Below are 70825 nucleotides of genomic sequence, written 5' to 3'. Positions count from 1 at the left end.
TGACTTTTCTGAAAATTTGACAGCAAATCATCATTTTAAGATTGCTTTCAAGAGTCTCGTTGTTTCTAATACTTTGTACATTTAGGAATAGAACAAATAATATAAAGACACCATACATCTCCTTGTGCTCCTTCTCACCCACTGCAAAGTAAACTTGTATTTCTGGACATGGGAATTTTCACTGCCTAAAGAAATGGGAAAACATAATTATCTCTGGTCAAAAGCTTGGGGAAGATTGGTTGTTCGGCGATTAAGCAAAAATCTTGCCAGCAGATGCTTAACTTCAAGATCTTGCTGTGAATGCTCTGGACATCAAGATAGACAAATAAGTGAATGACCAATAAGCAACTCCAAAAATTGCACAGATACACAGAAAATGACTTTTTTTCTAAGTGATAAGAGTCCATTAAATTTTCTTGTTCCCAGAATTCACTCTTGCTCCAGTCTCTCTTCCCCACCTCCTTGGTTCATTTTTTCTGCTTTCCCTCCAAAATCTGATGACAGGAGACTTTACAAGTACAGTACTTTTTTTTTTCCATCTTGGCCTTATAAAGAGGAAGAGAGTTCAGGTGGATAAAGCGGAAGTCTAAGAGCCAAGAATCCCACAAATATTATGTTAATGGTGAGCCCAACTCATAAGAGAATTATATTGGTGAGTTATGCAGATTTTTTCTCTTTAATGGCCCAGTAAAAGGTGGACTGGAACTCTTTAATAATCCAGTATTTAATCTTGTATACTCTGTTCTCCTTGTAGACAGTTTCTTCCATTGCTGGCCTGCTAATCTGCAGTCTCCTGTAAGAACACCAGGCTCTCGGCTCTCCAGATGTTTGCTCTAGCAATAAATTGACAAGCAAATAACATCTGGAGGGGTAGCTACAGCAAAACATGAGAAGCAAAACATAAGAAGCTGTCTTAAAACGAGGCAGCCAATGGCTCCATCGAATCCAGTATTATTGACTCTGAGGAGCCACAACTTTCCATGGTTTCAGAGAGTTTTTTAAAAACAAAACCTGGAAGTTCCTAGTTTTCCCTGGTGGTCCCCCATTCAAGTATCCGCTTAGGTTCTACAACCAGATAAGGTAAGGCATGTTCAGGACAATGCTGTTCATCTGTTGCAAGAAAGGCATCAGAGACTCCAGTGGCACCTTAAACACATTGTGGCACAAGCTTTTGTAGTCTAGACTCCAATTGTGTTTACCAAGGACAGGGTTGGGGGCTCCTCATTACCAGCTCTCACTGCGCTCCCATTCTCCACTTGCAGGGCCTCCCTTCCCCCACAGCCTCCCTTGGGAGATGGGTGATCGTGTCAAAACATTACAAGCTTCTGTGAGCCTCCAAACAATGTGCCCTCTGCCCCCGCCTTCCTCAGAGGCACTCTGGCTTCTCTCCAGCATGGCTCTGCAAACAGAAGGGGCTTTGTGTTGAAGGCCACTCTCAGCACCCCACCCTCACCGTTGCAATGCCAAGCACATGATCTTCGGAGGAGGGGGGGTTGTCCCGCAGTAGCTGGGTCACCCAGCATCAACTACTCCCTGCTGCCATTCTGTTCCCTTCCAATCGGTTGAAGTGGATAGCACGCTAGTCTCAGGGTGTGAGGGAGAAGAAAGGGGGGAGTCTCTCGAATTTCTCACCAGGAGGGAAGAACAGGAGCCAGAATAATCTTGCCCTTTGTTCAGAAATCTGAGAGGAAGAATGGAGTTTAATGGTCAAGGCAGAGAAGTCAGTTTGGGATTTATAACTGAATGCTACCCTGTTTCTATTCACGCTGTGGTATCAGGGTGCAGAGGTGAAGCCATATTGCTCCTAGTGTGGGTTCAGGGGCATGCAGCTTCTCATGTTGTTGGCTTGGGGAAAACCTGGCATTTGGGAGCACTTTGCTTACATCACATAATCCCACTGTGTCCCTTGGGAGAAGGACCAGCATGTGTGGTCCTGGGCAAACTGCATGGGCTCAGGGTGCACCCAGAAGAACGGAAGGGTAGAACGACTTCCGAGTACTCTCTACCATCCTAGAAAACCCTGAAAATAGTCGCCATGAGTCAGACTGGACTGGATGACAGACAATTGTTTTTTAGAGTACCTTGCTGAGAAGCCAGAGGCTGGGAGTTTGAATCTACATTTTGCCTCCCAGGAGAAAGGTCAGCTGAGGCCACCTGAAGTGTGCATGGCTGAGGGCATTATGTGCTCTGGGACCTGTGCAAACTACGCGCTCCAGACTGCCACTCGAAGAAGGGACCGGTAAACCATTTCTGAGCACTTTATATCTACAAACCCTGGAAGAGTTATAGCAAGTCAGAATTAGAGTTTTAGAATAGGTTGCTGCGTCAGTCTGTGCTAGCATATCAGGCAAAATCAAAATCAAAAATAAAGAAGACAAAAGTGTTGTGGCACCTTAAATACTAACTACTATACGTTAATGCGAGCTTAAGTGGACGAGTGGTGTGAGGAAGTGGGCTTGTCCATGAAAGCTCATATCAAAATATAGCAGTTAGTCTTCAAGGTGCCACACTTTTGTCTTGTTTTTATTATGGTTGTTGTTGTACATACAGCAGAATAAACTTATTATTTATTTATTTATTTATTTAATTTGTTTATTTGTTTATTTATTTATTTATATCCCGCCCATCTGGTATATTCTAACACTTGGGGCGGCTTGCTCATGATTCTGGCTAGAAATTGTAGGTTACCTGGCAAAAGAAATACTTATAGAAATCTTTTTTGGAGATTTTGAAGAAAGGCTTCACCTGCAATTTTACCATGCCCATCTACCGTATTTTTCGCTCCATAAGACGCACCTTTCCATAAGACGCACCGATTTTTTAGGAGAAGAAAACAGGAAAATATAATCTGTTTTCTTCGCTCCATAAGATGCACAGACTTTCCACCCCCCTGTTTTGTGGGAAAAAAGTGAGTCTTATGGTGCAAAAAATACAGTATATTGTGGAATTGTATGTTAAAGGGGCCTTGCAAATTCTCCAAGACATATGAAGGGAAAACATAGATAACTATGGCTCATTTAAAAATCAAGTCTGACTCATAATGTAGATCATGCAATTTGCTTCTCCGTAGCTATGGCTTTGTGAATTCTCTCCCACTTCCGTTAAAACGGTACAGTATACGGATTTCTAGGTGCTCCTGAAATGGAGATATATTAACATGTTTGTGTGTGTGTATGTGTGTGTGTGTGAGAGAGTGTGTATGAGAGATTTTCAGCATGAAAACAGCAGGGGCACTGTTGAACGTCCTGTTCCTTTAGAATTAGTTCCAATCCAAGCAGGTAGACACCTTTCTCAAATGTGTAAAGAAAGGGGAGGTCGGATCCCACATCTTCACCATCTCATCTTTTTGGTCCCTAAGGCAGAACTATTCAACACATTTAGCTTGTAAGAGTGGTCCGGTGGGCCAGATAGGCGGGGTATAAATTAAATAAATAAATAAATAAATAAATAAATAAATAAATAAATAAATAAATAAATAAATAAATAAATAAATACTACATAGCTATGTCCCTGTGATACCCTATGTTCCAAACCACATTTCACTTCCATTTCCAAATACTGTAATTAATGCATGCCATGCCCTTGCTAGAGGATGACATGCATTACGTCATCCCTGTACAATCTATTTTAGAATATATTGCCTTGGAAGATCTTTGGAAGGAAAGGATTATGGAATTGTCTCTTGAAGAAGTAGAAAGTCCTGTTCCTGAGTCAGAGGTGGAGGCAGTGCCTCTTACCAACCACAGAGAGCAGGACAGGATGAGAGTATGAGGTGGCTGGAGGGCACTGATAAAATGCCTGTCTGCAATGGAGTATTTAACAAGAGTAAGGACCTCCTTAGGCCAAACATCTCCATCAAGGGCTTGGAAATGGGGTTTGCTGGACCTAAAGCAGGACAGTCGGCCAGAAATGCATCCAGTGGAAAGGTTGGATTAAATGTATTTTTTTCTTCTGAATAACTTTCCAGCTCAGCCAGTAGACATACTTTTTCAGCCTCAAATATTTTGGTTTCAAGATTAGTTAGTTATGAGACTGACTGACTGGCCATTATATGCTTACACAAGCCACTGAAGGGACTTATTTTTGAGGAAACCCATTCAGGATTCCACTGAAAGTTGACATGATCACTCAGGACCTTAGGTTGCAGCCTTATATATCTGGGAGTCAACTCCATTGAACTGCCTGGGATTTATTTCTAAACAGAGGTATTTAGGATTGCATTGTTGCAAGTATTTTGTAGAATGGGCAAATATAGTGTTCAGATCTTATCACTTAATTTTATTATGTGAATGAAACGTAGCAAAATGTGACATGGGTGTAACTAACTAATCCCAAATAACTTTGCGAATATTTTCTTTATGTGTAGTTTGTCCGAGAGACATCAGAACAACAAAACCCACTAATATTGTACCAGTAAAGCTCAGGGGTTGATCATGTGTTAAGAATTTAATTAGAAAAACATTCTGTCTCATGGCCCAGGGTGGTTCTTAGTTCTTGGGCAACTGGCTTATTTCTTTCCTCAGGATCCCTGACCACCAGGAAAATTATGGGATTTTTGACTCTTGGAAACATTAAAATCACCCAGGTATTCTTAAATACAGCCCTTGCAGTGAAGTGTTAGCCCCTTATTCCTTACTCCACCTAATGACTAATCCAGCTGTGTCCAAGGTTCTGTTGCAAAACTCTTTAGCACACAGCAGGAGACAGATTGCCTGGGGGACTGACCAAACAAGAAACACACCTGGCTGAAACAAATGGAGTTCCTTCACATCCAGGCAGAATTGCATTAGGGACGAGTTGTCTCTGAAAGAACAGAAATATTGCTCCTTGATCCAAAGAGGCAGCCCAAATTCCAAGCTGCTTCTACAGCTCTCTGGATCAGCATTCTGAGTGAGTTTGTCCCTCCTCAAGTTACAGGACATACCACTGGCTATGAAGGACCACTTCATTCCCCAGATGTCATGATGTCAGCCAGGACATGCCCACATGAATTTCCTTTGCAACAATGCCCCATTACCAGCTGTCTGCTCTCCTGAGATTGAATTAGAGGACTTTAAACATTAAAGGGGAAATGGTCTCTGCTAGTGAATAGGTGAACATGGCCTAAAGGCTTTTTTATCTTTGCAAAATGAGATGTTTTTCTAAGCAACCATTTCTCTCTTTCTTGAAGACTTGAGTGATGATAAAAGACAGCCCAAATGAAAAGATTCTTAACATTTACTGATACTAGCAAACACAGAAGTCCTTAATGCTTTCAGTAAATTCTGGGAATCAGGTTGCTTCCAGATGAAATTTTTATCATGCAATCATCCTGCCTGAGTTTGGAATGTTAAAAGGGGTCTAGATTACATTATCTTCCTTTTGCAAGCTTTAAATATTTTCCCATTAAGGAATGGTCACTAAATTTGGGACAATTAAAATTAATGTGACTACAATAGTGTAACAGCAACAAAATCCCTTAGAACCTGTTGTCTCTAGTCTTCCTGGAAGTTAAACTGAGGAGCACAGGAAGAAGCTCAGCAAAATCCATTTGGTTCTGCATACATGTGAAACTGAATATGCAGCCTTGAGTAAAACAGAGGAGGCTATTCAGAATTTATTGGATTCAGGAACCATAGTCCTGGCTTGTATTGACTTTTCCCCACACTTCCATTTGTTTGTAGTTCACCATCGGCCTGTAAATACATGTATTTGAATAGCTATCGTATCTCCAGAACTAAAAAAGCAAATTGACTTGCCACGGCTGCTCTGAATACTTTCTGCTTCTATGGAAAATGAAGAGGCATGAAACAGAAGGTGGTGCCCGAGATATGATAGATGCCAGCTTGAATTTTTTCCCTGGATGTGAGCCAACCTGTTCTGGAGTGATCCCATTCATGCATGCTGTTGCTTTAGAATAATGAAAGACATGACTCTGAGGGGGAAAAAAATCAGCTGCAGTGCAAAGTGCTTGAGGCAAGCCAACATAAAAACAAACTCTTCAATTATAATTTGCCTTATAACGTGTAAACATTAATTAGAAATTAGAAATTTAGGATCTGAGATTAGATTTTGCATTGGAAGTTTGAATATCATAAAGCTGATTAGTTGACCATTACAAAAATGTAGTACTTGGACACAGATGGCAACTGGGTTGCAATTCTATGGGCATCTGCAGCATTGGGAAAAAAGCCATTCTGGGTAACATAAATCATATACAGTACTGTAGTTGTTACATGCTGTAAAGCTGCCTCTGACTTAAGGTTACCCAATGAATGAGCAATGTCCAAAATGTCCTGTCCTCAACTGCCCTTTCCATCTCCTGTAAATTCAAGCCTGTGGGTTCTTTCAGGGAGTCAATCCACCTCATACTGTATTTGGTCTTCTTCTTTTCCTCCTGCCATAATTACTCCTAAGATAAATCATATTAAATTGTGCTTTCTACACTGATATTAGTCTTACCAAACTATCCTACATCCCTGCTTTACTTACAGACTGCATATAACACTGCTACATCTGTTTATTTACTCCTTATCTTATATTAACCCATTTCTGAAGAGAGGGAAACACACCGTTTGGAAACACACAGAATGGAACAATGGTTACTAACACTGTCACTGATACAGTACTCTGTTCTGAGCTTTCTTGTAGTGGTGCTGTCCCCTTCCTCCAATTTTTATGATGGGTGAGCAGAATGAAACACCAGTGACAGTATGGCAGGGTAATTAGCATTCCAGCATATTATCGGAACTGGGTGGGTTAGCCAATATCTTGGAAGACAGGAACAAAATCTAAAAAGATCTTGATGGGCTTGAACACTGGGATGAAAACAGCAGAATGAAATGTAACAGGGGTAAGTGCAAAGTTCTACATCTGGGGAGAAAACCAAATGCAGAATTACAAGATGAGGGATACTTGCTCTGTAATACTACAAGTGAGAAAGATCTTGCAGTTGTGGGGGATAAAAAGCTGGATATGAGCCAGTGGTGTGATGTGGCTGCAAAAGAGGCCAATGCTATTTCAGGATGCATTAATAGCCGCATAGTCTCCAAATCCCATGAGATACTAGTTGCCCTCTATTCACTACTGGTCAGGCCTTATCTACAGTACTGTGTCTAGTTCTGGACACTGCACTTTAAGAAGGATGTCAAAAAATGGAGCAAGTTCAGAGGAGGGCAACAAGGATGATCAGGGGATTGGAAACCAAGCCCTATGAGGAAAGACTGAAAGAACTGGGCATGTTTAGTCTTGAGAAAAGAAGACTGAGAGTATATATGACAGTGCTTTTCAAATATTTGAAAAGTATTTTCAAATATTTGAAAAGTAGTCATACAGAAGAGGGGAAGAATATAAAATGTATAATGATGGGGTCAAGTTACTGGAAGCCAGATTTAGGCTGAATGCCTGGAAAAATTTCCTACTGTTAAGTAGTACGACAATAGAATGAAATACTTTTTGAGGTGGCGAGTGCTCCAACAGTGGAGGCATTAAACAGAAAATTGGACAACCATCTGCTAGATCTGTTTTGACTTGGATTCCTGCACTGAGAGGGGTTGGACTTGAGTCCCTTCCAACTCAATTATTCTATGATTGTTTGTCCTGTTTTTTCCCCTTTAATCTTGGTTGTCCAACTTCTCCAGCCATTGCAAAATCCGAGCCAGTAAATCAGGGACAGGTATAGATGTTTATACTGAGATTATATTTCAAATTGTGAAAAGGAAAAGGAGGGAAAGGAAAAACAGCATACAATAAAATAGAATGAAGCAGCTGACTCAGGCAGGAAATTGTTTGATGACAGGGTGGCGTCTCTTTATTTTGCTGTATTTTTAATGCAAAAAAGACAAGTACTTGTGGAATTTTCTACCTTGGTGCCAAAATTATTTGACTGGCTTTGGATACTATGTACTTTGACCGGGGGGGGGGGGGGCACAATTTGCTGCTTTGTTTCAGGTAGCAGTCCTAGTTGTAGGGACTTTATTTAGCTATTTCACACTTTTAAAGATCAGTTAATGGCTCTCTTGGTTTAGAAACTGTAGTAGGAATCTTGTGGTATCCTGGACACAAGGTGATTGATTGTGGCTTTTGAAATTACTGTTCTAAGCTTTTGTGAATTAAAGCTCACTGAAGTGGATGCACAATACCTTTTTAACAGCGCTATAATATTGCTGAAACCTCTGAATTAATCATTTGATCCAGCATCTAGGTGTTGTAACTTTTAATTTTGAAATGCTTCCCCTTGATTCAGAACAGAATGCAAACTTATCTTCAGGGAATCTTTTCCACAGGGATTCACTTCTCACCAAAAATGCATTTCTAGAAAGCTCTATCAGTTGGAGCAGCTTTAAACCCCAACCCCAAAACGACCAAATAATCTCCAAGGTCAAAATTCATGTCTACCTTATTACCTGGAGGTTTTCCTGAGTTCTAAAGTGCCTCTGACCATCTGCAGAGTATACTCTCCTCACCACAGTACAAGCACAACCCTTTCCTTGACTAGAGTGGTAGAATATACCAGATGAGCAGGATATAAATCAAATCAAATCAAATCAATCAATCAATCAATCAATCAATAATCTAGGATTAAAGGACATGACTCTGAAAGAGTTGAACCTCAGACACTTGTCATGGCACAGATGCTGCCTCGTAGATGGAGCACGGGGATCTATTCATTTGGAGATAAAAAGAGATTGAGTTCATGGGTAAGCATCAGGCTACAGCATTCGCAGGGCTAAACAAGACTGACTAATATCAGCAAGGTGGATCAATCAGTTTTGCCTCTACATCACTCCCCCCCCTCCAAAAAAGAGCCCATTCCAGAGAAGCCTGGGTGGCTCCCTCGTCGGTTCCAATATGTAGGCATCCTTTGGTATCGAGAGACTATGGTAACGTGCTCTGAAAAGGGGTCTTCAAACAGCATCTAGTGTGGCTGAGAAGGCCAATTTGAGAGTGACAATCCCTTCCTCACTGAAGACAAATACAATCTGTCCCCTGTCCAGCTCCCTGATTTTGCTGCTTTCGGGACTGCCTCTTTTCCTCGGCCTGCTGGACAAGGGTCTCTTCAAATTGGGAGAGGCCGTGATGCAACACCTGCCTCCAGGCTGAACACTTAAGATGTCAAGGTTTCCAATCTGTTGAGGTCCATTCCTAAGGCCTTCGGATCCCGCTTGCAGATGTCTTTGTATTGCAGTTGTGGTCTCTCACTGGGGCGATTTCCCTGCACTAATTCTCCATACAGCAGATCTTTCTGAATCCAACCGTCAGCCATTCACACGACGTGCCCAAGCCAACGCAGACGTCACTGTTTTAGTAATGCTAAAAATTCCAGCTCGTTCCAGGACTACTCTTATTAGTAACTTTGTCCTGCCAGGTGATACTAAAAAATGCGTCCGCCGTTCCCGAAACACCCGCTCAAATTCGGGCGCAGACGGGAAAAGCCCGGGAGCGCAAGAATACTGATCGACCTTAAAAGATATTATAGGAGATGGGAGAGGAAAGAACAGGAACAGGGAGACGGAGGAGCAACGACGTTCCCGCAACACCTCCCTCCCCCTCCCTTCCTCTTGACCCGGACACGGAAGACGGGCGAGAGAGAGCGAGACAGAAAGAGAGAGAGAGAGGCGTTACCCAGAGAGGCGGGAGGAAGGCGGAAGTGGAGACTCACGGAGAGAGAGAGAGAGAGAGAGAGAGAGTGAGGGGCAGCGGGAGGGAGGAGCGGCGGCAGGAGCAGCAGCAGCGCCCCCTCTCGTTGCCAGGGCAACAGCACCAGGTGAGTTCCCCCCTCTCGCCTTCCTTTCCGTCTCCTTCCTCCCTTGGCTTGGAGGACCGCTTCTCTCTCTCCTTCTCCTTCTCTCCCCCCCCCACTCCGCAAACCCCCTCTCGCCCCCCCCTCTCGCCAGGCATGGAGCGCTTCCCCCCCTTCCGCTCCCCAGCTCTGAGAGAGGGGACTGCCGGGCTCTGTCTCCCTCTCAGCCCGCCGAAGAGCCGAAAGGCTGGCCGTAGGGGCGACGGGCTGCCGGCCAGCCAAGAGCATGTGGGAGCTCGTGTGGCGGTTTGGAAGGTCTAACCCGGTTTTCCGTTCCTGTTTTATTTTTATTTTATTTTTTCCAGGAAGAGGGGCTGGCCATGGCTGTAACTTAATCATCCCGAAGAGCTGAGCCATCCTGGGGCCCAGGTGCCATGGAGGACCTCAGGTCTGGGGCAGGAGGGGGGTGCGACCCCAAGCCACCCCACCCAGACTTAGGCGGCGGGACTGTTGTGGGCGTTGGCAGCCCGTATAAGGTGGAGGAACACACCATCTTAGGTGGTGGGGAGGTCGGGAGCCATACCTTCCCCGATGGCCACTTCTCCTCAGAGCCTTGGGGTCGCGAATCTTCCCCTGGCCCAGAGGAGCTTGATTTGGAAGCAACAGAAGTTTGTGGGCCAGCTCCTCAAAAGGCTACCGTTAAAGGCGGCGGAGAAAGCACAAGGGAGAGCGACATTGTTTGGAATGGGAGGTGTGGAGAAGATAACGACAGCCTGCACTTTACTGGCGACAGCGCTCCTGGCCCTGAAGCCGGGTCTTGTCATTGTGACGGAGACCTCTGTGACCTTTCTGCAACTTATTCAGAGCAGGGGACTGGCTTGTGTGGCTTCGCTTGCCAGCACTGGCCTTCAGGCTCCAAGGAAAGGGACGCCTCGAAGCAACTGCGAAGTCAGGAAGATGATGTTGAAGATGACACGGTGTCAAAGTCCAAGGAGGAGCTTCCTGATTGCACTCGACCTTCTGGTGGAAGGAAGGTTGCCCGGCAGCAGAGACACCGCTCTGCTGCCAAAGACAAGGGGGAAGGGCGTTTTGCACTCTCAGGGGGGAAGCACAGGCAGTCCAGGAAAAGGAGCGATGGTGGACGTCACCATGTCCAGACTGAACTGTTAAGACACCTGGAAGGATTTGCCTCGTTCTGCTTCTCCTGCTTCAAACTTTTTATCAGCCTAATTGTACAGGTCACTCACAGGTGCGGTGAGGGTGTGGAAGCTGGTGGGAAGTTACTGTACTCTTGCTGTTCGTTCAGCCCACGTGACCTGGACTCCGTTCGAACCAGTGTGCAGGCTTGGATCCAGCATGCGAGGATGAGCTGCAAGAAACTGATACGACAGCTAGGCTTGTGGGTGACCCTGAGTTACCGCCTGGTTAAGATGTTATGTGTTGTACTCTTCCTCGTGCTGATGCTTCTCTTGGGTAGCCTGAGACTCTGTTGGCGGGTGTGCAAGTTGGCTGCTCTCTCTGCCCTAGGCAGATTGGCCCAAACAAGCTACGGAGCCTGGCTTCTCTCAGCCATTGACCTGCCCCAAATTTGGGCCTTCTTCAAAGAAAGTAGGACTTGCAAGTGGGTGGCGGGCCTCCTGTTTAAGTGGCATGCCCTCCTTTGGACACCTAAAGGATTAAGGACCAACCAAGCAGGGGACACTGCTTACACTGGATCTTCTGGTGGATCTGGGCCATACCAACCTGATGAAGAGGTGGCACGCTTGCTGGCTATGGCAGATACACCGGAGGAAGCACTCAATCCTTTCCAGGTGTTGGGCTTAGAGGCAACAGCATCAGATGCCGAGTTGAAGAGAGCCTATCGGCACTTGGCAGTATTGGTGAGCACGCCGTTTGAACTGGGGGTGGCTGATGGGTGTCATGGTGGGGAGAGCCTGTATTTGAGAGAAGTGCCTTCACATTTGAAATGAACTCCCTATGTAGCTTTGTGTTATTGCTCCTGATCCGGAAGAGCAGGTTGCTCTCCTGTCCTCTGTATCTATTAACAGTTTAATATGGTTTGCATGAAGGGAGGAGTCTGGATTACATTGTCCAGTCAGTTGCTTAAGTGCTGCTTAATTTGTAGACTTGGCGATCCCCTTGATGCCTCTTCCAGCTTTCATGCACTGCCATTCGACCTAGTGAAACAGCAATTATGAATGTTACAGGGAGTATACCTTTCTATAGGTAGTTTTATTAGGGCACTTTGCTAGCTAGCAGTGTTACTGACATGTGGTTGGATTGTTCAGGTCACTGTGACAGGTGCTTGCTGTGCTAGTTTTTCTTCTTGCAGGGTTAAGGAGCAGCTTGCTGGGGAGCCAGATTGAACCTGCTTTATCTTAGTGCCTTAAGGTACTAAGATCCCCAGTTAATTTCCAAAGCTGCAAAATTCTGGTCTCAGCCTTCAAGACATACTATATGACCACACTTTTTGCTGTCATCCACCCATCCAGTAGAAAGGAAAAAGAAAAGCAAACGTATCACTATAACACGATATTAATGTGAAGGGCTTCTAGATGCTGTTAGACTGGATCAGCTTTAACTAGCGTAGCAATTGGTGAAGAAGGTTGGGAATTGGACTCTGCACTTTGGGCCCACCCTGGTCTGTTTATTCAGATCCTGCCTGGAGTAGGAGGCATTAACCTATCTCTCTGGTTGGAACAGCCCTGAGTGCTTTGTGTCTTCAGTTGCTTGTGAGAGAAGGCAGTCATATCTTGTGGCTTCCCTAGGAGAAACCATTTGGGAGAAATGTATTCTTCCTGTGTATACATATGAGCCGGAAGGCCTGGTTCAGATCACAGCTATTCAAGGGATCTGCTGTATTGTTGTAGGCAACCCACTCACGGAGCTTGGAAGTAGTGAGTTACAAGTATTATCATTAGAGTTGACTATCTACTTTTAAAAGAAGGTCCAATGGCATTGCAGTTTAGAAGGAATGTAAGGAGCAGGAATAAAGTTACTTTGTGCAATGAAAAAAAGTTTTCTGGTTACTTTCCACAGTTTCTTTAAAGGACATTTTAAAATATTTTTAGAGGCATTTTGACAGAACTTTTTTCAGGCTTTGTCATTCTCTTATCCAGCTTACTTTCCCTCCTATATCAAGTAACTGAAAATGAAGAAGTGATGAATAGCACAGCAAGTAATGCAATATACCACGTTTTCAGGACTCTAATGCGCAATCACTTTTTAAACACTTATAAATAATGGAAATTAATTACTTCCTTAAAAGTAATTTGCCAAGCTCTAGATGCTTCTGCTGTACTTGAGCCCTATGATCTGTATCTGATCTGTACACAGCATTGCAAGGTAGCTGTTGGGATTACTGAGATAATGTATGTGATGTGCTTTTCCTAAATACCCAGAATGCTAAATGTTACTAACATGATCAGCCGGGCATTTCTGACTTCTTGTTGGTTTGGGGAATTGGGTGGGATGTTGCACAGGTTCATCCAGACAAGAATAAGCACCCACGGGCGGAGGAGGCTTTCAAGGTGCTGCGGGCAGCCTGGGATATTGTCAGCAATCCGGAGAGGAGGAAGGAATATGAAATGTGAGTGATTTAAAATCTCTTTGGTCAGCTGGCATTTCTGAGTGAGTTTTATGCAGACTGGGAGGCTCTGTAGAAGCCAGTTGTCATAGTGGGCCCTCTCTCTTGATAGAAGGGAAGGGGGGGGTACCTGGCAAGGGAGACCATGAACATTGGTTTCCTCTTGTGGCAGAACTTAGTCATTATTCCATATACAGTACATTGGAAGGCCAGGGTAGATATAGCCTTTTTAAATACTGTATATAAATCTCCTACAAAAAGGTAGGTTTCTCAACATCCAACAACATCCTATTTAGTGCCACTGTGGGACTGATCAGGTATAAATGCTTTAGTTCAGTTTGGTTGCATTGTACGGGATTATATGCAGTTGCAGGTAGACACAGATGATTAAGGTCTCCAAAATGTTTGTTTAAAATGAGCTTGTACAGCTTAACTGTGACTGTAATCTAGCAGTAACTTTGTTACTCAGACTGTAGCTCCCTTTGCCTCTAGCAAGTACTGTATAAGCAGTGATGTGGAATGATAGGGCCACATCTTTGGGGGCCACGTGTTCCCCATCCTTGGTTTAATTGTCCTTTGTTTCACCTTTCCTTCTGTTTGCATGGCAACTGGAGTGAAAGGGCCATTTTAACTGTTTTTCTTCTTTAAAGAATCATAATTATGCCCCTTCCTGAAAGTTAATCAGAAATATTTCCAGACTTGGAGCAAAGAGTAGAGAAATTCAGATACTTCCCTACTTAGTAGTTTGAGAAGAATATTATGGAAGTTATAATGGAGAGATAACTGTTGCTAGTCGGAAGGCCTTATGCAGAGAGAGCTCCAGAAGTTATACGTAACTGAGGCTTACAGAGTGAGACTGCATATTAATTTTCAGAGAGGTAACAGTGTTAGATGGTTTTAGCAACAACAAAAATAAAAACAAAGAATTATGGCACTTTTAACATTAACTTTAGTGTGAGCTTTTGTGGCTTATGGGCCACTTTTTCAGACACACTATGTGTTCCTCAGAAATGGTATATTTTAGAGTGTAGATTGTAATTAATAAAAGCTGATGGAGAAATTATATTTTGCAGTCTTAAAGGTGCCACAACACTTTTTTTTAATTGTGATTCTCAGCTGTTACAAATGAGTTTTGAAAATTAACAACCATACCTTAAAACTTGTCTTTAGGGAGATCCATTGAAATTTTGAGGAATGAGTGGGCTTAAGATTTAGGATTGCAAGATTTGGTTGACCAGTCAGTGAGATTATTTGGTTAAGACATTTATAACCTGAAAACATGTTTGCATATTACAGCAATTTCAGTCTGGCATTGACGAGGTATTCTTCTATTGCCACTGGCTTATGGCTTCCCTTATTTCTGTTTCAGAAAGCGCATGGCGGAAACTGAATTAACCAAATCAATGAATGAATTCCTTTCCAAACTTCAGGATGACCTGAAAGAAGCCATGAACACAATGATGTGTAACAAATGCCAGGGAAAGCACAAGTAAGTCGGCAGTTGTCATTCTCTCTTCCCTGGCCCCATGGTATGGGGCACTAGGGGAGCTAATAGTGTGGCCATGCCTGATGTCCAGGAACTACAGAATCCCAGTATTTGTTGGACTTTGTTTCAATAAAACTGTGCAGCAGAGAGGCTACACACCAGCGTGATCTCGTAAGGATAATTTCAGAGCCACTGTTCCTCATGAGGTGTCTTGGAAATTGGTGGGTGAGATATTTGTTTCTGGGTAAGGCTAAACTGATTGATTGAAGTCTGGCCTTTAAGCTGGGATGGTCAACCCTAAAGAGTCTCGTGGCCATTTCTCACCACCTCCGGACCCTCTGCTGACAAAACCGGAAATCAGGCTGCAAAAATAAATGGCTTGGGGGCTAAAAGATGCTGGTCAGGGACCTTATGTTAGAGGTGAGCTACATCCCCAGAAATCTCCAATTTATTTTGCAAAAAGACACAAAAACTGTATGTATGGGGTTGCAAAATAGCTGGGACTGTTTATACATCTCCTAGCTGGGTATTGGGTATGCCATGTAGTTGTAGCTGTGTCACACAAGAAAAAAACCTAGTTATGATTCAGAGTTAGCAACCTGAAAATTATGGCATCCCTCTTTATTTAGAAAGATGTTTCTAAACATCCATAGAAAAGTTTGCAAGCCTGGGTGCTGGATTACCTGCCAAAACATTAAATTATTTGGACTTAAGCCAAAATTACTACAAATTTATCAAAGACTGAGTTGATTGAACGTTGCATATGAGTTTTTTAAAAAAATATACAATCCATTTTTGAGGGTGCAGAATTTACCTTTTGAAATCAAAGAAGTGTACATAGTGAGTAGGGGGTTCCAGATTTTAGAAGACAGGATGTACGCTGCCATGCTTTCTAGTCCTTGATAAGTTCTTTACTGCAGGAGGTTTGAGATGGATCGTGATCCACTGAATGCTCGCTACTGTGCAGAATGTAGCAAGCTTCATGCAGCTGAGGAAGGTGACTTCTGGGCTGAATCCAGTATGCTAGGACTGAAGATCACATACTTTGCCTTGATGGATGGAAAGGTTTATGACATCACAGGTAATGACACAGCACTGCTAGAAATGGAAGCAGCAAGTCAAGTATTAACTGGCATTTTAGACTTCTTTTTTTTCTAATAAATCTGGTTTCTCATGATTTAGGAAGTTGCTGCTAATGTCTTAATAGGTATCTCCTGTTAACTTTAGTTTGGGTGGTCTGCTGTATAGATTTTTAGACTTTAGGGCAGATTTGGGCCCTCACATTTTGCCCATGATGAGTTACACTAAGCACGAGAATTCTGGGCAGTATGTATAGATATGTCACTGCTTTCTAACAAGCCTGTACATGAATCAGGAAATTCCCACCCAGTAAGAGGTTCACAGTGGTAAGTTACAGAAATCGAACTAGTGAACTTCTGCTTTTGGAACAAAATTTGTAGCTTTAGCTTTTAGTTCAAACTTAGGGTAGGCTCTGTTTGAAATCTTCAGGGATGGCTTAAAGTTTAGGTCTAGTCATCAGAGCAATTTAGTTGTTAGTTCAGTTTTTAAAAGTCAGAGCATAAGTCTGGAAACTTCATTTTGAACCAAGTTCATAGCTAGTCAGAGGCTTGCATTCTCAGGGGGCTCTAATTTTCCTCTCTTGTCCACATTGCCTTGTCCCCATTCCACATTTATTTTGCTGGAGCTTAGAAACTGAGCTACCAAGATGTTGTTTGCTTGTTTTCTAAATAAAATAATGCCAATTTAATGGGCTGGAATAGTTGCTGAGGGAAGCTAGGCACTGCTGGAAGAAATAGGACAAACATGAGATGGGGCTTTACAAGTTTAAAATTTAAAAACAACAGCAATTCTGGATTTTAAAGATATTCATCTGGATCTGGAGGACATCTCTCCGAGAGTTCTTAAGAACCTGCATGTGAAATTGACAAACTTCTAACAAAAATATACAATAAATCTGTTTCTGTATTGAGGTGCTGGAAGGTGTATCACCAATTTATTTGAAGATTTCCTTTAGAGAGTTATGTAGGGAAACCTGGAAATCATTGGCTGATAACTAAATTAATAAAAAGCATGACCCAAGAGATGTTAAAGAGGAATTATTAAACACATCGGCTGAAATGTTGTTACACAACTGCACACAGGTAAATCCTAATGACATAATCAACTGCAGATACTGTATTAATCTTTATTTTAAAGTTCCCTGTCTCCTCCACCATCAGAGTCCAAAGCTCCCTCAGGATCCCTTTTGACCTGGAGGAGCCTGTGAGCACCTCAGGATGTGTGGGAGCTTTTAATGACTGAAAATCACTGCTGCCACTCCTGATCCTAGAGGTGGGATTGGTGATGTTGATTCTTGGGCATGAAAGGTTTCCCTAGGTGAAAAGCGATCCCTAGAAAGCTCCAGAACCTGAGGAGAGGTTAAGAAACCTTAAAATAAACATTAAGGTCCATAGTTGATGACATCATTGGCATTTATGTGCATGCAGCTGTACAACAAGATTTAAGCCCATAGAAGGAAACTTTTGCTGAAGCCATGCCCCCATGTCCTCTACAAATGGTAAGTTTTGTAGCATCAATGTTTTTCTGTTTCAAGAATGTCAATAAGAACGTGAATAGGGTGATCTAGAAGGCACTCTTTATGTGAATTTCAGAAGGTAACTGACCATATCCTTCAACAAAGATTCCAGGCCTAGTAGTTATATGACAAGGTGAGTTGTTCTCTTGGACCATTGCTTCTTGACTAATCAATAAATAATGGTGACTTAGGAGTGAGCAGCAATTTGGCTGTGTGAATCATACATTCTATTGTAGAAGTCACAGTTGCTGATTCTAAGGTCATATCTGTCTTTCTTGCGAGGTACTTGGCCACCTCATGACAAGAGCGAAATTCTTCTTTCTGTTCTTTTTGTAACCTGCAGAATGGGCTGGCTGCCAGCGAGTGGGGATCTCCCCTGACACACATCGTGTTCCATATCACATATCTTTTGGATCAAGAGGCTCTGGCGGGCGCCAAAGGTCAGTGCTAGGTGACGTTCTTAGTTCTCCTTGGAAAATGTTTGGTCCCAATGTGTCAACAGTGATGGGCTCTGTCAAAGACTAGAAGTGTTTAAGGGCTCTGTTTACTCAAATTCAGATGCCCATCATCTAATGAGATTATTAATCAGTTTCACAGAGGGCTGTGATATGTTCCCACAAATCTTCTGCTTCCATTGAGGGGGAGTACTAGGCATGTCAGGTACTGAGGTTCCTTCTAAGGCACACACCTGCAGGACTCCACCTACCTCCAGGCAGCTTTCCTCCTCCTCCTCCATGCAGTGATCGTTTTCAGCCTCTTTGGTTCTGGTTGCGATGGACCCCCGTGGGTGTGGGTGTGGGGGAGTCACACATACAAGTGCGAAATCAGAAGAGAGCGTGGCGGAGCCCTGCCTAGCAGGGCTGAAAATTAGAGAGTACTTTGGCAGGTACTGAGGATCCAGGTTGTCCTTTGCTGTACATTTGTGACAGAGAATCAGCAACCCTAACACTCAACATCTGTACCTCACACCAACAACCAGTGTTGCCACCCATTTGGTTCTCGTCGCGGCTGGAACCCCACATGTGTGGGGGAGGGGCCCCATCCAGCACTGATGGAAAATTAGAGGGAACAATGACGAGGAGTCAGGCTTTCTCAGTAACAGCCCCAACTTTGTGGAGTAAATTACCAGTTGAGATGTGCTAGGTTCTGGTCCTCCTAATATTCAAGACAAGGCAGCCTTTAGATTGCCACATTCGAGTCAGTTATAGTGCCATTTTCTTTATGTTATTATGTTTTTATAGGAATAAAGTGGGTGAGGGTTGTGGGGTTGTGCTTGTTTGTACACCACCCAGGGTAGTGTGAATTCACTAACTGGGTGATATATAAGTTAAATAAATAGCATTTATGCTAAAATAGTCTGTGTATACCTGCATTCACACAGTGAGTAGACAACTCCCTGTTCTAAGTATTTAGCAGACCACGTGTGTTCAGTTTCCTTTATTTTTGAAGCTGTAAGATTAGTACTCCTTTTCTTTTATGACAAATTCAGAATAGGAAGGATTCATTGAAACTGTATTATATTGGTCAGTTATAGTCATAAAGGATTCCAAATAATTTGCCTCTGATTCTTACATATAAGGATTGCTGGTACTGATTTTACTTCCCTTTTGAGTATATTCCCCTTATGTTGACTGATTGGTACTTTTATGGTGGTACAGTAATCAGATTGCAGGACAATCCTGTATCTGGTGGAATCAAAAGGGCCGTAACTTCTATGGATTTGTGTCTAGAGGCTGGATTTATGACCCTAAAGGTCTGGTAGCCCATGTGAAACTTAGCCCTGTTCCCTAGTGAGCAGTGTTCTACTTCAGTTGAAAGTTCCAAAGGCTACCATTCTACCTTAAAGCTAAACCAAGCCATCTGTTGGCTTCAGTTGGTCCATCTGATGATTTCATTTATTTCCCCTTTTGTCTCCTTCTTCAACACAAAAAGAGCTGCTTCCGATGGCAGCCCTGCATCTGCAGCAGAACTACAGGACTTCTTCAACCGCCTCTTCCAAGGGAACAATGGACAGATGCCCAACGGGAACTTCTTCAGCACGCCTCAGGCACCAACCCCAGGGAGTGCGCCATCTTCTTTTGCCCCTCCATCATCAAAGGTGGACAGTACCACCCAGAAGGGAGACTCCAAGCAGAAACGGCGCAAGAAGGTACGCCGTCCCTTTCAGCGCTGAGATCAAGATGGAGTGGGACTGAAATCTTCCAGGCCAGCCTGGATGCCAGGCTTTTCATCAGGTAGTAAAAGGGCTTCTTCAAAAGGGAAAAAAAAGTATTCTTGTGAGTGTCAGAAACCCAGATGATTCAGGCTCCTCTGGACTAATCCATAATCCAGTAACTACGGGCTGGAAAATGACACACTCTTCTACATTGTAACTCTTATCATGGATCCTGTGATACCAAAGAACTATAGTAGGTGGCTTCCTGGAAGAATTGTAATGAAGATGGGGACTTCTAGGTGTGACGGGGCAGTTTTGGAGGCTGTATTGAGCCATGGCATCTCCTTTATCCATCAGATGGGCCTACTATGGCCTGCATTTCCACTTCCATAGGAGTATGGCTAGCACCAACTGTCTTTGCTAATTTCTTCCATAAGAATGCTTAGACTGGAAACATTTCTGTTTTGCTCCATTTGGCCTTTTGTCCAAAGGCCTTTAAGGCTCACACAGAGAAAAAGCTATGCTTGTTGAAAACTTGCAGGGAAGGACGTCCTGCCTCAGTGTTGTGCAAGTTGACCAACAGTCTTCTTGCCTCTTATTTGGGTGTTTCACACAATTTTACAAGCAAAGGAGAGGAGATCCTTCGCCCCAACAGCAACCTCCTTGCTAGAAAAAAAAAATCAGTTAATTTCCTGTAATGGAAAGGAACCCATCTAGACTTCAGACATAGTAATTTTAGAAGAATATATTACAGGGGCTGCAAAGATACTCAGGATTATTTAACACAGATTTTTCACTTCTACTTGGGACCCAAAGGCTCCCTAGTTCTTTTGCAAGACTACTGAGATGCAGTGTTCGAAAATGAAAGACAACTAGCTGTTCCTGTCTCTGAATGCAAAATGACTGAGAAATCCAAGCTCCTGTCTCTAGGGTGCTTGGTTTGTTCGTCTCTGACCCTGGCAAAGAGCACATCTTCTTTGTCTGTGCTGTCCCAGGACCGCAATCGGATCAGTTAAAAAACTGGTGAACTAAGATCCCAAGATTTGTCATGGATGGTTGAATTCTGTAACTGTCCAACCTGTTTTATTGAAGGTTACTTTTTTAAAAGTTCATATTTGTAGGTGCATACGTATATTTAATACCATGTGTATTCTTCTTTCTATAAATATGTATTAAATGCCTTGGAGAGTCTGGCTTATGTTTTCACTCTTACTTGTTTCATGTGTAGCACAACTGCACATGATAGCAATTTCTTGCCTCTTTTCCCCAAATGTAAAGAAGAGGATTAATTTTAGCTATTGATTTAACTTCCAAAGGGAACCAAAATTTTAGCGGAGGCGCTTCATAGTGCGGTATTGATCATCTCTAGATCTAGTTAACTGCCATCTGAAGAGACATGTCCCTAATCATTACACTTGCTCTCCTGGCAATGTGCCAGTGTCTTCGCAGTTTCTCTAGTGACAAGCCTTTAGTGCATTTGAAGTTGTTAGGAGGGTTGTGGCTGCCAATACAGTTTTGTAGGCTTCTCTATTAAAGAAAAATAAATAGCTGAAGTAGCCTCAGAACGGTATTTTGCCAAAAGGTATTTTGTGACCTTTCGCCCTTGTGTGGCAGGGCAAAGGGCAGCAGAGTTCTTTCTTCTGCCACAGGGACATTGGAGGCCTCCAGGGGTTCACCCTTCTCTCCTGCCCGCATTAGGGCATCGATGTTGGGTTTCTAGCATCTCCAGGGAGAAAGGGGAATTTTGTTGCTCCATGACTGGTGGAAGTTCTTCATCGTGGAGCTTTTCATAGGACAGCAGCCCATTGCACTGCTCAACAGAAGGGAAGGGTCTCGGCCCAGTGCATCGCACAACACTGCACTAGTGTTCTCCTCTATTTTTCCTTCAGAGCTGCACCACACCCTACAATTCCCATACATCTGTCCCTTCTGTGCCAGTTTCACTCCATTCTGAAGTGCAGCCTGAGCTTCTTCAGCCTGGGTTTTATCTGTCTGGGTTCTTATCATTTGAACAGAGGACTTGTGTCATGTGTTGGTTAAAAGTTTAATTGCTGCCTGGCGGTTGCTTCTGCTTCATTATTGACTTCTTATGTCTGTAATCTGGTCCAATCGGTTTAGACTTTTAAAGGAGAAATTTGAGCTGTAACAAAATGCTGCATTTCCGTCGTGATTTTCTCTTGTTCTGTAAGCAGGTGGTTGCACTATTGTTGCCACTGACATTCTCCAGAAGGTGGTGCTCTAAAACCTATTATAGAAAAATAAAACTACATGCAGCCACCCGCTAGGGCTGCCTCAAAACCATTTCCTCATATCAAAGTGTTCCCTTACAAGAAAGCCACTTATTTTACAAATGGTTTAGCGGGATGGAGAAATCCTCTCTGCTATGTAGAGCATCAAGACACTTGTCAAGGCACACTTCTAAGTAAAACATGCAAATACAACTTAATAGTAATATAGCAGTTGCGTCAAAATAGCAGCATCAAGTGAAAAATTCTTGCATGCGAAAAGTTTTTGTCAGAATATATATCTATAAAGTTATTTACAAGCATATACTTTGCCTCCACTAATGCAGAGGTAACACCTGGGTTGCAACATAAGCCTATAGAAAATTCCAATGAGGTATTTTCAGCAGCGGGGAGCGTTAGAACAAGATACTTTAAAAAAAAAAAGGTAAGAGGGCCACACTGACCTATAGTCTTCATGGACGGGGGAAGGGAAAAAGTATTCTGCAGAATGGTCGTTATTTAGAAATGGCCAATATCCAACAGCTTGAGGTAAGTATGAAATTAATTGTTTTACTTTTTTCAAACCTCCAAACCCAATAAGTGGCAACCAGTGTATTAGTTTATCCAAATTGATGGTTTGATGTTTTTAGTTCAGCTTGGTACTCAAGTTTTGTTGAACAATCGTGAGATGGCTTTTCATTTTAATAAATGCAAGTATTTTAAAATGAAGGGAAGCCTTTCTCCCAGTCCCATCACCCTCACAAGTGTGTGTCACTGCTCCTAAACTGTGGAATTCCATCCTTTGTGAGGCCAAGCTGGCCCCATCTTTGCTGTTCTTCCACAAGCAAGCAAAGACCTTTCTCTTCAGGCAGGCTTTTTCTCAGTAACTGGCTTTCTAGGAGGGAATTCCTAAGAACAGGACTGCTGGTTTTTGTTTTTAATTGAATAATGTTCATTTTAATGTTGTAAGCCAGCTCTTGAGGAGAAAGGCAGGGTACAAATATTTAAATAAATAAATAAGTTGCCTCCTTGAGAAGAAATCCCATTGGGTTAAGATCATTTAAAACAGTATGTTTTCCAGAGAAGCAGGACTTTCAGGAAGCCTGCTGAGTCCTTGGAGCTAAGTTTTAAGTACAACAGAAACTAAATAAATCTGAAGTTAAAGTGTCAGATAAAAGTGATAGACTCTAGCAATAGTCCCTTTGGTCACTAGAGTCAGATGAGACTGTGGAATTCTGAACAGCTTGTTTGAATTTGGGGATGGGCTGGTTGAAGTCCGATAAACTGAAACCGAATTATTGCAAGACAGATGTGCTGTGGACAGGTGGTTCCTAGATTTGTTCAAGAAGAGATTTTTTAATTCCTCTGGGTCTTGTTTCCCCTGTGGATTGGTCAAAGAATGGGTCAAAGCTGTTTGGTAATAGTCTAGGGGCTAGGTGAGGCAAGGGTAGAGAATCAAGTACAGTGAGAGTTCAGCCAGGTAGGAAGGTCAAAGTCCAGGTATAACCCAATGAAAATATTGCAATACAATATAGACAAAGACTAGAGGAGAGGCAAAGTCTGAAGCAGCCCAGGATCACTTATGGGCTCCCAAGGTGAAGGGCTGCCAAGGAGCAAGCAAGAAACATAGATGAAAATGGCCAAGGTCTCACACACAAGGTTTCCAGCAGACATGGTATCCAAAGCTGGTTGAAGGCATTGCTCCAGTCACTCCTCCGTCTGAAAATGAAGGAGGATCCCAAAGCCTACTTAAGTAGGATTTGCCAGAGCATGCCCCCCATCAACTCCAGCTGCAGTGTGTTAGAACTTTCTAGAAGTCATCCATATGAGGAAACCTCTGCTTATGAGGAGCGGGGCACTTATTTGAGGCATAAGGGCCCTGCCCCAACTTTTCAGGTGCAGATGCTCTTGTGAATTTGGGGTAACTGACTCTGATGCAGAACTCTTTTTCCAGAGGGGTGGTACACTGTTAGCTGACTCCACTGAGGGCCAGTGCTTCTCTTGGACTTCATCCTCCAACAGTTCTTGGGGACACTATTTCTCCAGAGTTTTGTGTCCTTTTTTAAAAACAGACATTTCAAGAGGGGACAGAACACCCCAAAGAAGTGGGTGCATGACTTAGGGTTGCTTTTGGATCCACCATTATCACTTGGTAGCTTAGAGTACCTTCCATCAGTTGCAGCTAGCTCATTAGCTACAGCCCTTCCTAGATAAGGATGGATATTATGACCCATGCTCTGGTACCCTTCAGGTTGGATTAGAGTAACATGTCACATGTCACTGCCCTTGTAAATGGTTTAGAAATTCTTAACTAGTACAGAATTTGGTTTCTAAAATGCAGATTGTTTCACCTAGGTGCACTCATATTACATCCATACTGGCCAAAATACTATTACATAAGTTATGCCTGCAAGAGGAGGAAGATAGAACCAGCAGACAATGGTTTTGGTAATTAAATAATTTCTCCTTCTGCTCCAGGGCTCCCATGACTTGAATGCAACAAAACTGATTACATGTGAGTTGTACAAGTAGCAAGATAGAATTACGAACTCTTTGATTATTGAAAAACCTCGTCCTATCAGTGACATCATCACCCTTATGCAAGCATGACTTACACAACAGGATTTTGGCCGATATATAATAAAACAGCCAGATTTATGCATGTGCCGACAAAATCTTCAGAATTTGCAAGGTCCATGTAGAATGCACAAAAGTACATGTTGAATTCCTGGAGGACTGTGAGCAGCCATGGCTCACTGTGGGTTTCCAAGCAACTTTGACCAACCAGAAAGTGAAGTCCTCTGTGGTCCCCTTCCTCTGAAACAGGTCAATATACCCCCTTTCCACCCTTTGTCCTCTCTTGTTCCCAAGAACATTTAAATCTGTAGTTCTGTATGACCAGTCCTCTTGCCACTGAAACTTGTCAAGATGCCTTGGTGCACTAAGTACCATGCACTTGCCGTGCCATGTACTGCCTTGACCTTTCCCTTGTGCCTTCCCTGCTCTTTATTGGTCCCTCTTCTCTTAGTATTTCACTGTTGCCAGTAGGAAACATAAGGAAACAGTTGACCTGTCCATTGTTTGGGAATGGTAATTGTAACTAATAACATATTTTTCTTTGTGTAAGTATTTATAGTACAATAATTAAGCTCATGACTTTTAATCTGAATCTTTGCAGGTCAGCTAGCGTTCCTGCTTTGGCTCTGTATAGCAGACAATCTAATAGGTACACCATGTCTCTGCAAAAAGTCCTAATATGTCCATGTCAGCCAGATATATGTGCTTGGGTGTAAATTCTTGTACATATATGAACAAAGGCACACAATATCAACAGTCAACAGATAGCATGTGTTTAATTTTTTTAAGGATTTGGTATTGTTTAGCCCTGTCTCTCCTCACCACTTTTATAAACAAGTGTGATTAATTGCAATGCTCATAGTTCATTTCTAAGTAAGTAGCCAACTGATGACTCCTCTTCTGACTCCCTGAACATCGTGCCTGGAGAATAGCTGTGCTTCCCAAATATTCCCTCCCTGCCCTGCTGCCATGGTGCTTTCTATTCCTTTTCCTTGATCAAAGTCACTGACTCTGTGGTATGGGAAGGTCAGTGAGACACCCTAATCTGTACTGTTGTGAGATCCAGAAGCAGTCTATACAGAGAGCATTTAGTCCCACCATTCCAATCTGAATCTGCTCTTTCTTCTGTCTCCATCGCTGACCACTCACCAGTACTTATAGACTGATCTGGAAATAGCTGAGACAACATTTCTGTAATCTCTTGCCAGTCTAGCTTTCTTTAAACCCAGGGGGAAACTGTGAGTTGCAGTGTAGCTTGAGGTCTAATCAAGTTCAGCATACAGAACATTGGCATTTCAGTCTTCCTACAGAACTATTGTTGTTGTGTGCCATCAAGTCAGAAGCAACATATAGTGACTCTTAATTATCATCATCTTCTTCAAACTGCAAAGCTGGAAGGGACCCTATGGATTATTGAGTCCAGACCCTGACATAGTGGGGAATTGAACTCCCAACTTCTGGTTCCACTGCCAGATAGCTATCCAGTAGTTCTAGGGCTTTCAAGGTAAGTGAGATATTTAAGGAGTAGCTTTACATACCCAGTGAGTTTCCATGGCAGAGCAGGGATTAGAACTCAGGCCTCCCGAGTCCTAGTCTATCACTTTATCTACTACATCACACTAGGTATCCTAAAGATATCACTCATCAGCAAATGAGTTAGTGCGGCAAAAACTATTTTCTTTTTCTATTTGTCTGCCGGAAGACTTCATCCTTCAGTGCTGAGTTGCTAAGTCTGACTGAAGGCCTTTTCAGTGTCCAGGAATCCCTAACTATTCCTGCCATAGAATCATAGAAGTATAGAGTTGAAGGTGTCATAAGAATCATCTAGCTCCATTCCTCAACAGTACAGGAATCCACAACTAAAGCATCCCTGACAGATGGTCATCCAACCATTGTTTAAGAACTTTCAGTGATGGAGAGCCCACCACCTTCCTCGGTAGTCCATTCTGCTGTCAATCAGCTCTTACTGTCAAGCAACTCTTCCTAATGTTTAATTGGAATCTCCCTCCTTGTAATTTAAACCCTTGAGTTCTGGTCCTACTCTTTGGAACAGCAGAAAACAAGTTTGAACTGTCTTCCATGTGACAACCCTTCAATAATTGAAAACATATCTCACATCACCTCTCAATCTCTCTTCTCCAGGCTAAACATGTCTACCATCCTTCACCGTTTCTGACCTGGTTTGATCTCCAGATTCTTTACCACCTAGGTTGCTCTCCTATTGACATTCAAGCTTTCCAAAACTCTTCCTAAATAGTGCCTCTGGGAGGTTTGACCAAAAAAAGAACAAACTGGAACCATTATTTCTTGTTCTATCCTTCTTTTGACAGATCTTATATACTGTCACACATCAGAACACCTCTTTTTGCAAGATCTAGCATGCTTGCTCTCCATTCAGGCTACTCCAGTGTTACTACTAGTAAATGTCTAATTTTAAGTTCCTGTACTTGGTAGGTTCAACAGAAACCTACCAATACCATTTTGGGGATATATATTTATTGTGATTATCTGACCTGAATATCCTCCATTTGTTTCATCACATATTATTTTCTCTGCTCCCCATTCATCTCACAGTCCAAAAGGCGGGGGAGGGGGAGGGGAATTAAAAGAGAGGCAGACAGAGAAATATAGTGAAAATAGCTGTGGTGGCTATGGCAGTGATTGTAGTACGTCTAGCAAAGATACCCTGGTACAGTAACACCTGCCCCCATGGCTACAAATCAATGCAAATAATGCAAATAAAATATCAGGAAGGGATAGGGAGTAACATTGCCTGTTTATCTTTCTGACAGCAGGACCAAAGTTTTAAAGTCAACTGCTGTCTATGCAAACCTAAGATACTTTAATGCTTCTCACCCTCACTCCCTCCCCCCCAATGCAAAAGCTTCACATACTGTTGTTGGAATATTTAGACAACAGGTCCTGGCTTTATCTGCCCCTTCCTGTCCAGCCTAGTATTGCCAGAAGTAAGATGTTTCAGCGCAGGACTGCCCTTAGAGAATGAGCCTCTTTCTAAAACGGTGAGAAAAATCTCTTTTAAGTCAGGGTCTACAGTATTTAGCAGATCACCTTGCTGTGTATAGGAGCCAACCATGCTGATGGAAAGCCCACAAGCAGGACATAAAGGGCAGTCGTTTGCTCTTGCTGGTCCACTCCAGCAGCCTTTGTTTTGGACTAGATTGTTGTTGAACCCGGAAGCGTGGCCATCAAGTCCTATTGAGGGAAAACCACCTTCAGGTGAGGGCCAACGTGCAGCCGCTTTTACCTCCTGGCTTGCCACCCAGTATGCAACCAAGTGCACTACAGTATCTCCCCAAAATATTACAGGGAGAGGATCATTTAATTTTAAAGTAGCTAAATTGGACCTGCAAACAAACAGCACAGAAAATGGATCAGAAGAGAGGAAAGAAGGAGGAGAGTAGGTGAAGGATCAGTAAAATGAACAAGGGGAGGAAAGCGAAGGATATATATATATTTTAATCACCAAACAAGATACCAAAGATTAGGCTGGAGAAGCAAATGTGTAATTTACATAACTTATTGATGGCCCTTTCCCATTTGCAAAGTTACATACCTCCACACAGCCACCTCCTTAAAGTGCAACATTTATTACAAGTGGCGCTGTAAGCTTTTTGAGTCAGCCTTCCACTCATTGTCCAGTAATAAGCGGCAGCATTCTATGCTATTCACGCAGTCCTATGTTGCTGAATGGGGGCAAGGAGGGGCATATCCTTATTGAGTGGGCTCTCAGAATGATCGCTTCCATGTTCTTTCGGAAACACTCACTGGTATCACCCAACCCTTAACTGCTGGCATCAATCTGGGAGGCATTTCAGAGTAAGTGATCCCCACCCTGCAGCAAGTCCTCTTGGTTCTGATTATGGGTCAGATTGCTTCTTAGAAAGACTAGCTGGGGGGGGGGGGGGAAGGCATGATCCATTTAGAAGGACTCTGCTTTTCAACAGCGTCAGCTATGCTTCAAATGGATGATCATGATGACTTATGCCTGCTAGCCATTATTACTTCTGTTGCATCCCTAAGAGTTAGGTTGCTACTTTCCACAGGTACTCAAGGACTGCTTGTCTTCGGATGTGCCCCAGGTGCTCCTTCCCAGTGTGGTCTCCACACCCTTGGGACTCTTCTTGGAACACCCGCCTCATTGTGTGGATGTTTTCATTTATGTCTTTTGTTGGAAGTCAGAATCTAAGCTCTATACCTTATGCCTTTTACAAGATACATTTTTTCTTCCCTTCTTTATCCTTCTTGTCTGAACTGAGACCAAGCAGCCGGCACAGATGTTTATGTAACAACTGCCACAAGAAAAGAAAGAAATATGTTTTTTGACCAAAGAATAAAACACAAAGAACTGGAATTACAAGCAGTGGAATTAGGATAATCTTTCATACAGCCTTTTATCTAGCCTCAACCTAATCCTGACTTCTCAACCTACATGCAAGTGTGTTAAATCTTAACTTTACTCATTTTTCTATCCCTCTCACTCCGTCACACTTCTCTTTACACTCTCTCACTCTCTCCTCTCTCACTACTCATCCGGTGATCTATAATCTCATCATTTGCCAATCTGTCTTTACACTTATTTATCTAACCCTATCCAGCTTTCTAAACACTCACCCACTCTTATATACACTCTTTCCCCTCCCTCTTGAACTGGGGAAAGCTGCCAATGAAATAGGGTCCATAGAGTCATTTCCCTCCTCCTCAGCTGTCATATTGGTCTTACCAGCATTTGACCTATTGCTTAACACATTCATTCCATCATGGAAAGAGTATATTAACCTATATACAGATCATTCACAAACAAAATGTACTGGTAGATACTGAAATCATCACATCCTTCAAAGTCTATAAAGTTACTTCCAGATGGTCCAGCCAGAATCTTGTCCTCTTGGGAGACACTCTTTGGCATTCAACCATTTGGCAAGGTGTGTTTTTTTTTTGTTCTCCATAGGTTTAGCCTATCCTCTTAATATTTAGAGCTTCAGATTTGAGCAGAAAACTTTTCCTTGATTTTTACCATTGTTGATATCATAAGCTAAATAAAAGCCCTGGAATATGAGAATGTTGGTTGATTCTTCGTGTAAATGTTAAAAAGTAATGGTGCCAGGACACTAAACAGTGGGAAGCCATTCACATCATTCACTGCACTAAAAAAAAGCAAAAGTGTGTGTGTGATTGGGTTCATTGAAGATCTGAAGCAGTTCCTCCTTTTTGGCGGGAAATGACGACTGAGTCTCTTTTTGAACGCTAACAGATTTATTTAGTTTAACATTAGGTGAGTCTACAACAACCTCTGTTGGTTCAAAACAACTAAGATCTGGTAACTGTCCAAATTGTGAGGACGATAACTCTGGAAATTGACAAGAGTCATTGAGGGGCTGGCCCAAAACATTCCCGATCAGTGGGCTTCTTCAGTAGAGCACTCCGGACCGCACATATTGTCCCACAACAAGGGTGTCTGGCCTAATCTAACTCCAGCGGTGGACAGTTGAAGGAAGAGTCCGGCCAAATCACCTTCCTCGAGTGACTTTGTTCCCCGTCGAAAGACCATGACTGTCCATTCTAGAGCTTCTGCTGATGTCCCCATTTCTTTAGACTTGTCCAGTCAGATAGCAACCCTTCTACATTCAAATTAGGAAAGTCCTCCAACAACCCGCACATTCTATCATATTCATATTCTCTTTTCTCCCTCTCTTTTTCCTCCCCTTCCTTCTTTCTCTCTCTCCTTAGTACACTGAACTGTCTCCTCCCACTTTGTTCCCCTATACTGTATCCTCCTCCCATACAGGCAAAATTAATCCTTCTGCTCCTTTTCCCTCTCTCTCTTCCACTAGACAGATTTGAATCTTCTCCTCTTTCCCCTTTGCTTCCCTTATTTCCCCTTCCTTCACATTCAACTCCTCACTTTCTATTGTCTTCCCTACTTCTATATCTCTCTCCCGCTCAGATGTCTCTAGCTGAGGGGACAGCTCACTCTGCTCTTTCTCCTTTGGGTTTACCACTCCTTCACAGTGTGGCTGATATACCACCCTGTAGTGCTTAAAATACTCTCTGGGTGGTTTACAATTTATCCAGTCTTTACATTGCCTCCCCACAGCAAGCTGGGTACTCAATTTACCAACCTTGGAACAATGGAAGGCTAAGTGAACCTTGAGCCAGCTACCTGGGATTGAACCCAGGTCGTGAGCAGAGTTTGGCTGCAGTATTGCAGTATTGCAATACCACTGCACCACTTCTACAGCAACTGTAATGGAACCATAGCACAAGGAGGATGGGTGAAGTACTGGATGACTGGAGGAAAGCTAACACCCCTATCTCCAAAAAGGACAAAGAGGTAAACCAGGGAACTACAGACAGGCCAGCCTGACATTAACTCCAGGGAAAATTCTGGAGCAGATTATAAAGCAGTCAATTTGTAAGCGCCTTGAAAGCAGTGCAGTAATAAGTGGAAGACAATGTGGATTTGCCAAGAGCAAATCCTGCCAGATTAATTTTATCTCATTTTTTGATCATGTAACCTCGCTAATAGACAGTGGGAATGTTGTAGATGTAATATATCTTGACTTCAGCAAAGCACTTTGACAAAGTGCTCCAAGATATTCTGAATAACAAGCTAACTAGGTGTGGAGTGGATAGAACATGTTGAGGACATGACATTTTGGAATCCACCCTTTCATAAGGTCACTGTAAATTGGAAGGAACTTGACAGCAGAACTACAAAAACAATAGAGATTCCCTAGCACAATGTGCACTGACAAAAGTGAACAAAATGTTGTGCAAACTCTTCCCAGTCAGAATCTGGGATCAGAAAGAGAAGACCTTTTCCCATGTCCCCATCAGATGCACCTGTGGAAGTGGTGGGACAAAGAGAAGGTCTCTCCTCATTACCTTAACACTCAGGCCTACAAAGGGTAGCATCCCAATATGCTTAAAAGAGGCAATAGTAAGACCATTGTTGAACAAGCCCTCAGCTCTCACAATACTGAATAATTACCAACCTGTCTCTAAAGGCCTCTAGTGGCCTTTTAGGCCAGATGGGTGGGGTATAAATAAATAAATAAATAAATAAATAAATAAATAAATAAATAAATAAATAAATAAATAAATAAATAAATAAATAAATAAATAAATAAAAAATTTCCATTTTTGGGCAAGGTGTTGGAACAGGCCACGGCTTCTCAGCTCCAGGAGTTCCTTGATTAGACAGAATATCTAGGTCCATTTCATTCTGGCTTCAAGTCCGGTTATGAGACAGAGACTGCTCTAGTCACCTTAGTGGATTACCTGTGCTGGGAATTAGACAAGGAGAGTATGTTCTTATGGGTTCTGCAGGACCTCTCAACAGCTTTCAGTACCATTAACCACAGTATCCTCCTGGCCCGCCTCTCTGGGATGGGACTTGGAGGCACTGTTTTATGATGGCTCTAGTCCTTCCTGGAGGGGGAAAACTCAGGAGAAGGTTCTTGGCTACTCTCGTTCAACATCCGGGCTGCTGGACTTGGTTGGACTCTTGTTTTGTCTCCTGTGTTATTTAACATCTACATGAAACCTCTGGGAATGTTTTCTGGAGTTTGGGGGTTTGGTGTCACCAGTATCCAGATGACACCCAACTCTAACTCTCCTTGCCATCTAGATCTGATGAAGCTGTTTCAGCTCTAGATCAGGGTCTAGTGTCCACAATGGTCTGGATGAAGGTGAACAAACTGAAACTTAATCCAGAAAAGATGTGCTCCTGGTCAGTCAAAAGGCAGAGTAATGAATATGGATTCAGCCTCTGCTGGACAAATAAGTAATAAATGTAACTAATAAATTCCTTCTGAAAACACAGGTGCACAGCTTGGGGGGTGTGCCTGGATTTGTCTCTGAGTTTGGAAGCCCAGGTTTCAGCTGTCACCAGGAGTGTGTGTGCACAATTAAACCTAGTACACCAGCTGTGCCCTTTCCTGAAGAGGCCTGATCTGGTCACGGTGACAAATGCCTTAATTACATACTGGCTAGATTACTGTAAGGCAGTCTACATGGGGTTGCCTCTGGAAACTATCAGAAAAAAATCAGCAACCCCTGTTGCAACTCATCCATCAACACAGAGTGAACAGGGGTCATAGTTGCATTCAAAGGGCCTATATCAGATACGTCATCCAAATCAGAGCAGATCTGAGCAATTTTGCCTGCAAAATGTTGTGCAAACTCTTCCCAGTCAGCTACAGTATGGTCTGCATTCTCTTTCTTTGGGCCATGATGGAATTGGTCCTTAACCACCCAAAAGAGTTCCATGGGCGACTCTGGACAGACACAGCGGTGGCAGAGAATAATGACTTATTCGCCACCGCCACTGCCACAGAGTGGGCCTTCCAATGGGCCCTAACTTTCTTTGGGTGGATTCATCCCGAGTTCTCCACCATCATTGCTCAAGTCGATGTCCCGCTTGTTTCATTACCACCAGCTTCCCATAAAATTAGGCAGCTAAGTTTGGTTGTACTTTGTGGGAAGAGATGCTTAGGAGAAATCACATCAATGGCTTTCACCATTTCCTAATTAGGCACAGTCTCTTTCCTGATTTTGATAGAAAAAGCACAAGTACATCTGTTGGCCAGAAAATCATGTTAGTGCAACACAATTTTTAGACCGATGCAAAGGGCAGTGAATTGATAGTTCTTTACTGTGCTATTCTTATGCATATTTTTACACAATTAAGTCTATTGTGCTCACCGGGGCTTTCTTCCAGGTAAGCATGCCTAGGATTAGAGCTGAATGTATAATTAATCTATTTCGCTGCCTGCCAAGGAGAGGGAGAACTGCTTGTGGGGTACTGGAACCAAAATAACTTGGTCTGACCACTGTAGACTTTGACATTGGGGAGGGGAGGCCATCACAAGAGCACAGGCTGATCCTCTCCCTGAGCCTGCAAAATGACGTGGGCTGGCCTTGGTAGCAGGACATTGAAACAGGCAAGTTCACTTTTGGAGCTGTTGTCTCACAGAGATGACACTTCACATCTCCTTCTCCTGGAAGGGTTGTACACGATGGCACTCAGCTGTCCTGCCCAGTGTGCATCACCTGGAGAGGAACGGGCTCATATCTTGTCGTTGATGAGTTCAGGGTCCAGGCATCCCAAGGAGGACAACTGGATGGTTTGTGCAAGGTTGGGGATCACCTGGATTTGTGGTGCTGATGGCAGAGGTAGGATGATACTTCTAAACATCCCTGAGACATTATTGCCAGTAACTGTTCACTGTGTAATAGTATGTTTATAAGCACCCCATTGTATATACCTGAGCAGAGCTCTTTGGGCTGAAAATATCTGGAAAACAGCATAGGCACTTATCAATTTAACCGCTTAGCATATACTAGCTTCCCCCCCCCCCCGAGACACAGTGAACTGTTGGTGAAGCTGTTTTGAGGTATTTTATTGAGGTGATGCTGGAAGATGGGCCCCTCAGGTCAAAAGGCGTCCAACATGCTACTGAGGAAGAGTGGAGGACAAGGACAAGTAGCTCCAGAGCTAATGAAGTGGTTGGGCCAAAGCCGAAAGGACGCTCAGCTGCGGACGTGCCTGGAAGTGAAAGGAAAGTCCGATGCTGCAAAGAAAAATACTGCATAGGAACCTGGAATGTAAGATCTATGAACCTTGGCAAGCTGGATGTAGTCAAACAGGAGATGGCAAGAATAAACATTGACATCCTGGGCATCAGTGAACTAAAATGGACAGGAATGAGAAAATTCAATTCAAGTGATGATCATATCTACTGTTGTGGGCAAGAATCCCGTAGAAGGAATGGAGTGGCCCTCATAGTCAACAAAAGAGTGGGAAAAGCTGCACTGGGATACAATCTCAAAAATGATAGAATGATGTCAATACGAATCCAAGGCAGACCATTCAACATCACAGTAATCCATGTTTATGCACCACCCACTGATGCTGAAGAGCCTGAAGTTGACCAATTCTATGAAGAATTACAACACCTTCTCGAACTGACACCAAGGAAAGATGTTCTTCTTATTATAGGGGATTGGAATTCTAAAGTAGAGAGTCAAGAGATAAAAGGAACAACGGGAAAGTTTGGCCTTGGAGTTCAAAATGAAGCAGGGCAAAGGCTAATAGAGTTTTGTCAAGAGAACAAGCTGGTCATCAAACACTCTTTCCCAACAACACAAGAGGTGACTCTACACATGGACATCACCAGATGGGCAACACCGAAATCAGGTTGATTATATTCTCTGCAGCCAAAGATGGAGAGGCTCTATACAGTCAGCGAAAACAAGACCTGGAGCTGATTGTGGCTCTGATCATCAGCTTCTTATAGCAAAACTGAAGAAAGTAGGAAAACCACTGGGCAAGTCAGGTATAATCTAAACCCAATCCCTTATGAATACACAGTGGAAGTGAAGAACAAATTTAATGAACTTGATTTGGTGGACAGAGTGCCTGAAGAAATATGGATGGAGGCCCGTAACACTGTACAGGAGGCAGCAAAGAAAACCATCCCAAAGAAAAGGAAATGCAAGAAAGCAAAGTGGCTGTCCAATGAGGCCTTACAAGGAGCAGAGAAGAGAAGGGAAACAAAATGCAAGGGAGATAGGGAAAGCTACAGAAAATTGAATGCAGACTTCCAAAGAATAGCAAGGAGATACAAGAGGGCCTTCTTAAATGAACAGTGCAAAGAAATAGAGGGGAAAAAATAAAAAGGGGAAAACCAGAGATCTGTTCAAGAAAACTGGAGATATTAAAGGAACATTTGTGCAAAGATGGACATGATAAAAATGGCAGGGACCTCACAGAAGCAGAAGACATGAAGAAGAGGTGGCAAGAATACACAGAAGAATACCAGAAAGATCTGGATGTCCTGGATAGTGTGGTTGCTGACCTTGAGCCAGACATCCTGGAGAGTGAAGTCAATTGGGCCTTAGAAAGCATGGCTAACAACAAGGCCAGTGGAGGTGATGGCATTCCAGTTGAATTATTTAAAATCTTAAAATACGACGCTGTGAAGGTGCCAGCAAGTTTGGAAAACTCAGCAGTGGGCAGAGGATTGGAAAAGATCAGTCTACATCCCAGTCTGAAAGAAGGGCAGTGCCAAAGAATGCTCCAACTGCTGTACAATTGCACTCATTTCACACGCTAGTAAGGTTGTGCTCAAAATCCTCCAAGGTAGGCTTCAGTAGTATGTGGACCGAGAACTCCCAGAAGTGCAAGCTGGATTTTGAAGGGGCAGAGGAACTAGAGACCAAATTGCTAACATGCGCTGGATCATGGAGAAAGCCAGAGAGTTCCAGAAAAAGATTTATTTCTGCTTCATTGATTATGTCAAAGCCTTTGACTGTGTGGACCACAAGAAACTATGGCAAGTCCTTAAAGAAATGGGAGTGCCTGACCACCTTATCTACTTCCTGAGAAATCTATACGTGGGACAGGAAGCAACAGTTAGACCTGGATATGGAACAACTGATTGGTTCAAAATTGGGAAAGGAGTACAGCAAGGCTGTATATTGCCTCCCTGATTATTTAACTTATATGCAGAATATATCTTCTGAAAGGCAGGACTGTATGAATCCCAAACCGGAATTAAGATTGCCGGAAGAAATATCAACAACCTCCAATATGCAGATGATACCACTTTGATGGCAGAAAGTGAAGAGGAATTAAAGAACGTCTTAATTAAAGAACCTCTCGCTTTGCAATGAACAGATAAGCGGGGTATAAATGGAATAAATAAATAAATAAAAATTAATGAGGGTGAAAGAGGAGCACGCCAAAAATGGTCTGAAGCTCAACATCAAAAAACTAAGATCATGGCCACTGGTCCCATCACCTCCTGGCAAATAGAAAGGAAGATATGGAGGCAGTGACAGATTTTACTTTCTTGGGCTCCATGATCATTGCAGATGGTGACAGCAGAAAAAAAATCAAAAGACGCCTGCTTCTTGGGAGGAAAGCGACGAGAAACCTAGACAGCATCTTAAAAAGCAGAGACATTTTTATTTATTTATTTATTTATTTATTTATTTATTTATTTATTTATTTATTTATTTATTTATTTATTCATTCATTCATTCATTCATTCATTCATTCATTCATTCATTCATTCATTCATTTATATCCCACCTATCTGGTCTACTCGACCACTCTAGGCGGCTTCCAGTATAGGAAAAAACAATAAAACACAAGAACATTACATAATCATTTGATACAGTTACACCACCTTGCCAACAAAGGTCCGCATAATCAAAGCTATGAATTTTTCCAGTAGCGATGTATGGAAGTGAGAGCTGGACCATAAAGAAGGTCTCTCTGCCAAAGAATTGATGCTTCTGAATTGTGGTGCTGGAGTAGATTCTTGAGAGTCTCCTGGACTGCAAAGAGAACAAACCTATCCAATTTGAAGGAAATCAACCCTGAGTGCTCACTGGAAGGACAGATCCTGAAGTTGAGGCTCCAATACTTTGGCCATCTCTTGAGAAAAGAAATCTCCCTGGAAAAGACCCTGATGTTGGGAAAATGTGAAGGCAGGAGGAGAAGGGGACGGCAGAGGACGAGATGGTTGGACAGTGTCACGGAAGCGACCAACATGAATTTGGCCAAACTCTGGGAGGCAGCGGAAGACAGGAAGGCCTGACATTCTCTGGTCCATGGGGTCACGAAGAGTCGGACATGACTTTATGACTAAACAACAACATTGAGGTGACATTTTCATAAATCACAAAGGAGCAGCTAGTAATGTTTAGTCCCATGTGAGAGACAAGGTCAGGTTTTCCTATAAAGCAGCTTCCTAGGGCTGATGATGGAAAAGACTTTCCTTTTTCAGTATGGTTGTTAGTAGCTAGGTTCCTGGTTGGGCAACATGTTGGGATTCCTAGTGAGGAGAAAAGCAAGGGCTCCAACTGGGTATGAACCAGGAGGTCAGATCAGGGTCTGGTGAGGGTCAAAGAGCATTCAAATGGGGAGCTAGCTGAATTAGACTCTCTCAGATCCTTGGCCCATCATACTGTTGGCCTATCTCAATATTGCCCATACCAGCTTGAAGACATGAAGACATGTTGCACTCTTATCTTACAACTGCAGAGCTGAAGGGACCCTATGGATCACCATCCAATCCCTGTCAGTGAGGCACAGTGGGAGGAATCAAACTCCCAACTTTTGGCTCTGCAGCCAGAGACCTAAACCACTGAGCTATCCTTACATCCAAATATGATCCTGTCTGAGGAGGATGGATTTTTTAAGGTTAACCATTGGGCATTGGGGCAGGCGGGGGGGGGGGGGCTGCCAGGAGGAGAAAGGCTGTTCTACCTAGGCCTTGAGTCTGACCCAAAACAGCCCTCCAGACAAGATATTTTTCCTGCCCTATGTGGAGATACCACACACTGAACCTGGAACTTTCTGCATGCAAAGGATCCACTTTTTGTTATTAAGCTATTATCTGTCTGGGCCAGGCAGGGCAGATGGTGTTAAATATAGAAAATAAATGTGGATTTGTCAGTAAATAAATAAAGTAAGTAAATTTGTCAGTAAATGGATTGAATCAGTAGATATCAGCCTATTTCATGGATCACAGTAAAGGTTATATAGCAAAAGTTATGTACCTCTAGGACCTCTGAATTGCACTTTGGACTCATAATTGGAATAGTTCAAGATAATGACATTTGCAAGGTTGCACTCCTGCTACATTTTTGGTGCAGGTTTACAGTCATGGGGGACCTTCTAATCTGTGCTGATTATTATGTAAAACCATGTGCTTAATCCAGATGGATAGGTTAATTAAAATGGAATTTAAGGATACAGTCTTTTGTGTGGCACTACTTTGTGCCGCTACAGGGTCTTCATCTTAATGCAGATGTGCCTTTCCACAAGACAAGGGATACTTTCTGACGATAGAAATGACAAAACGACCACGTCCTGTTTGTGTTTCTATTATTCCTCTTTTTGCACCTTTGCAAAACGGGATTAAATTGCATGGATTCTGAACGGTCCGTTTTGGATGGGGAGGGGAGGGGGTTAACTCTATACTGTATCCTAAAAACTGCCCCTGGGTGCTCAGACAAATACACTGCTGTGATCCAGAGGTGACAGCGCCAAATCTCCCGGGCTGTGCCCGACGGCTTTCCAGGAACACCGACCCTTTTTGGGGAGGGCGCCTACAGGGGGGCCTGTCAAAGAGCCGCGAGGCCACCGATCCTGCACCGTCCTGTGCAGAACCCCTCGGCCCAAAGGCCGCCTGTTGTCCGGGCCTGGCGGCACCGGGGCAGAGTCCTGACCCCGCTACTTTGCTCCCTCCGATGGCTCCGCAGCTGCTCTATGCGCTGCCTGCCCGGCACAACCGAGGGCGCTTCCCCAGGAGCCAAGGAGAAAGGAGGGTAAGTTCCCGCTTGGCAAAAAATCCCTCGCCTCCTCTGAATTCACTCCAGATCGTCGGATCGTACAAAGGGAGAGGGCTCGTTAAACCAGAACGGAACAAAAGCATCCTTTGGCAAGGCAAGGGAAGGGAGGGGAAGGGTATTCCCGGGTCCCTGGGAGTCGAACATTTGCAGAGATCGTTTCGCATGGAACCGTTGTTGCTGTTGTTGTTTGGGGGGGGCGGCGGGGAAGGGAAGGGATAAGTTGTTTTTTTAAAAGTCGAAATAAGACCAGTCGTTTATTTCGGGGAGGGTGGAGCAACAAAGGTCCCAAGGAACAAACCAGGTTCCCAACGGGACTGCTCCTCTTCTCTTCCCTTCCCACTTTTCTTTTCCTCCTCCTCCTCCTCCTTCCTTCGCCCTCTGCTCGGGGGGGGGGGTCCAGGAGGGCCCGTAAGACGGATCGGCGGCTTTCGCTCGCGGGCCGCCCTCGGCCTCTTGCCTGCCGGCCCCTGGCGCGCCCTCCTGGCCCCGCCGCCCGGCTGGCTCCTCCCTGGGGGTCTCCCCGCCCGCCCCGCATCTCCGCCACGCTCCCCTGGCTCGAGGGGCTTCGACTGCGCCCAGCCGAGCGGGGCCGGGAGGGGGACACGCTCGCCCGGGAGATTCGCTGACCCGAGGGCGCGCAGGGGGCTCGGCCCTCCGCGGCCAGGGAGGCGAGGAACCCCGGAGGCTGCCCCGAAGCCCCCGCACCCCCTTCCCGCGTGCCTTCACCGGCGACCCGATGGCTGCTCCTCTCCCCCCCCCCGGTCCCCCGGCCAATTCTGTGCCGCCGCCGCCGCCGCCGCCGTTCCGGGGCTGGCCTTTGGCAAACCACAACCCCGCACGTGGCCGGCTCGCTGGCTGGCCGAGAGCCGTCCTTCCGGACCCGCTGCTCGCTCGCTCGCTCGCCCCGCACCCCTCCGGCCCCGGAGCCCCCCTCCGGCCAGCGAGGCGGCCGGTCACTCGGGAGGGGGAAAGCGGCGGCGGCGGCGGCGGCGGCACTCGCCCTCGGGCGGGCCAAGCAAGCCAGGAGGCGCGGCGCACGAACGCCACAGGGCAGCCGGCCGAGGATGATGGAGAGGGTGACAGCTGCAACGCCGGGGCCGGGGAGAGAGAAAGGCAGGCAGGCAGGCAGGCAGGAGGAAAACTGCTTGCTTGGCAGGCGGGGGGTGGGTGGGGGTGGGTTGGGGGGAGGGAAGGCGCCTCCTTTTATTGCGACCCCCCCCGCGCTCCTTTCCCTTTCCCTTTTTTTTTGCAGCGGGGCGCGCGCCTCTCGAAGGCGGCGGAGGAGGGGGGGAAAGAGCCCTTCCAGGACTGTCAGAGCGACCCATAGCCGGCGCGAACGCGAGAGCGAGAGCCAAGAGAGAGCTAGAAACGGTCAGATCGATCGGGGATTGAGACCGCGCGGGGCACTTAGAAACTGTCAAGTAGCCCGGCGGCGAGAGGGAGAAGGCGACGCGCGCTCGGGGGGGACCTCGGCACGGCGGAAAAGGGGCTCCGAGGCGGGCTCCAGTCGGTGGCCAGCGTGCCTCCCCAAGCGCAAGGTGGATCGGAACCGGGGTGGGGGCGGGAAGAGCAGAGCAGAGCAGGGCAGAGTCGCCGGAACGCCGCTCCTCTCTCTCTCTCTCTCTCTCTCTCTCCCTCCCTCCCTCCAGTGTTACTTAAAGGGCAATCTCTTCCCTAACCCATCGCAGCCTTGATCAGCCCTTGATTCGCCTTCCTGCCGAATCCCGGAGGGATGCGAGTCCTCGAGGCTCCCGGTTTTATTGGCCACAAACGCCCCCTCCCCCCCCCCGGGCGAGTCAAAGAGCCCCCAATCTGTCACGAGAAGGTAACAAGAGGGCGGGGGGCGGGGGTGGGGGAAAGAGGACTTTGTGTCTTTAAGGGGCTGTCAGCTTCCTCCTCTCCCCGCCCCCGCCCCCACCCCCCGACGCCTCGGGGAGCCCCCCTCCCCTCCCTCCCCTCCTTTCAAAGCGAGCTGCCAGCGTTTAAAAGGTTTGACACCGAGAGGAGCGAGGCTGGAATGTTGCGCGGGGACACCCGAGGAGCGCCGCGAACTCCTCGCGCTGCCTCGCTCGCGTTCCCCCTTTGGTGACAGCCCTTTTGCCAGGAGATCTTTTGTTGCCTCCGCAGCCAATCAAGGCTTTTTACGACACAGTTCAGTTGGGATATAAAAGGAGAGTCCTTCTTTCTTCGCCCCCCCTCCTTCCCCCAACCAGCAAGTCACCCACCGTCGCCAGCCCCTAAGAACTTAACAGTCCTCCGCCAGCCGCAGGAGCCCCGGCATCGGCACCGGCCCCCGGCACCCTCCCGGCCGGCTTCCCGCAGCCGCACGCCATCCACCCCCAAGGCCAAGCCGGCGAGATCCGTGTTCGCTGGAGAAAAAGGCGAGAGAGGGGGCTTGGCCGATCGGGGGCTTGCCTGGTTGGGGGGGAAAGCGACGCTCGCCAGACATGCTGGTGCCCAAGTCCTCTCTGTTCTGGTGCTTCCTGGTCCTGTCCTTGGAGTTCTGCACGGGGGAGCCCGGCGAGCGAGGGGCGGATAAAGCCCCCACGGAGGGAGTCCCCCTGATGACGGACCCCGAGGACCAGGGCTGCCCGGTGTGCATGTGGCGGAAGCACAGCAAAGAGATGCGGCTGGAGAGCATCAAATCCCAGATCCTGAGCAAGCTGCGGCTCAAAGAGGCGCCCAACATCACCCGGGAGGTGGTCAACCAGTTGTTGCCCAAAGCCCCGCCGCTGCAGCAGATCTTGGACTTGCACGACTTCCAGGGGGACTCCTTCCAGCACGACGACTATCTGGAGGAAGACGAGTACCATGCCACCACCGAGACTGTCATCAGCATGGCACAAGAAAGTAAGTCCGGGGCTTCTTTGTTGACGAGGCCGGAGTGGGGAGCGGGAGGCCGGAAGGTGGGTGGGTGGGTGGGTGAGTGGGCGAGCGGGTGGGAAGGAGGGAGGGCGGGAGGGAAGGAAGGAAGGAAGGATCGAAGGATCTCAACTTGAGGTGAACGGCAATCCCAGCGGCGGCGGCGGCGACAACTTTCGGTGCGCGAGAGGGATGGAGGTGGAAGAGGGCGGGTGGGAAGCAAGGCTCCCCGCTCGGTCCTCTGCTTGTCCTGGCTGTGGCTCGGGGTTGATCTCGGCTAGGAAGCGATCGATCGCAGGGAGACAGCCAGCTAGCCGGGGGACTTCGGAGGAGAAGGAACCACCGGCTGGCACGGGCTTGGCTTGGCTTGGCTTGGCTTGGGTGGCCGACCAGGTGGGAGGAAGGCACCGCCAGCCTCGCCTTGGCAGCGGTGGTTTGACCTCTTTCTGGGTCAAACTCCCAGTTGGCCGCCCCCGTCTAGCAGGGAGCAAAGGCCGGGCAGGGGAGACCGGTGGTTTGGGGCGGGGGCCGGGTGTCGATGCGCCTTACCGGCACCATCGTTCCTCCAACCAGACAATCCGCTTTTCCTTCTCCGGGCAAAATAAGAAAAGGCAAATGCCCTCTTTCTCCCCCCCTCCCCCCCGACTGTAGTGCAAAAAGTCCCTGCTTGGGTTTTAAGTTGGACAAAGTTCTTTGCCAGGCGCATCGGAGCGAAAGTGCTGCTTTGTGCCAACCAGGGGCTCCTCCGAGCGCTTTGCGCGGGGATCCCGGGCCAAACTCTCCCCGGGGGGCTGCCAGGTTGGCGGCCAGGTTCTCTGCGCAGCTTCTGGGGTTTGCAAACAGCAAGGCTTCGGGAAGGAGGCGGTGCGTGTGTGGTGCGTGCGTGCGTGTGTGTGTGTGTAGAGGGGTGCTGCGTGAAAAGAATGAATCCCTGGCGAAAACCAGGTCGGGCTGAGCAAGGGCAGGGGGGCGCAGCTGGCCCGAGGTGTCACGGCGTGGAAAGGTCGCTCTGCCAGGCCGGCTCAATTGCGAAGCGAAAGGGTGAATGGCGGTGCTCAGCGCCCGCGAGTATGGCTGCTTTTTCTCCCCCTGCCAAGAGACGGAAGGCGTAATCCCTTTTGTCAGCTTCCCTTTCGCCAGCTGCAAACAGCTCGAGAAAGTTTGCCCAGCCGGATCCTCGGGACTCTCCAGCTGCCTCCCCCATCAAGGGCGCACGCCTGAGGTTGGCTCTTCTCCGGCCAGGGCCAAGAGCCTCGTTTGGCGGGGGGGGGATCCTTTGGACTTCTCCCAAGTGTTTCAGACTCACGTGGATGGCATTTTTTTTCTGCTGTGCACAAACCCGTCGAGAAAGAAATGTTTTCTAGTGTTTGGAGAAAACAAACCAGAGGTGCTTCAGGGTGGTGACTGTCCAGGCCTCTGTGCTGTGCAATCGTTCTGGCCAGCTTCCCCTTTGTCAAGTTTCTCTGTCTCTAAGTGGGGTTGCCTGGGAAAACCCAAGAGCAATAGCCACCTCGACAGGCAGTTCTCCAGTTGGAGCTGGAGTCTGAACATGTTTCAGGAGGTCTGGTGACTGGAACCAACACTAGCATTGCTGGGTATCTGTTCTATTGGATGCCTCTTCTTTTTTTTGAAAAATTGCCAAGAGTTTCTGCAGATTGTAAAGGGCAGCATGGGATGAATATCTAGCATTTTGCTAATCCCTTTCCCTGCATGATACTTGCAAAGCTAGTGGTGACGGAGGAGTACCTCCCTAGGTGCAATCTGGACAAATATTCCTCTAAGATAGTATAATGCTGCTACATTTAGAACATATGTTGTGCTGTGTACTGGTTTGGTTTTCTCTTTACGATAATCAGGCATGTTAGATTGGTTTGGGCAGCCTAGAAGCTTGAGGGCTGCAAACAGGCACTGGAGCATTTCTTTTTTCCTTTCCTCCTCAGCTCAGGGCCAGCAGCCTGACACATTCAGGCACTTAATGCAGCTGTGGCAGGGGTGGGGCAGGAATGGGAACCATGTGGCTGGCCAGCTGCTGTGGACTGAATAGCAGCAGGTTTTTTTTTGTATCACAACTGATTTGCTGCAGAACAGCAAGCAGCAGGAGTATTCTATATGGACATTAAAACCTTGGAGCTTAAGTAGTATGCCATTTAAAAACACCGCACTTACTGACTGCATATGCATTTTACTCGTTCTAGGGCATCCTCTGAAAATTGTGCCGGAGTCTGAACAAAAAAGCCAGGGTAAATGTGCTCTCTGCTATAGCATTGCTTTATGTTTCTAGAGTGCACTCCCTCCTTCTTTGGCCTCTACGCAAAACCTCCTATAGTAGATGACCGTTGTGTCAAAGTTTATCACAAAATGGCTATCCTAGCCTCTGCTTCCAAGTATTATCTAGCACAGCCCTTCTCAACGGGGGCCCTGGCACATTTAAAGGGGGGGGCACAGACTGGAAATAATTCTTCACACACTATCTTGCAAGGTCCATTATGCGATCCTGATTCGGCCTATATTTCTTTCATCTTGTGTTTATGGCCATGGCCGAAAAAGGTTGTCTCCTGGGGTTGGTTCAAATAGACACTGTCTATCACTTGATGACTGGAAGTCCAATAATTATTTGCATCAAGAAGGTGAGCCACCTTAAATTATCTTGCATCAAGAAGGTGAGTCACCTTAAATTATCTTAAATGACTGCTTTTCCATCAAGTCAACTCCTCTATTTCGTTGCTCTTATTGGCTCTATCCAGTAGAAGTTAGGCATCCTTCTTTCTGTTGAGACGAGAGGAACCTGTCTATTGCAATCTACTTGAATCTGAATGCTTTCAGACACAGCCATGGCTGACATTCCCAATATTGGAATGATCCAGTATACACTAATCAGTTACACATATGCATGTGTGGACCAAGGTCTGCAAGTATATGTGCATGTGTGCACATGCACGCACACACGCCTCCCTAGCTTTAACTGTTCACTTAAAGACTCGTATGTCAGAACTGGGATTCTGAAGGGGAGATGAATCACCATGATTCGGGATTGGTAATGTTTTTTTTTTCCTGATACTGCTAACTAATTTTATAACACCCAGAACACATATGCTTAATAGCAGCAGTGTGACTAAATAAGAATGGTAAACGTTACTATCGTAGATCTTTATTGGGCAGTGAGGGTAGTTTGGGTGGCATATAAATTGAATAATAATAAAAAAAATTTATAGTGTGCTGCAAGTAAGGCATTTGAGGCCAGCTGTGATGCACATAGAAAAGCTACCTATGTGCACAAATTACACGGCAACAACTTCCCAGAATTTGAAACTGGTTGTCGTCTTTTTTCCCCCCTTTGTAATATTTTTGTTGGTATTATAATAAGGAAGGTATTTCAGAATTGTTGCCTAATTTAGACTGTGAATCTCGGGGAATTATCATTATAAAAACACATGAGGAACCCATTACAGAAGTATTAAGCATTTCTAAAAGTATAAGCTACCCATAGCCACTGTCTCATTACCACTGCTAGATGGATGACCAGCTCAGATCCTTAAAATCCTAATGCCCAGAGGCAGTAGTGAGAGGAAGTTGAACTCGAATAGACCTGAGATTGGAGTAAGTTCAAATAGAGGGTACAGTGGAAGAGATGGAGATAATTATTTTCTGTAATACTCTTGACCTCTGACTTAGCATAATTTTAAAGAGCCAGCAGATCTAAAACAGCAAAAACGACACACTGGTAAATATGGCGTTTTTACAATTCTGCTTAATTCTGTATCATTTTATGCTGATTAAACCAGTTCCATAATGCTGGAAAATGCATGTAATGTTTCTTGTGAAGAATCAATATATGTCAGAGGATATGAGCATTATTACATTAGCTATCAATCAGATGTCCAGGCCAGAAAAATCATTAATGAAATGGTGATAAAGCAAGAGTTTAGATCCTTAACCAAGGACAGACTGTAGGTGAAGTGGGTAGGAACAGACAAGTAAATAGTGCTGCTAAATATGATGGAATACCTACAAAACATCATCCTTATTCATCACTGATTTAAGAACAATATAATCTAAATGTTTCAAATTAGGGGAAAAGCAACATCGTTAAGGAGAAGAAAGGTGGGGAAATATTTTATTTCATGTATATGCTGCCCTTCTCCCAGAAATTGGGACTCAAGGCAACTTACAGGATGTATGCCCAATCTTTACATTATACTACTAAAATGTTAGTATAGGATGTATAACCAAACATGAACTGCATAACAATTGCTTGCTTTTCTCATTTCATCATTCCATAGGGAGGTATGTAGAGCCAGTCATGTACTCCCCATGATGAGGACAGCAATTGGATGCTCATTCATTCTGTCATGTCATTATTCAGTCGATCCCCAATCAAATGAAGTTACACTGAGCTGGAAGGATGCATGTGATTTACTCGAGTGACCCTTCTCTTGTCTTTCATGATTGCAATGTATAGTCTATGTTGAAAATCCCTGTTTCCATCTCTGAGCTCTTCCAGCTCACCTATATTTCTTTGTGGGTTTTGCTGCTGAGCACTGGAAGAAGATCCAAGTATGTAGTAAGGGAAATGATGTCTTTTGGGGTCCATTTTACTATTGTAGATTATTGCTGCAACAAAAATGTTGTGGCACCTTCCATAATTCTTGTGTTTTTCTTTAAAGAGTCTGGCAGGACAGGATAAAGGTGCATCCAATTTTCTGTTCCCATAATGGAGAATAAATGGCTAGTTTTACGGCCCTCTGTAGGGAATGATGGGAGAAGAAGAGCAAGCCATTCTTACGCTGCACCTGCTTGGAAGAATAGGATGAAGAGTGGGCCTATAATACCCCAGAACTCTCTCAAGTGGGCTTGATAGAGAAGGTAGTTCCTGGCCCCGTAGAAATACTCCCCTTTTACATAAAATTTCAAGATGTGTTGCAGTGGTGGGGAACTTTTGACCCTCCAGATGTTTTTGTGTACAAACCTTATCAGCTCCATCCCTTGTGACCAATGGCAAGGGGTTGAAGGAGGTGTGGTCCAAAGCATCTGGATGCCCAAATGTTCCCCATCCTTATAGTACTGAGTATACAGAAGCATTCATAATGATACACCCATTATGGATGAAGACTCTTCCTACAACACTATATGAGGCAACACTGTCTTTTCAAAAGAAAAGAAGCCTGGTCCAAAATCTTAATTAGCTGATTGTTTAAAGAAACTTCAGCAATGCCATGTCTTCCATTTGTCCATTCACAGAAACCATCCCATCCTAATGTTGATGTGCTTTTTCTCAGATACCAAAACTTATTTCAGATATGTTTGCTATTTTTAAACAATAAAAATGTATTCATTAATTTTCTAAATCTGGTCTTAGAGAAGTGGGGGAAGAGAACATTATTCTTCCTGTGTTACATTGGATACTCGGTAGGTGGCACCTTATCTTCAGGGTTTCTATTATAGTGTAGCCGCATCCACAAGGGAGTTTTTCCCCCAGAAAGAAACTTCATACACAATCTCTTCTTGTTACGGCTTCTGCAATACTGTTTGCTCAGTTTTTAATTACCCCATATTATGAAATATTACTCTCCCATTTTGTGTGCTCGTGTATGTGTTGCTAGTATCTGTTAGATTCTTCAGAGGTATGATGATGCCATTTAAGCACACTGTGATCATTTCTTTGCCCTCTGACTGCTTCCTTTTAATGGGATGAGTGCATGTGCATACATGTGCAAGAGAAAGAGATTGCAAGAAAGCAGGAGATGCTACAGCTTAAGGAAGAAAATAGTACTGGGAAAGAAAATGCTCCCAGATAGATAACTTGCCTGTGACAAAATCTGTCTGTTTAGATATGAATGTAAATGAAAGCTGGGTCATCCCACACCTACCACAAAAAAAAGTTTTTAAAGTTTTTTCCAGCAGCATTACATGCTATCATTTGTAGTGATGTTCTGAAATTAATTCAGGCACTGTATGTTAAACTGATTTGTACACATTTGTTCTTTTTCTACATCCAGATAATTTATGGCTCTTCTTGTGTATACGTCTTGCCTTGCCACTTCAAGACCAGGCTTATCAACTCTTTCCTCTACATCTTCCAAGTGTTAAATCACTTTTGACCAACTTGAGAGAAAGCATTTTTCTTTCTTTCTTGTATGTAACACTATTTCTTGTGTGCCGCTACATTTTGGAATGCATACCCTCACTTTATTTATCACCTTAGAAGTAAAATTTTGCAAAGGTGTTTGATATCTTTAGATCCAACGTCTGATGGTTAGGTTACTGTCCACAGAGATTTCTCAGCTGGACAAGAAAATCCAGATCCCTCCCACCCCAGTCTGACATCTAGTAAGTCAATATGAAATTGAGAATTTAGAGCCATCAATTAGGCATAGAAGCTTAGTGGCTTGATTATCAAGATGTGGTCTGCAGTATTGATTTGAGAAACCCTAAAGTGTAAAGGATGTCTGTTCGGTTAATGTCTCAGAAGATGAGAGTGAAAGGAAGGCCAGGAACAAAGCCAAAATTACAACAGAGAATAAATGTATCTTAATTTGGATGTCTATTGTTCTCCATGCCCCGGGCAAATTTTTCTCTGCTCAGATGCTGATGGCGAACCCTTGAACAGAGTCTTGCAAATGCTAGGAACAATTTGTGTACTGTATATATGTGCTCAAAAGGAACAGAGCATTCCACCTCTTGGTTGTAGCAGCAACAGTGTAGAACGGCTATGAAATTAATGTAGTTTACTTTTACTAAAAGGGGAAGCTGCTTCAGTGCAAGTCACAAAGCTCAGAAGTCCCACCCACTAAAGATTAAGAATTAGTTAAACAGTTGGTTAAAAGGCAGCCGTCATGGCAGACCTAGGCTTCTCTGAGTAGTCTGCAGTGAACATCCCAGCAGCTTGGCTTGATATTCCTGGTTTAAAAGCAATAAGATCCATGCCATGAAAACTGAGCTGCCCAGCCATCCCATGGAGAAGGTTAGAACAAATTAACAAAATCTTTCCTGGAGTGACTCTTTCTAGTTTCTGTTTCACAGCCTGTGTCAAGAACTACATTGCACCCTCCACAGAGGAGTAAATGGTGGTATCCTCAGTCATCATAGGATAATCTGAGGCTAGACACCTAACTAGGTTATTCTCAGTTCCTCTCAAAATTCTTTACATAGTTCAAATCGCAGCATTCTCATTTTTCAAATGGGAGCTAAATCACCATGCTCGGGAAACGGACCTCCTCCTGTACTGTTTTGTACATGGAAAAGTCTCAAGCAGAGCAATGAGCAAGGCCCTTGAATGACACTTATGACTGAATAGTTCAAGTCTGTACAAAGAGGAGAGATATCAAAGCTAGTCATCAGGTTGGATGTGGGCTCAATCAATGGTTAACAGGGCCTCAGAGCAGATTTAAATGGTCTGGGATCCAGGATGCCTCACCCTAAAAATTCATTTGGGTCCTGAGCTTTTGCAATCTATGCTACTTACCTAATAGGAAAAATAGTCTTGGACACCCATATCTAAAATGATATAACCTTTTTTGTTGGTGTCATTGGAAGGACTCTACAGTGTAGAGGAACACAGCAAATTTTCTGATGTTCTAGCTCAGCCGGCTGCCTCCTGATGTCTTGCAGATGTCATACTGGTTGAAGGTTTCTGGGAACAGTGGTGTGACACATCTGGTGAGCACTAGGTCACTAGTTGGTAACTGTTCTGCCTTTTGGGCATTCAGAAATTAATCTGTGCTGGACACACTAAGAAACGTGTGTACAAAGTTATTATGACGTAAAGATTGGCAACCTTCAGTTCTCCATATGCAGACATAGCTCCTATCATCCCTTGCCATTGGCTTTGCTGGCTAGGGGTGATGGGAGCTGTGATCCAATCCAAGAACATCTAGAGTGGCCCTTTCTTTGTTGCCGGTTGTGCTCCTCTGCCAGAAATCAGATCTATGGTGAGGTATTCTGATTGGCCTGTGAGATGTAACCAGAGTGTGATAAGCAGCAAACAACGGAAGGATTCATATGATACATTTGGCCCTCAAATCAAAGTTTTTTTTAAATTCATAAGTGTTTAGAGAGAGGTACAGTATTTACAAATCATGAGCATATTAAGGCATCAAAGAATGTACTAACAACTTGTTTTCAGTACCCACAGAGGGAGAGAGAGAGAGAGAGAGAGAACAATGTTCCAAAATAATGAGCCATGGCTCTACTTTGGACTTGGCTGCTACTTAAAACTGCCCCAATAACACTGCTGAGGAGCTAAAGCAAATCAGAGAACTGAAAGTCATTAGGTCTTCAGGAGATTAACACTGAATTGCTGAACTTGAAATCAACTCAAAACACTGCATGGCTAGAGAAGGAAGCCTAGCCCTGAACCAGGAGACAAAATGGCCACCACCAAAAAGCAGTACTAGTACCAGAAATACATATGCTAGGTATATGGTTTAGAGATATATTTATAAAATGTTTCAATATATGGAGGCTTAAAACTGTCATCAAGCACTAGAAATGTAGTAAAGTTATTATATGCAGGACTGATTAAAATTAAGAATTCCAGAATAGTATGTGCAGGGATAAAAAGCTAACAAAGGATCTCTGACACATGTCTCTATATTAGGACCAATATCTCTACTGATACAGCACCAATTATCTAGGGTTTTCTAATGAAATCAGATCATAAGATTATCCTAGCCTTAAAGAGCATACAGCTCCACAATGGGACTACATACATAGACACAGAGTCTGCAGTACGATAGATGTACCACAATATGAATGCATGAACATTTCAGAGGGATAAGAGTCTCCATTTATAGCCTTTCCCTTGCATGAAAGGAATGTTTCTGGAAGAATCCTGGACCCCAAATGCTCACTTTAACTGGTGTGCCTGGGAGGTAGCGTATGGTTTGGAGTGTGTGAAGGCCCAGCGGAAGGAAGGGGTGTTGGACGGGAAGGTGTGGGGGCACAAGTGTGAGGAATCGCAGTAGGGAGAAGGACTTCCCTCCTGGCCAATTCTACAGCTCATTGAGAAATTTCCTTCTCCAGCATTAATAGACTTGGATGGCTTTGAAATTTTACTGCCCATAAAATCGGCGACACGCTGAGGCTTTTTTTTTCTGTGTTAAATGTTTGCGGCTCCTCTCCACCATCATCCCTCTCTCTCTCTCTCTAACCATTTCTCCCTATTCTACCCGCACCCCCCCCCCCCGATAAAGCCAGCATACACACACCACCCAAAGTGAATTTGACAAGGGTTGTCCAATCTGATTTTAATTAGCTATCTGGAATAATTCCCCTTGCCATAGTCTCGCTGGATTGGCTGAAACTGATCTATTGGACCCCTTATAATATCCTGCCTCTTGGAATTTTTCCTTTCTTTCTCAATCCCTTTCCCTTGATGGCAGTTATGATTTTTTTTCTCCTGACACTCTTCCATGGAGCAATTGTGTGTGTGAGTATTTTTATGGTTCCTGAACAGAAGGAAGGGAAGGTTTTATAGGCAGTGGGGCCATAAACCTCTCTGGGTCCCTGTTCCTCACTCCTTCTGTCCTGTCCTCCCCCCACCTTTTTAATCTAAAGCGTACATTTCCCCCACCCATAGACAAGAAACTAGGGAAGGATAATTGGGTTCTAAACCATTTATTGGCTACCCATGACCCCTGATGACCTTTCGTTTGGGCACTGGAGGTGGGAGGGGAAGTTAATGAAGTACCTTGAAGGGAGATTGGGAGGTGATCGTTTGAAACCCACCAAATGCTATGCCCCCTTCCAGCAATACTGCATTTGGACAACATGGAATACTGTAACTCTAAACCAAAAGTGAAGAATTCAAATCTCCTTGCAGATATCATTTCTGAATATAGGAATAATTTCAATGTAGACCTTGGTTACAATTGTGAGGATAGTGTTTTAAAATTGAAGGGCATCAGGAGACTGAGGGATAATTGTTATTATTAATTATTAATAATGTACCAGGGAAGAGGGGTTGAAACTGGAACTGTAAGAGTGGCCAGAGTTGTGACTTCAGCTAGGTTCATTTGTAACAAGTTGTGTAACAAATAAATCTATCAGAATGGGAAGAAACTAAATACCCTCATATTTAGGAGCCTAAATATGATATCATAAATAGTTATCAACCAGGTAAATCTGATCTGTATTTCTGAAAAACAATTATTGCACCTTAACAAAATTCAGTGGCAGTTTCTTTTTGATTATGCAAATACTGTAAATGGAAAAATCTCCCAACCACTGCACTGTATCTTCTGTCAATTTTAACCGGGATTGTAGGTAACTTCTGCCTACATTTCACTGAAATGCATGGAATTACAAAGCATTCATTTTACCCAACAGTATGTAAATAACTATACTGAGGTTATATCAATACCATAAGCGGAATTCTATGTGGGGTCATGAATAACATGCAAAAATCTTGAAGGGATTCTTCCTTTATGACATGTTATATCAGCTTTTTAATAAATGCTCTCTGAGGGAATATCAGTGGCAATTATAACTGGTGTAGTGTGTGATTTAGTAAATCAGCCTTACCTAATCTGGTATTCTTTAGAGTGCTGTACTGTGCTTCCCATCCTTCCAAACTAGTGTGACAATTGGGGAATGTTTCCATAAACACAAGAGGAACTGACAGCAGTTGCTGGAATATCAGCACTGTTTAAACCATTCCACAATTGTTCTACATATGAAACTAAACAGAGGTCATTCTAGCTGGGGCAATCCGAGGTATCATCATAGGCATCCTTCAGTCTCGAGAGACTATGGTATCGTGCTCTGTATGGAGGACTTGGAACAGCGTCTAGTGTGGCTGAGAAGGCCAATTTGAGAGTGACAATCCCTTCCACACTGAAGACAAATACAATCTGTACCCCGTCTAGCTCCCTGATTTTGCTGCTTTCATGACTGCCTCTTTGCCTCAGCCTGCTGGGCGAGGGTCTCTTCAAATTGGGAGAGGCCGTGATGCACCGCATGCCGCCAGGCTGAACGCTCCGATGTCAGGGTTTCCCATCTGTTGAGGTATATGACAGCCAAATTAAGGTGCTAGTTGTCAGGCACCAATAAGTAACTGTATATTTGTCAGTACTATGACTTGTATGTGTGTGATGATAACAAGATGACCTTGGTTTTCTGGTGTGTTCTTGCAACACTAAATGGTACTTAGATGCATTCACAAAGGAGGTCTAGATTTGTGAGTAAGCAAAATGGAGAGTAGGTCTCAGCCAAACTGGAACTGTTACAAGTCACCTACACACTGCCCAGGACAAAGACTGGAGTATGATATTCTAATTGTTTCCTGCAATTCCTGCTTTTCATGTGTAGCAACTGATGCCTCATCAGAAAATAAGGGAGCAATGGGCATATCACTAACTGTAAAAAACATTCAAAATATGGGAACTTAGCCATTATGATTAGCATATTATCTCTATTGTATAAGATTTCAGAAGTCATACATGGCAGATGAGACAGTGGGAGACTTTTTGTGTGAGCATGGCACCATCTTAATGTCCAAATACTCTCATGGTTCCCTAGATATGTGGGTTCTCAGAATATATTTTGGAAAAGATCTATGTTCTTAATCTGTTTCTGAAAGCAAAAAACAACAACAAAGATATGATTATGAATTATCTGAATGGTTAATTCAACTATCTGTGGTAGAGTGGCATCTTAAAACAACAACCTTGTCTTTGCACTACCGAATACTGTTGGGGTGGGTTTGGCAAAATTGGTGTGAGGAAACTGTTGAGTATGGCTTTAATTAAAAATAATAATAAACATCCCTTCAGATTATGCAGCAAATAAAAATGGTTTGGTCAGGAATCTACAGAGCTGACTGAACTATAGTCTGCCTTAGGAGACCACCCCTTATTTGTTCATTTACCTCAACTGAAATTTTTATTTGTCTCAATGCATTCACTCATAGATTCTGGTAAATTACAAAGAATAACATGTTTCCATTGACTAACAATTCTTATATAAAAACAAACATAATATTTTGTGGAAATGTTAACCTGTTACATTGCTGAGCTTAACTGCTGAATTTGCTTCATTATTAACTAACTGATTTGGTTACATTGCTGACAGAACCCTTCACTCTGTCTACTTTTGACTGCACAATCCACATAGTCTTAACTGACAAAAACCTGACTGACTATAAGAAGGGTGGAAAAAAGAATCTGAGGTAGAGAGAGAACTATTTGCTGCTACTGAGTTGTCTGACAGCAACCACAGTCCAGAAAGGTCCCTCCCAGCCGAAAACTCCTTAAAGGCATCATGTGAGGATACAACACATCCAACAAATAACTCAGTGCCTAAAAAACTGAACTCCCTTCCTGGTCTACAAACACAAGGCAGTAACATGTACAGAAGTAAAATATCTCACTGGAATCTTATAACTAATTTTCACACTGAATTAAAGTGGATTCAATTTTGCTATGAATGGTGATGATGCAGGTTGCCTTAACCATTTTGGTCAGTAGAAGAACAGTTTTTAAAATGTTCTATAGCAGTGGCTGTGACATACATGTGCGCATGTGTGTGTTTAGAGCAGGTGCTGAAACAACCAAACAGGTATTCCATAAGCAGAGTGTGTAAGCATGTTCATATGTAAAGCACTGAATGACTGTCATCCAGAATATTTATTTATTTAAAATACTTTTTACTCCACCTTTCTCCTTGAAAAAGGCTCAAGGTGGCTTACAACAGTAGAAGATGATATTTAAAGTTGAAAGCAATAAGTGTATGCAACAGCGCTTAGCATCATTAAAGACAATATTTAAAGCTAAGATCAATGAGTAAAGAGGCATCTTACATTATTAAAAGGCAATATTAATGCTAAGAACAATAAGTATACAATAAAAAATGCCACTCTGAGAAATGTAAACACAAAATCTGAAACAAGTAATACGAAAAAATCCAGTAATATATTTGAAATACTGTGTGAATCTGCCCAGTCTTCAAGATCTACTGGTGAAGTTCTTTTGTACATCCCATTGATGACGAAGGAGCTATGACTATTAGGATGTGGGGAAAGGGTTTATCTGGGCTGCTCACATCCCGCAGGGAGTTAAGGTGGCTTTATTCTGGCAAATGGGATACCTGAGTGAGTTTTCAAATGGATGGTTGTGTCTTACTACTTTGAATGTGTTTTCGGTGTTGCTTTGTTTACTGTCTTTTAGTGTGGTATTTATTTGATCCTTTTCAGTATTTACAGACTTATTGTTTTTAAGCTTTCAATATTGTCTCTTAATGATGCAAGCTGCCTTGGGTCCTTTTTAAGGAGAACGGTGGGTTAAAAAGTATTTTAAATTAATAAATAATAACTTTAACACCTGGCCCGTTAGGTTGACCTTTTGTATCAGATTTATCTTTTTTACCCCCAGCTGTTTCTTTTGCTGTGCCTTCCACTCAAATCTCTCTTTTTTACTGCTTTATTTTGCTGGTATGATTTAAACGGTAACATAACACAACATAACATAAGAGCCCTGCTGGATCAGGCCAAGGGCCCATCTAGTCCAGCTTCCTGTATCTCACGGTGACCCCACCAGATACCTCTGGGAGCACACGAGACAACTAGATACCTGTCTCTTGATACCCCTCCCATGCATCTGCCTTTTAGAGGTACTAAGCTTAGAGATTATACATCCTCATCATGGCTTGTAACCTGCAATGGACTCTTCCTCCAGGAACCTGTCCAATCTCCTTTAAAGCATCTAGGCCAGATGCCATCACCACATCCTGTGCCAAGGAGTTCCACAGACTAACAACACGCTGGGTAAAGAAATATTTTCTTTTGTCTGGTCTCACTCTCCCAACACTCCATTTGAGTGGATGGCCCCTGGTTCTGGTATTGTGTGAGAGGAAAAAGAGCTTCCCTCTGTCCACTTTATCCATCCCCTGCATAATTCTATATGTACTTTTATACAGTTTTATAACTGTGATTCTGTAGCAGTTTTAGACTTCTTTAGATACCCCAAATATTACATAAGAGTACATGGTTAGGGCAGAGAGATGATGGATCATGTCATAACGGCTGGAGAGACTACAGTAGAGTGGGCTGGCTGGAATGGAAACCATACCAGTTCTAGTGTTATTTTGGATGCTTTCTTACACAAGTCACCATATGTAACTTTGATGTAGTTCACTAATGAAGCCTAAACTATACAGATACCCTTCCCTGTCCTGTTGTCCGTCTTCAGAATTCTCTTCTTGCTTGTTACAACTTGCTGTGACTGTAGTCATTTTTGACTTCCAAACAACTAGTGCTACTCCTCCCAATCTTCTTCTGAACTGTTACAGAAACACTCATCCAAATGGCTGATGGACACCATGCCCACGTGGCCCAATGTAGTCCAAGGCCATTTTTCTACACTTCCTATGCCTGTGAGTTTTCTCTTTCTCCACTTCTGGGCAACATGCCCATACCTACTGTATGTCCTGCCTTTCCATGAGGTGAATGGTGGCCACAGCGCTATTTGTAGAGCGCCTACAGCAAGCACTGGAATGGTCCACTTTAGTGACCCATTGTGCCCCAACACCACAACCACTTTCCCTCTCTACTGCCCTTCATGGCATAAGGCTCAGAGTGTTCCCAAAATGCACAGTCTCTTGTGTTTCTACCTACAACCCCAACCATCTTCATTTTCCACCATGGTGCAGTGCTGTGGTGGTGTAGCAGCATAGTGGCAGGTTCTGGGGGGGGGGTGTCTATCAGATCCCCCTCACCCTGTGCTTGCTGGTATTATATCATGGTGCTGTGCTGTAGTGAAGGATGTTACTGGGAGCAGAACTGCAACCAACCACTCATTTGCTCCTATTCCCCACACCATCCACTCAGCTCCAAGCCATTTCGTGTTGTCTGGTTGAATCACTGACGGGATGCTGGAGGGGATGGGAGCTCAGACTGTAGTGAGAACGGGTGGTTCAAGTGAGAGCATTGAAGATAGAAGAGGAAGTCCCTGCAATGGAGTGACAACACCTGCAGTGGCTCTGTCACTGATGGGAAACAAAACCTGACCCACTTCACAAGGGCCTGCCAGTTCACTGCAGGGAGGAAACCCAAACCATGAAAGATGGGTCAGAAAATCTCAGTAACTTTTCTTGTCACTTCTCTTGCAGGAAGAGGGGGGGAATACCCTCTCATAGGCATGAAAAATATCTCAGGATAATCACTTTTCTTTCTCTAACAAAATGTGAGGAAGGGGCAGGGGCAGGATATAGAACCATGGACAGCACCCTGGCAGGTTTTTTTTTTGTTTTTTTTGGTGGGGGAGGCTCATTCAGTACCCTGCAAATACTGAGAAAATGAGCAGCAGGAATAAAGGTCTATGTCAAATGCAGGTGTTACTGAATGTTGCCCACAAACAGTCTTACCTCATTGATAACTTCAGTGTAACAAACCGCAGAATCTTGAGCTAACTAGTTTAGAGCACTGGGATAATACACATGTGAACACAGTAACCTGGCTCTGCTTTCGTTTGTCAAATGTCCCACGCCCAGTCTTGTAGCTGTCTTCTGTACTTTAGTCTGGCAATGCCTGTGACCATGTTTCTCATAGCGAGGCTTAAAATACTGGGGGAGGAGGGAGGGAGGTCTTCTGTCATTTCAAGATCTGGCAGAGACGGGGGCGGGTGGGGGTTGGGGGTAAAGAAATTCCCAAGGGAGCACAGCATTAATTTGGGACTTGTGCACAGCAAATTGCCTTGGGCATTTGTTAGCAGAGGCCTTCGCTCCCAGTCGGCTGTGTAGGGAGCGGCGGCTGGTCCGTGTCTTGACCTTTGCGTGTTAGCAGGGCCTGCAGTTCATGGCACATGCAGCTGGGGGTGATTAAGCTGAGCGGGGTGCACCAGGCAGGGGCAAAGGGGCACTCCGAACTCAATGTAACCCAGATGTCTCTGAACAGATGAGGAGTGGAGGGGGTTTGGCCACTGGGTGTTGCTGGCCGGTGCTGGGAAGAGGGAGTGCCTCTCTCTCTCTCTCTCTCCTTAGCCTATCTGTATTAACAAGAGAATTCTGTTTGAATCCCACGTCCATTCTTTCTTGGCTGAGGTGAGATCTCGTGTCTCCAGCAGCTTGAGTATTTCTCTCATCTTCACTGCCTAACTTTCAAACGATTTGGGCATCTATCATGGCCTATCTGTCATAAGAGTTTTCAAAGAGATCATTCAGTTCTTTGTCTATGTAGGGAAAGGGAATTATTTTTTTTCAGAGCATCTGACTTTGCTGGGAAGAGAGGTTTTCTTTCTCAATTTGTTCCATAAAAATGCTGGTTTTTTCACTTTCTCTGTTCTTGGCTGTTGACAAGTATATTTATATTCTCTCAAAATTTGTTCTAACAGTCTTTTGTTGATGTCTGTCCTACTTCCAATGAAGTTTAAGATGTCCTAAGGCTATAGCTCCCAAACTTAGGGCCCCAGGTATTCTTGTTCTACAACTCGTAAAAGCCCTGGGCATTGGCTGTGCTGGCCAGCGTTTCTTGGAGCTGTATTCCAAGAACATCTGGGACATTAGTCTGGGAACAAATAGCTATTGATAACAGATGGTCTCAATTCTGTCCCTGCCTACATGAAGTGTGTGTCCTTGCCTAACACCTTGTTCGTGCTTCCCAGTTTTAAGCATTAGAGGGTTCCAGAGAGTCCATTCCCTTGGGAGAAACTTGCATATGAAAGCCGACAATGTATTTGTTGTATATGATTGTCTGCATTTATACAGGCTGAGGACATGAGACCCAGATATATTAATTTCTTGCAAGAATAGACACTTTGGGGAATTTTCCACAGTTTTTTCTTGTCAGACTTCCTTCTCTCTCTCTCTCTCTCTCCCTCTCTCTGAATTAAATCATGATTAACAATTGAATGAACATATTTAGCTACTAATTAAGTAAAACCATAGAAAAAAATAATCTCATTTTGCATGAGAATACAGCAGTATTTGTTATATTTCTCTGTCTATCTGTGTATCTACCTACCTACACAAATGAGACAATATTTTCTCTATGCTTTTATATATATGATAGGTATATATGATACCCAGTGTCGTATAGTGGAGAGTGATGGACTAAGACTTAGGAGGCTTAAGTTCAAATCCCTGCTCAGCCAGGAAAGCTCACTGGGGAGGTGGAACAGGTAAAACCACTCCTTAAATATCTCACCTTGAAAGCCCTATTAGGGTCACTCTAAGTCAGTTCCAACTTGATGTACATATATGTATAGTACATATATCCATTTGGACTAGTGAGTTGATATACATCAAGTTGGAATATGTATATAACATTAACCAAGTTTTCCCTCAATTAACTGCTGTTAAAAACTGAAGTGCATTAGGTTTCCTGTTGTTCAGTAAATTCCATCTTCTCTGTATTATTTTGTTTTCCCCAGCTTATGCAAAAATGTTTAACTTGACTGCTTGTTATTTTGAATATTCGTCCGTGCCAGACCAGCCCCTCAGGTACAAATACACTCTGCTGAGGCAGAGTGGGTAAATTAGGAACCCATTGCTTCCTGTAAAGACCTGGCTTGCTGCATTGCCAAAGCAGATGGAGATAACAATGGATAGTATTTGTGCATAGGTACTGGTGCAGTTGGATGCAGGATGCAACTCCACCTGTTGACAGCTATACTTTCCCCGATGATGGGCAAACCTTTGCATAAGAAAAGGTATAATTATGCAACTTATGTTGGCAATTTGTAAGTAATTCTCTCTTCTCCTCCTCCATCTCCTCTGGCTTTGGAGTAAATGGAAGTTTATTGCAGTCTGGGAAAGGGGGTGGGTAAAGCAAGAAGGTGGATATGGAACAGGAAAACAAAAGAATTGGAAGAATTGGAAAATTATTAGTACAGTTTTTGTTCTCAGATGGTGATAAGGAAAGCCAAATATGTATGATGCTGAAATCACATAAAATTATCAGAGAAGGGATAGGCAGAAACTCTAAATGACACAGGAATAACTAAAAGTTTATTGCAAAAGCAAAGGGATTAGGTATAGAATAGATGGTTGGTAGATTAGATCAGAGTGGCTACCTGAGACAAGCAGAAGAGAGAAGCAACTCTTTACTATTGCCAAATAAGGGTACAATTAACACTCAGTTTTTTTCTCATTCTTGACAAAAATAGGACTCTTGATAGACTGTTGAAAAAATGGGCAACTATTACAAGATTTTTTCTGAGAAGAGTGAAGGATAAGCACTTTTTTTCAGGAACAGTGTTTGTTAAAAGTGTGGTTTTGTGCCAAAAAACAAAAAACAACCCACTAGGTTTTATGTGCAAACCAGTTGGGTTTTTTTAAAAAAGGAACCAAAATGCAGCACACACCTTGGCAGGAAGAACACTTTAACACATTCTAGTGTATGTGTTAAACATACATTCTAGTGTATGTTTTTGCTTACACATACAAGCAAAAACATACATCCTTGCATGCTGAATGGACCAACTGCCAATAGTTCACAAGGATTGAACTATCTTGACAACTATAACCACAGGAACAAGCATTTAGATTTTCTTAAGGATGCTCCAAAAATCATTTCTTACAGTAATATTCATTTTTGGGGAAAGAAATGGCAAAGAATGAGAATGATATTTGGAAGAATAAGTTGAAAGTTAGCAGCTGCAGCAGCAGAAATGATTTACTTGCTGACTGCGGTGAACAGCACTGCACTGTATTACAGGCCACTTTTCAAATTACAAAGGAAAATAAGCTTTCTACAAAGTACAGTTTTTCATGGACCAGTTGTTGGGAATGGGATCAGGAACACGGAGCAAGAGACACATGATAAATTTGTATACATCACATAGGATAGTACTTTGATGCACTAGAATTTGTGCTAATTAAGTTGTCTCTTTGTTAAAGAAACTCCAAAATACCGGAGAACTGGATGATGGAAAATCTGTCACTACTGGGACTTATGCTGTTTTATAAACTGCCTAAAGCATTCAAAACTGACACTTCTAAGAGGAAGGATTCCGGGCTAGATGTACATATTGTATGACTCATACAGGACAAATGGCGAAGTAATAAAATCTGGGTTAGTAGACAGAGAATGTGTACAGATCTGGATGGATTTAGCCACTGTTGGATTAAACAACACAAGTCCCATCTTAGACTTTGTTTTTAGGACCAGAGGTTTCTTGCAACACTGGAACATACTGAACCTTGCATGATTTGAGAAACGGGCTCAGATCTGGTTACCTGGATAAGCTATCACCATGGAATACAGGGGTCTCAGGGGAAGGCTAGGGAAGAATCCTGTCTAAATCCAGATGTGCTAATAGTACTGGGCTAGATGAACTAAGGCAGTTGTGTACGTTCTGGTCCAGTGGGGTCATGACAAAGTAGGAAGTGTCTAAAGAACTGAGTTGTGGGCTGGCTAATAAAGAGTACGTAATCAGGTGTTCCTGTTCTTCTGAAAGTGAGGAAATTCTGCCAGGTACTTACATCTATTAGTAACCAAGAACTGAGTGTCAGCAGGCCAACTAAAAATGGAAATCAGGGGGTCGGGGCAGGCAAGAAACATCTGATGCCTGATCAGAATTGAATGCTAGCTATGGGCTAACTACAAAGCTTGCAGGTTTGTGTTTGAGTGTTTAAAGACCAGAGGTTTGCTTCCATATCAATAGTGAACCCCCTAATAAGGACAAAGTAACAGATGCTGGGTTGAGACAAGACAGAGCACAGATTTGCCCTTGCATGACATGCCCAAAGAAAGCATAAAGAAACTGTTAAAGGCCGTAGTCTGGAGTGAACCCAGCCTATTTTCTCTGCTAAAGAGAGGGCAATGGGGCTCTAACAGGAAAGGGTGGCTCTGTTTCCAGCCTTTGAGAATTCTTTTGGAATGTCTGCCTCCTACTGGCTGAGCCTGAGATAATACCCACTGTGGAACGGAACATGTTAAACTCAAGGAGGAGAATGTTGCTTAATTTTGAATGGTCAAGGTTCTTCATGTAAGAGCTAGCACACTCTACTATAATATTCTTTAGCCTGATCCAGTTTCTTTTGTACCTGGCTGAGACATGTTCTTTCCTCAGTGTGCTACTGTACAGTGTTAAATGGCTGTTGTGTCCAACTCAGAAGTGGCAGAAACAGCCATATTTCAGTAGATGCCACATGTCTTTCAGGGAGAAGGTCACCAGTACAATTCTTGATATACTGAGGTTTATGTTTTAAAAGGCTCAGTAGCATGTGATGGGAATGGCCTCTCTCTGCCTGAAGAGCTGCTCCCAACCAGACATAACTGGTTTAGATGGCCATAACTGGTAAAAGGCAATAAATAACCTGTCCTGCAGCACTATGGTTGTCTTAGAGAAAAATACAACTCATTATTCAATGTATGTATTTTATGTATAACATAACAGGTACAGGTTCCCCTTGACAATGAAGGCCAGTCATGTCCGACTCTAGGGGCCAGTGCTCATCCTCATTTGTAAGCCAAAGAGCTGTTTTTTTGTCCGTTGACACTTTCCGTGGTCACATGGCTGGCATGACTAGACATGGAATGCCATTATCTCCCCACCAAGGTGATACCTATCCATCTACTCACATTTGCATGCCTTCGAACTGCTAGGTTGCAGGAGCTAGAACAAGCAATTGTTTCCAATCTGTAGCCTCTTTCAAATGTGCCAGGAGCCCCCAGGGGCCATATGGACTCGGTGGAGAGTGGGTGATCTAGAGCAGTGGTTCTTAACCTTGGGTTACTCAGGTGTGCTGGCTGGGGTTTCTGGAAGCTGCAGTTCAAAAACACCTGAATAACCGAAGGTTAAGAACCACTGATCTAGAGCACTGATGTAGCGCCTCTATTCCAGAGCACAAATGCAGGATCACTTTTGCGCTTGGACTCTATCCTTGATAAGGCATGCTTACTAAGGTCCTACAATGGCTCAGAATCCTTATTAAAAAAACATGGAAGGGGGGGGTTAGGCACTCTGTGACTACAAAATATAAATTAATGAAAGGAACTGGTACATCCACTGAAATCTGAGGTAAAAATGGAAGGACTGTCATTTTGGGATGTAAAAAATATCCTTTATTTCATTGTAAAATGCGTTTTGGCCTATCAGCCTTCTTCAAGGGCTATATGTATAACATTTTTAAATGACAATTACAACATGATAACTTACTAGGGACAACATCATATACATTATTTGCGGCTTACGAGCCTAGCCTGTGAATAATTCAATGGTTGTTAAGACACACAAACACTTGCGAGGACTGCATGGAATTGGACAACTTGAGTTCTGGAGCGCTGGTCTAGGCAGGCTCCTCAGCACTCTCCCTTGTTAAGTTAGGCTCACTCCGTGCCTTCAGCCTCCGACCCCATTCATCCTGCAGGTCTGGCTCTGCAGTATTGCCAAAACATTCTCTTTGACGCAGTTTCCCTGTGAGCTCTATGGCGAGGACAAGATCAGTTAACAATGTTTTTGTATTATACCTGCACCTTCTTCCTTTTCCGTGTGCGTGTTGTCAATGCATTTCAGTATTAAAGGCACAAAACTATACACACTTACCTAGGAGTACATCCTATTAAAAGCTATAGGACTTATTTCTGTGTATGTATATGCTGCTTTCTAGTAGGGGACATCAGAATTGTAGTGTAAGAAGGTGGTATCAAGTTTGTCACAGAGCAAATTGCTCCATAGCTAATATTCCGTTGCCAATAAGCATGATTTTCATGCAACACAAAGGAATTATGTATTTCTGTACACTTCTGTAGTATAAGTAGCTCAAACAGTTATGGATGACTCTACCAAAAACATTTTGTGAGCCCTGGTAGGGAGAAAAGCAATCCTTTAAATTCTTCTTTTAACGTAAATCTACAATCCAGTATAGTTTCGCAGTGACCAAAACATACGAGTTTGGATCCTGAGTTCTCTTTGGTCGGCAGGAGCATCCAGTGAATGTATTTCTATGAATGTTTGTGCCAGCAAAAGAAACAGGGATACAACTTTCACCATTTTCTCCCTGTACTCTCTGTGCCCCTCAGGATCTGCTCTGGAAAGCTGGGCAGCCTTGTGGGCTATGGAGGGTAGGGAGGAATCAGAGAAGTCTGGAGAGAGATCCTGCTAGATAACAAGCTCTAGTACAAATGTGGAAAGAATTCAACATGCACACCACATCCTTTACTGGGGAGCAGGCTATTTATTGTTTAAGCGGGGTGGGTAAGTGGGCTAATTGAGTGACTCGTAACCTTGCATTATAGAACACTATACATGGGAACTCATATTTTTGTGGGCATCAGCTCTTGAGCGTTCTCATTTGTTCCTTTGAAACCCACCCTTTCCTTTCGAACCCACTATTATTGGTGGCATAATAGTGACCACTTTAAATTATCTACTTAAAAAGCTATTGATTTATTTGTCCCTCTCTTTATATTCTTAGTATATGGAAATAGAAGAAATAGTCTCTTAATTGCTTCTCTTTTATAAAAATATAGTTTCCTTGGTTTCACATCTGCACAAAGTTCTATCCAGTAAATGAATGTCTGACTGGAGGGTTTAATGTTCACTGTGACTGAAGACAATTAGAACGGACAGTTGAAGGATATGTTGTTATTGTTCAATACTGCCTCCATTGGTGGGCATGGTATTCAACCAAAAAGAAATCTCTATGAAAGCTGAACTGTGACAGCAGGTTTAGACAACCATGTTATCATGTTACGACTACAGTTATTATGTGATAAACATAGCTGTAAGAATTGTCTCTCAGGTAGAAACCCCAATGACTGGGGTTGTAAAGGAGTTTTGCTAATTGCTTCTCTCTTTTTTTCTGCCAGCGGACCCAGCAGTACAGATTGAAGGCAACCCACACTGTTGTTTCTTCAACTTCAGCCCCAAGATTATGTTCACCAAGGTAGTAAAGGCACAGCTGTGGGTGTACCTACGGCCTGTTCAACATACCTCCACAGTCTACCTACAGATCCTGCGTCTCAAGCCTGTGACAGAGGATGGCAGTCGCCACATCCGTATCCGCTCACTCAAGATTGACCTGAACTCACGCATTGGCCACTGGCAGAGCATTGACTTCAAGCATGTGCTGCAGAACTGGTTTAAGCAGCCTCAGAACAACTGGGGAATCGAGATCAACGCTTTTGATCCCAATGGCAATGACCTGGCTGTCACCTCTCTTGGGCCTGGTGCTGAAGGCCTGGTGGGTAAACAGGAAAGTCCCTTACCCTCTTCTTTCCCCATCCCAGCCCCAACAGAGACCCAAGGAATACTTTATATTTCTTGTAGATCTCACAAAATCTACAAGTGCTGCTGGTTACTACATGCTCAACCTAATTCCTAGCCTCAGTGCCATACTGTAGCATTAGGGCATGCTCAGCTTATGAAGCAGGTGAGCACTGGAGCATGGGGCACTCCTTATATGTTCAATGTTCAGTCAAATGTCTCTGTGACTCACTGTTCTGTCATTCCCATGCAAAAAGACACCACTCTGCCTACATGCCACCTGTGAGCTGCATACTGGGACACTGGGAAATCGGAAGTTCTTTCCAGAAAAAGATGTTCTGAATTATTGGATTCATATATCTTATTATTCTAGATTTTCACATGGCCACCTTAAACTAGTCGTTCACATGCATAGCAGTCTGGTAAATTAATAGGCTGACATTCAAGTTTTAAAGTCTACTTACTTTTTATTATTTTTTTCAAAAATAGTATTTGCTTGGTATTGATATATTTTTTCTTAATTTATCTTTCATTTTTTATTCTATGATTAGTCTCTTGAAGCAACTAATGCAGTTTTTACTAACTAAAATCTTGTATATAATTTGCAGTAATAATACCAGGTTAAATAAACATTCATAGATATGTAGCTTCCCTATACCTTACTGTTTACAATTTGATCTGTCTCGGCAGAATATTTACCTCAATGTGATTTTTATTAATTTTACTGGCAACACCTGATACGTCATTATCCCACAAGGCGTTTATCTTGTTGTTTACACTGCATTTCCTGAAGGAATATATGACTATCAGATTTAATAATGGCTACTTAAAGTCAAGTCTTTGCTTAGCCATTTCTAAAGCAGAAAAGGAAATACTCAGTGCCACTTCTGGGAACTGGATAGATGCCTGAATGCTAGGACTGAAGGAAAGATTGCCTTGTAGGTATAGGTAAAAGATGGAATGAACAAATCTTTATAGGGCTGGGAGACATGAACGTATATTAATAAGGTTAGTTTACTTTACAGGATACCTAAAGGGAGAAAGGGTGGACAGATGAATCAGTAGAATGGATAGGACAATACAGTAAATAGCTAATGGGGTTAACATACTCCAAGACCTGTGTTTCTGAGGGCCATGGCCTTTCCTTCAAGTAGTTCTCTCTTGTCACAGAGATAAAGGAAAGTAGATATTGCATGTGAACTCACATCTTTGTTTTTTATTTTTCAATCCCGTTTCCAGCATCCTTTCATGGAGCTGCGTGTGCTGGAGAACAACAAACGGTCCCGTCGGAACCTGGGGCTAGACTGTGATGAGCACTCAACTGAGTCCCGTTGTTGCCGTTATCCACTGACTGTTGACTTTGAAGCCTTCGGTTGGGATTGGATTATCGCTCCCAAGCGGTACAAAGCCAACTACTGTTCAGGCCAGTGTGAATACATGTTCATGCAGAAATATCCCCACACTCACCTTGTGCAGCAAGCCAACCCTCGAGGCTCGGCAGGGCCTTGCTGTACACCCACCAAGATGTCCCCCATCAACATGCTGTACTTCAATGACAAACAGCAGATTATCTATGGCAAAATCCCTGGCATGGTTGTTGACAGGTGTGGATGCTCTTAAACCCCCTGCCTGTCCTGCCACTCCCTTCTCTTGATCCCCTTGGATTCCTGCTTCGATGATGCACCCTGACACTGAATCTATTCCTTAGCATTTAAAAACATTTTTGGAGATAAAATAATTGTGAGAGAAGAACAAGATGAATAGCATTGTATTGAAAATCTCTGAAGTGACATCATGCGCTGTGCAATAATCAAAACAGACGTCACATTTCTGGAGAGTGGATGAGTTGGCTTGGATCAATGCTTTCCTCCCTGAGGTATATCTGAAACAAGCATTCTTCTCTTCTCCAAAACCCTTTGTCTGACCCATCACTGCTCAAGCTTTACTTTTACTGGCATTATCTCTTTCTTCCCAGTCTCCTTTCTCTCTTGAACTGGGATGCAAAAATGGTTGTAACGTGAAAAAGCTCACCAGAAATGGAGAAGCTCTTCATCCCGTTTACAAACAGTGAAAGCTTCTTTGATTGTGATTAAGTTAAACGAAAAGTTGTGTGAAACAATGGAGATAAAGAGGGAAAAAATAGAGGTAAATATTTTGTACTAAGGTGAAGAAAGAAGGGAAACAGCCAGCTTGGGCAATATTTGGAATTTTTTTTGGGGGGGGGGGAGGGAAGACTATGGTGTGGGGATTTGAAGGTTGCTGAACCTGCCTGCCTTTTGAGAGACAGAATCCCTGAAGACATGGGAGGCTACAAAGAGATGGAAATGGGCATCTACTCAGAAAGCTTCTATGTACTGACTGCATGGGTGCAAGAGGTGGTGGCTAAGTGGAGATGTAACTTATAGACTTAGAAGGGTGTTAGATGAGCTATCTAACTGGAGGTTAAACTCCTAATTTTAGCATCCTTGGATGCAAGTCCAACTCACTGATTTCTGTACCCTTCAAACAAGACTGCTCCAATAGTCAATATACTTCAACTCCATTGTCCTTACAAAAACATGACCCTAACTCTGAATTCAAACTACATGTGTCCATATTGAGCCCTTATTTGTAGTAGTAGGGGAAGGAGATTTTGGTCCATATGAGGAGAAAGGATCCCAGTTCTTCTCCAATGTAGTTTGTATCATAAAAAAAGACTCTTCATCTGTAGTACAGGATGCAGCTAGTGGGGACAAAATTACTTTTATTTATTTATACTCTGCAGTAGAGCTTTACTTCTTTAAGCACCATTTTTGCCTGATGTTTCATTAGAAACACCATGCATGTAAATACAAGAGAAATTGCAATTTTCTATTACTAACTGCAAAACTGGATAAGGCCTGTCTATTTGTTTTGGCTACTTGTAGTATGAATCCCCCTCCCCAACAGCTAGTATCTTGTTGTGTTAGGCTGGCAATACTTTGGTAGCACAGCGATCCCTAGATGGTGGCACAAATTGCTCTTTATTGCTCTTCTTCTACACCAATGCCTTTTATTGTTAAATGCACTTATGTAGATTTCAAACTTTATTTCTAGATTTTGATGATACTCAGTATGATGTTCCTTTTCCCAGACAACAAACAGAGCCCATCTCTGTTTTGACTATTTTAAGCTAAATTGCCCAGGACGACATGGGAGAAATAAACAGGGGATCTGAACACTAAGTTGAAAAATAGAGGGGGTGGCTTCTAATCATAATTAAAATTTGTGTCAACGATTGAATCTTAGAACTGATGTCCATTTCCCCATCTCCCAAGACTATGTAGAAATTCAAATGGGACAATTGCCCTTTGGTTGGTGAAGTATTAGCCACAGACTGAGAATTTGTCAATGGACATGCTCAGATCTATGGTTTCCAGTTTCAGGAATAGGCCTGCAAGGAATAGTTAAGATAAGATTCAATGCAGAGAAGCTGGAACCTCTTCAGTGATGTCTCTGACACACGACCATGTACACTACCAAGGTAGCAACAGATTGGGTCTGTATCTTGTTATTGCTCCTGTTGGTTCACAGCTACTGGGGAGACGGTAGTTAGAAAGCTACGTGGCTCATTATCCCAATAATCAAAAAGATGGGTAGAGGGCAATGTTTAAGTAGGTGGAAGGAGCTTTTATGGTGAACAGTCCTATTACAGTTGTGGTGTTAAGGTGTTGGTTCCAGTATGGGTTTTCAGGGCAAGTGAGTGATGCTGCAAATTAGAAGCGAAATAGTACTCTAACTCAAATTATTTGTCAGCTGTTAAAATCCAGAATGTGAACTTAAAACTTGTGCTCATTGTTAAGTCACCAGAGTCCAGCCATTCCCTATGGGATTTCCATTTGGGATGGCACAAAGGTTCTGTTTGAGGAGGGAACAGAAGTTTGAATCTAGTTTGTAATGGGAAGATTCCTCCCTGACATCCCCACTCAGCTAGGACTGCCAAAGGCTGAAGCACTTGATAAGATGGCAGGTAAGGCAGATTCCCATTTCACTACAGGACAAAGGTCAGGTAAAAGAGAGCCGATCAGAGCGAACAGGTAGCCTCTGATTAAATTGGGAAGTAGATTCAAACAGTTCTATTAGTGAGGTCAAACGATAGATAATACCTGTGTTTGTTTTGCAGAGTAATCATTATACTGGTCCTAACTAATCTGTGACACGCAATTTCAACTTAATAACTGAAAGGTGAGAGAAGAGACAGGGAAGCAAGAATAATCTCTGATGCAGCTAACGTCTTTTTGCCCCAAACTGGAACAAACATTTAGGCTCATACCATTGTGGCGTCTTCACTTCTCTTCTGCTATTTTCATGACAGTATGAAAACAGGATCTCTGTTTCTCTAGAGTTCAGCTGTTCCTGCTGCTTTAGGTCTTGTTTCTTCTTTTCTCTGCTTGGGCTGTCTAGGAAGCTGCTGTGTGATATGACGCAACTCTTCAGAAATGCCTGTCCTGGGTCTGGAACCCAGGCGTGGAGGTGATAAACTGAAAGGGGAGTCTTTAACAGACCTAGAGCCAAGTATTTTTCTAATGTTTTTAGCACAGAGGACCACTGGTTTGTCTGCCAGTATTACAGTTGTTCCATTACATTAAAACAGCTAAAAATATACTCTCAGATTTTTCTTGAAATGACTTTTTCACAAAAGTACAGATTACAGATATTCAAGGATGTCGAATCATGGTGAAGAAAAATCAAAAGAGACCACAAGGAACTAATGTACTCCACAGAGGACTGCCTTTCCAATTCTAGCACTTACTGTATGACAGCTGACCTGTGAATCTCAGCTCCCAGCCACATTCCAACATGGAACAACTCTGACTCTTCCTTACATTAGCTAATGCTCTTGAAACATTGCCTTCCTATTTTCAGTTATTGAGTCCCGGACCAACGGGCAAATTATAGATGAAGGCTTGGATGAGAATGCATAGGATGACATGTTACCTAAATTCCTTAACCCATTTATCCTGGTGCAGGGAAATTCATGTGGCTCTAGCTGAGCCAAACTTTAGCACTTCTCATGGGTTTAAACCCCTAAATCCCAAATGGGAACAGTCCCCTGCCCAAGGTTGCACAGAGATCAGTTCTTCTAGCCATTTTTGAGCTACATTGCTTCTCTCTCTCTAGCACTTATAGACTGAAGCGCTTCAACCTTTTCAAAGCACTCATCAACCAATGCCTTCTAAGCTTGTTGAACATATGATAGCTTAATTTAATGAGTTAACCATTTGGGGCAAACAAAAAAGACAGATTGGCTATATACAAGATAACAGCTCTGGAAACAATGGATGACGTCCGGAATTCCCAAGCCTTGAATGCTATCAAGCAGTTACAGTGATATGTTATGATTTTATTTGATCATTTCATATATTGAGTTTTTTTTTGTGCTGTGCTTGCTGCCATTTTCCCCTTTTCTTCAGTTTGCATTCTTGGTACATGGTTAGGTTCATGGAAAGATTCAAAACCATAGTAGAAACTATTAATGCAGTATACTAACAAGATCTGCAACAACAAAACATCAGAAATGTGGATTCATACATACCAGACATATATTAAAATTCCTAGTAGTAAAAAGATGGGGACCAAGAAGAGTGATCATATTCTATAAGGAACATGATCACCCTATCCAGCAAAAATAGGTCCCAGCAATTTGACATTAGTGGTCACAGTATTTTTTTTAATCAGTGAGGAATCTCAAAGTTGCCACATAGATATGTAGAACAATGCCACTCTTTCCATTTAATGCTTACAGATTTTGCTTTGAAATTTACTAGGTTGCTAGGATTGATCCTTGGACTGGAAAAGAAAATACATGAGACAAAGGTCCTTGACAGATGCCGCTAATTTATTATATGATCTTCAAGGGGGTCTCACTTCCCTTCTACATGAAAGCAAATACATGTAGCACAAAACTATCACCTAAGCAGCTCTGGTATTGCATATACATTGGTGAAGAGGCAAGATGAAGGAAAATTATTTTTCCATCGCCAAACAAGAGCCAAACACTGATAGGGCACAGATCTTTTTCTCTTCTAGTTAAGCCCTTCAGACCAAGAATATCTAAATTTTTCCT

The 70825-nt window shown here is 43.6% G+C and overlaps 2 protein-coding genes across 2 annotated transcripts; both read left to right on the top strand.

Moving 5' to 3' along the window:
* Positions 1 to 2946: 2946 nt before the first annotated feature.
* On the top strand, positions 2947 to 20737 carry DNAJC14 (DnaJ heat shock protein family (Hsp40) member C14). Its single transcript, XM_020782974.3, has 7 exons — positions 2947 to 9745; positions 10087 to 11601; positions 13204 to 13310; positions 14677 to 14796; positions 15714 to 15874; positions 17733 to 17829; positions 19322 to 20737. Exons 2-7 carry the CDS (start codon positions 10156 to 10158, stop codon positions 19560 to 19562), a joined length of 2172 nt encoding a protein of 723 aa, XP_020638633.3. The 5' UTR covers positions 2947 to 9745; positions 10087 to 10155; the 3' UTR covers positions 19563 to 20737.
* Positions 20738 to 40988: 20251 nt separating this feature from the next.
* Positions 40989 to 67297, top strand: GDF11 (growth differentiation factor 11). Its single transcript, XM_020782984.3, has 3 exons — positions 40989 to 41587; positions 64344 to 64717; positions 65980 to 67297. The coding sequence occupies exons 1-3, from the start codon at positions 41185 to 41187 to the stop codon at positions 66358 to 66360; spliced, it is 1158 nt and encodes a 385-aa protein (XP_020638643.1). The 5' UTR covers positions 40989 to 41184; the 3' UTR covers positions 66361 to 67297.
* The last annotated feature ends 3528 nt before the right edge of the window (positions 67298 to 70825 follow it).

Source organism: Pogona vitticeps, chromosome 2 (genome assembly GCF_051106095.1).
Source record: "Pogona vitticeps strain Pit_001003342236 chromosome 2, PviZW2.1, whole genome shotgun sequence".
Classification (NCBI taxonomy): domain Eukaryota; kingdom Metazoa; phylum Chordata; class Lepidosauria; order Squamata; family Agamidae; genus Pogona; species Pogona vitticeps.
The sequence above is the reverse complement of the archived record's forward strand: the minus strand, read 5'-3'. Positions and strand labels throughout refer to the sequence as shown.

Coding starts and splice junctions, on each gene's coding strand:
- DNAJC14 (XM_020782974.3), top strand. CDS start 10,156: ATGGAGGACCTCAGGTCTGGGGCAGGAGGGGGGTGCGACCCCAAGCCA. Junction 13,311..14,676: donor AGGAGGAAGGAATATGAAAT/GTGAGTGATTTA, acceptor TTTCTGTTTCAG/AAAGCGCATGGCGGAAACTG. Junction 17,830..19,321: donor GGCTCTGGCGGGCGCCAAAG/GTCAGTGCTAGG, acceptor CAACACAAAAAG/AGCTGCTTCCGATGGCAGCC.
- GDF11 (XM_020782984.3), top strand. CDS start 41,185: ATGCTGGTGCCCAAGTCCTCTCTGTTCTGGTGCTTCCTGGTCCTGTCC. Junction 41,588..64,343: donor CATCAGCATGGCACAAGAAA/GTAAGTCCGGGG, acceptor TTTTTCTGCCAG/CGGACCCAGCAGTACAGATT. Junction 64,718..65,979: donor GGCCTGGTGCTGAAGGCCTG/GTGGGTAAACAG, acceptor TCCCGTTTCCAG/CATCCTTTCATGGAGCTGCG.